The sequence below is a fragment of the Anomaloglossus baeobatrachus genome, chromosome 5 (genome assembly GCF_048569485.1).
Source record: "Anomaloglossus baeobatrachus isolate aAnoBae1 chromosome 5, aAnoBae1.hap1, whole genome shotgun sequence".
Classification (NCBI taxonomy): domain Eukaryota; kingdom Metazoa; phylum Chordata; class Amphibia; order Anura; family Aromobatidae; genus Anomaloglossus; species Anomaloglossus baeobatrachus.
This window is the reverse complement of record NC_134357.1, coordinates 451,167,029-451,227,976: the sequence shown is the minus strand read 5'-3', so window position 1 is coordinate 451,227,976 and position 60,948 is coordinate 451,167,029. Positions and strand designations below refer to the sequence as shown.

Sequence of the window (60,948 nt, the reverse complement as noted above, 5' to 3'; positions counted from 1 at the left end):
CCAAGAAACGCACTGTGCGCACATAGCCTTAGATTGGTGCGACTCAAGAACGTGAGTATAATGGAAGTCAATGGGAAACTTCACAATTTTTCTGGGAAATCTTCTGGAAAAACGCTTGAGTCTCTCATTGACTTCTATTATACTTGGGTGGTCGAGTCGTGTCCATCTGAGCATCCAAATGCTCTTTAAAAATTACCAAGCATGGTAGTGCTCACTCATCACAAGTGCCTACTGCTTATTCTGAATACTATGCAGAACGGCTGAAAGCATGCACATTGGTGTACGCCCCTATATACTTTCTATTGAACCTGTTCATTTGCTAGTTTAGGAATCTAGCATTTCTGCAGTCTTCCAAGTCTGTAGTGGTGAGCTCTGAACCCAGATTAGAACAAACAAACCTTTAAGGCCATGTGTCCACGCTGCGGATTTTGCCGCGGATTTACCGCGGATTTCCTGAAAATCTGCAGCAGCGGCACTTCCCAGCCATTTCAATGGCATTTTGGAAATGCTGTGTCCATGCTGCAGATTTTTCCGCGGCGGATTTGCCGCGGGTTTTGATCCGAAAAAATCTGCAGCATGTCAATTATTGTTGCGGATTTTGGCTATAGAATTGGGGGGAAAAAAAAAAGTCTGCATCAAAATCCGCGGCTATTCCGCGGTAAATCCGCGGCAAAAAAAAAGGTGTAGATTTGCCGCGAAAGACATTCTACCGTGGACACATAGCCTAAAAGTTTTGTTAACACAGTTTTTGCAGTCTAAAATGCTGTATGTAAGTGCCCAGGCTGCTTTGTAGAATATAAATAAAAAACAAACAAACAACATTTTTTTATTATACTCACCTTTCTTCCTTCCATCGCTGCTCTCCTTCCCTGCTCCATGTGGATGATCCATCCAATGTCATCCATACAGAGGTCTCCATTGTGCTCCTGCCCATGCGCATTGTGATCTGCCCTGTTGAGGGCAAAGCAATGTACAGGGAAAGGTGAAAGACCACCCACGCATTACAGTACGTTGAGGGCAGAGCAAAGTGCACAAGAGCAGAATGGTGGCCTCTGTATGGATGATGTAGGATGCGTCTTCCACACGGAGCAGGGAATGAGAACAGCCATAGAAGGAAGATAAGAAGTAGTGCTGGGCCCGAACCCAGCGACACCCATTGGACCGGACCACTCCGCAGGTGAGTATAATAAATGTTTCTTTATCGTTCCTTATGGGAGACCCAAACCATGGGTGTATGCTACTGCCCCCGGAGGACACACAAAGTTACTACACTCAAAAACGTGTAGCTCCTCCCTCCTAGCATATACACCCCCTGCTAGCCAGATCTACCCAGTTTTTTGCTTTGTGTCAGGAGGATCACACACACACATGCATTCTCTTTTGATTTTTCATTTTTTCTAAAGATTTGGAAGAAAAGCGGGTCCACTGGACTCCCGGCATGTCCCTTCTCACCCCCCTGGCGGCGGTGCTGTTAAGGTTGACTTCAGGGCAGGAGCCCTTCATGCCGCGCTCCTTCACCACCCCTTAGTGGCTCTGGCTTGAAGTTGGAGCCAACACGGTTCTCACTGCCTTGCAGGAGACCGACCTCCATCCGCAGCCCTTGTTCAGGACCCTGCTGGAAGGAGCACTGGACCCCCACCCCACCAGGGACTGGGCCCTGTGTCTCAAAGCTAAGTATAGAGACGTTATTCAGAGGGTCCTTCTGCAATGTGGGGCACTTTTTATTGTGGGGGACAGTGATGCTTGATAATGCTGCTTTTACTGTATTTCCGGCCGGTTCCACGGTTTCTTACTGGGAACCGCGCCGATGATGCCGGATTCTCGGCCGCATGTATAACTCTAGGCCCCGGCTTCAGCCGCGGCCAAGTTTCGTTTTCGTTCCCCTGCATGTCAGTCATGCAGGGGGACACTGCAGCGCCGGCCGCTCTGCACAGGGGAGGACACTCCTTTTTGAGGAGATGATTCCCTCCCCTGTACATCTCCTCGCCCTCCGATTCCCGCTCCTGGGTTAACCCCCGCCCCCCCCTCACTCTGGCGCCATTTTCTCAGCGTCTCAGTACTCTGGTCGGCGCTGGCTGCTCTGCAGTGCAGAGGGAGTGAATCTCTGGCTGGGGGTCCAGGCCTGGAATCTGGAGGGCACTCATATAGTGGCCTGATAAGTCACAACCTCTGGTTGTGCACTTTTATTCACTCTCAGGGCATTCTGAAGGAGTTAATTCTTTATCATAGAATCTCCTCCTCAGCAGCATGTCTCACTCTAGCAGCAAAGCTCCAAGGCTGTACACTACATGCTCTGCATGTAACCTCATATTGCCTGAACCGACACACTGTAACGGTTCTTATGTGGTGGATAGTGGCAAGATGCCTCAGCCGGGATTCTCCCCAGGCTGAACCTCTGTCTTGGGTTTTCTAGCCATTCTAGACAGAGCCCCCCACCTCTGCAGCATGTCACAGAGCGAGACTGCAGGCTGTTTTTTATTATCCACTGCAGGCAGTCTCGTACGGCTATACCGAGCTCATAACCACTGTGATGGGGGCTCATTCATGGTCCCTCCAGCTGCTCCGGTTTCGGTGGCTGACCCCCGTGGGAATCCTATTTCCAGGGGTCGGCTGTCCCGGCTTCTGCTGAGCATGCAGCCCCCTTCTCAGGGCGTTTTCTGCTTCGCTCAGCAAAGCTCACAAGGGACTCTCCTTCTGGGCTCAGACCCCGTCCTCCTGACAGGGAGACACAGGGTCCCCTGTCCTCCCCGTCCCGCAGCTCCGATTACGAGCTGACTCACTGGACGAGGTGGATGTCTCTACCACGGGCTCGGACGCTACTTTATGTACATTGATCCGTCCGTAGGTGACGCAGATGCGAATGATTGGATTGCGTCCATTATTCTTGTACTGGACCTCCATCCGCCTGATCAGGGGAGTATTCCCCGCTAGCAGAAAGGCATCAGTATACCTTTAACATGACGAGGAGTGTGTTCTTTAACCACTCCAGTTTTCAGCCCGCCGCGTCCAAGCCCACAGCCTATCCTGCAGACCCCACAGCGGAGTTCTGCTGCCTGTCTCCCCCTCCCATCTGAGGTGGCCTAGGCCAAGGGTAGCCACTCCGGTGTCTAGACTTCAGCCCGGATAGTTGTATCAGTGGCTGACGGCACCTCTATATGGATCCTACGGTACATTAATTTTGTACTGGACCTCAATCCGCCGGTGTTACCTTATCTAGGTGAACACAACGTGTGTTCCTTAACCTCTCCAGTTTTCAGGCCCCTGTGACCAAGCCCAGGGTCCGCTCTGACAGTCGCTTCCCATGAAGCGTGATTCTGAGGACTGGATTTCCCCTGTCCACCAATGGTGGTCAAGTAGTGGGCTCTTTCACCTTAGGTGGCTCAGCTCGGGCCGTTATGTCAGTGGCTCATGGCTCCTCACTTACAGTTCTGCGGTCCGCCCGGTTGTCCTTTGGGCCAAGTTCGGTATGGGACGGCAGGAGCTTCGTTCTCCTCAGCTTACAGCAGTGCGGTTTTTTTGTACCTTCTCTGCTTCTCTGGAGGAGATGCATTCTCTCACAGGGACTCTATGCCAAAACGGTTGCCTGAACTTCCAGACTCAGTTCTTTCATCCTATACCAGATCTGCCATGCTGGACGCCGCACGGCGGTGATCTGGGCTACCTTCCTCGCTATCTGCAAGCTCCTGTGGCTTCGGATTTGGAAGGCAGATGCCTCTATGGAGGTTCCCTGCTGGGCTCCCCCTTGGTGGGACCAGTTTCCTCGGAACCAACTGAGTGAAATTAAGGAAGCTCTTGGCGGGGAGTATTCTTCCTTGCCACAAACCTAAATCAGGGAACCTGTCCGGGACAGGAGTCAGTTGAGGTTTCGGTGGTTTCCGTTCCTCCATCTGGTCGTCCTCTAGCTCAGCCTAGGTTCATAGAACCAAATAGCTCGAAGCTGCGTCTTCAGAAGGCCGCAGGAGATGCTGTCACAGAGTCAGCTTCCTCCGAGCTATTTAGCCACGCCAACAACCTCCTTGGTCGGTGGCAGGCTCTCTCCACGTGGCGACGTAGGGTTCTAACACGTCTCCGTTCAGTGGGGGCGAGATTATATCTCCCTTGGCTACAGGATGGACTTCTGTCCACCCGCCAAACAGATTTTCTCTGTCATCTCCTCCCTGCTCCAAGGCCGCCGCCTTCTCACAGGCCGTGGCATTTCTGGCAGGCCAATGGAGTAATGTACCGGTTCCCGTCTGGGAACGGTTCTGAGATTTTTGCTTAAATCTATTCCTAGTCCCCGAAGAAGGCGGTGCCTTCCGACCTGGATCTTTAGCTTTTCAAGCATAGCCAGGTGTGGCGTTTTCACATTGAGTCTTGGTTTTGTTCCGTGTGTTTTTTTCACCGGATCAATCAAGACCCCAAGGAGATTCCCTAGCAACCATCGGCATCAGAGATGCCTATCGGCAGGAGTCAATCGCAGTTTCACACCAGCGTTGACTACGTTTTGACAATCGGAGTGGTCCAATCGTGGCTCTTCCCTTGGGGTTAGCCAAGGCCCCTCGAGTATTCTCATTGGGGCAGCTGTGATCAGGGTCCTGCCCCCCTAGGGGTTGGCAGTGATTTTTAGCCCTGGACGGCCTTCTTGTCGGGGTTTCATCCAGTGCTGACTCTTAGCAGAGTGCTTCGCTCACTCTCGACACTCTGACCTATCGGGTGGCTTGTCTTCTGTCCAAGTCCACTCTGACTTCGAACCAGAGGTTCTCAGGGCGTCAATGGAAGCGGTTCCTTGCCCAGTTTTTCCTGCGTCCTCTGAGACTGGATGTTTTCCGCTGTACAAGCGAACTCACTCCTCCCACGGGGTGGTGGCTTCGCCACTGACCAGGGGCTCGTTTCAGGGTGGCTTCGGCCACTCTGTCTCAGGGGCGCTCCTTTTCGGGCCCGTTCCGGGTGATCCTCACCAGGATAGCCTATCCGCCTTGGGAGCGGTATATCTCCACCGTGGAGCGCAGGGCGCTTGGACTCTGTCCGAATCAGCCCTCTGGATCAATGTGCTGGAATTCAGGGCTGTATTTCTTGCTCTCTAAGCCTTCACCATCTGTGGGCGGCTAGGCACATTCGAGTCCAGTCGGACAACAAGACAGCGTTTTCCTACACCAGCTTCCAGGGCGGGACACTCAGCCGCCTGGCAATCATGGCGGCTCAACATCCTTCAGTGGACAAGGGACTCCTAGTCCACCGTATCCGCAGTTCACATCCTAGATGTGAAAACTACGACGCAGGCTATTTCAGCTGTCCTACCGTGGTCCACAATCCTCAGGTTTTGCGGTAGACACACTGGTTCATGTTTGATCCCAGCTTTGTCTCTTTACGAACTTCACCCTCTACTTCTTGTCCAGAGTCCTGCACAAGATCGGTAAAGGGGCCGTCGGGTCATTCTTCCAGACTGACCTAAGCAGGCTTCGTACTCTGACCTGCTCCTTCTGTCCGTGGGGTTGCCTTCGCATCTTCCGGACCGTTCAGACCTTTTCTCAAGAGGTCCGTTTTTTCTCCGTCAGAATCTGGATTCTCAGATTGACGGCATAGCTCTTGAGTCCTGGATCTTAGCGACTTCTGATATCCTTCCTGAAGTCATCTCCACTTTGACTCGAGCTCCAAAGTGTCCTTTGACCTTTTTTGGCCTTGCCGACCCTCCTGTCCCTTCCACAGTCCGGCCTACAGCTAGGACTATCCCTCATTAAGGGACAGGTCTCGGCTCTGTCAGTACGTGCCAGCGGCGTATCGTCCGGCTGGCTCCGGTGCGCTCCTTTAAGGGCGCATCTCACATCATCCCGCCTTCCGGCGGCCTATGGAGACCTCGGACCTTAATCCGGTCCTCACGGTTCCCGGAAACCCCCCTTTGCGCCGTCTTTGGGAGGTTTCTTTGTTGTGTCTTTCACAGAAAGTAGTCTTTCTAGTGGCTATAATTTCCCGCCAGAGAGTTCTGGCTGCGCTCCCTCGGAGTCACCCCCTTTTTTGCTCTTTTGCATCAAGACAAGGTGGTCTTCATCCGACTCCGGACTTTTTCCCCAAGGCGGTTACTGCTTCCACCTTATCCGGGGCAATTTTCCTGCCTTCCTTTTGTCCGGCTCCTGTTCATCGCTTGAGGAAGCGTTGCATATCCTAGATCGTGTGCGGGCGCTCCGGATCTACGTGTCTCGCACCGCCGTTATTAGGCGGTGCACCTCTCTGATGCTGACTGTTCGTCAGCGTAGCGGTCTCTCGGCATCTAAGCCGACCCTGATCGTTGGCTTAGGTCAGCCATTTCTGAGACTTACAAGTGTACTCAAGTGCCTTCCCCACCTGGGATCAGAGCACATTTGGTCAGACCTGTCGGCGCCTTTTTTTCTTGGGCTTCAGGCACCAGGTTACGGCTCAGTAGGTCTGTCAGTCTGCAGCTCGAATTTGTCTGCATACTTTTTCGAAGCACTACCCAAGGCATGCTCATGCTCTGGCAGACGTGGGCTCGGCAGACGCATTTTTCCAGCGTCTGTCGCCCATTTGTGAAGTTAGGTTTGCCTGCTTCTCAATTGTCTGTTTATTCCCACCCATGGACTGCTTTTGAACGTCCCATGGTTTGGATCTCCCATAAGGAACGATAAAGAAAAAGAGAATTTTGTTTACTTACCGTAAATTCTTTTTCTTATAGTTCCGTCATGGGAGACCCAGCACCCTCCCTATTGCCTATTGGCAGGTTTCCTGTTCCGTGTGTCTTCACCGGCTGTTATTGTTGTAGACTGAGGTTCCGGTTCCTCCGGATTTTACGCCGTCTCTTCTTGTGGGTGGATGTCCTCCTTCAGCTTTTGCACTAAACTGGCTAGATCTGGCTAGCAGGGGGTGTATATGCTAGGAGGGAGGAGCTACACGTTTTTGAGTGTAGTAACTTTGTGTGTCCTCCGGGGGCAGTAGCATACACCCATGGTTTGGGTCTCCCATGACGGAACTATAAGAAAAAGAATTTACGGTAAGTAAACAAAATTCTCTTTATTTCCCCCAGTATGTCACTTACTGGTGTTCCTTTCAGATACTGGTAAGGGAGATTATGCTAATGGAGCAGATTTCTTAATTGTGTAATCTAGCATTAATCTAACCAAGGCAGGCAGACCAGATTCATTCAGACCGGCGTTTCATATCCTTAATAAGGGGCATGAAAGAATAAGATGCACTCGCCACATCTTATCACTTGGGCATGCTTCACCAGAAATTTTACTCCAGTTAGGCTGCTTTCACACTACGTTTTTTTAGCATGCGTCATGAACTTTTTTTGCTGTAAAAGTGGATCCTGTTTTTACAAAGAAAAACGTATGCAAACACGTGTTATTTTACAGGATCCTGCCACTAGAAGTTTATGGGCGGGCATTAAAGTCATGTGATCGGGAGTGAGGGGAACTGAACGTGATAGAGGCCGGCTCCCAGTCTGACAGCTGCAGACGCTGGTAACCAAGGTAAATATCGGGTAACTAAGCGAAGCACTTTGCTTGGTTACCCGATATTTACCTTGGTTACGAGCATCTGCCGCTCTCGGGAGGGGGAAAGAGAGGGGAGGGGGAAAGAGACTGATCACACCAGGCTGGTTTCTGGGCATACTCAGTAGAGCAAGCAGGATCCTGTCTATCAGCATGCCAGCGTTCATATGCGTTTGCGTGCAGTATAGTCAGGATCCAGCAATTTGCAGTATTTGGACGCAGCTCAAAAACGCTACAACTAGCGTTTTTGGAAAAAGTTAAAAAACTGCAAGTCGCTGGATCCTCACTATAATGCACGCAAACGCATGTTGACGCGAGTCTATTGCAAATGCATTGAAATGAAAACGCATTTGCACTGGATACGTTTTTGCATTAAAAAAACGTTCATGACGCATGTTAAAAAAAACTTAGTGTGAAAGCAGCCTAAGACTGGAGTTACATTTCTAGCGGTAACTACTTTGAATGCTGCTACTTTGAATTTGGTGCCCCAGCTCCTCACCAGCTTCACCTGTTTTGGCAATGCTCTCCAAAACAGACTTGCAATAACCAACAGTCGCAAAAATTTAGCGATTTTTCCAAAAGTGTTTTACGACAGTTTTCTTGCATAAACACATGGCCTTTATCTCACACATCTCTTCACTGACGTATGTTATACCAATACTTTGCACCAAAATAACGGTGCACACAAAATCAGACGCATTTTACGACTCCACTTGGTCAAAATGATCTATGGAGGCGTAAAAAGAATGTAATAAAAAGAAAAAAAAAAAATGTACAGCACTGGATTCAAACATATGCTGTATAAAGCACTGACAGTGCCAGATTACTGCTCTATTTTGTATTTACATTGCAGCTTCAAGCTAATTTGGCAAAAACGTAGAAAACATGGCTCCCGAATGGCACCCCCTGACCATGGTTCGTATGCAGTCTTACAGCTCAGTTCCATTGATGTGAATATGGCTGAGCTGCAATAGCACCGATCAGAAAACCATGGAATAGTTGCATAAGGCCTTGTGCGCACTGGGAAATGGAATTTTCTTGAGAAAATTCCGCATGCTGTCAAAGATTACCGCACCCGCGGTAAAAAACCGCGGGAAGCCGCACCCGAAAACCGCATGCGGTTTGCCGCGGTTTGATCGCGGTTTTGCCGCGTGCAGGTTGGGATGTGCTTTATTGCATTCAATGCAATAAAGCACATTGAGAAAAAAAAAAAAAAAATTTAATTCTGAGATAGTAGATAGACAGACAGAGGGATAGATAGATAGATGACAGATCGCTGCATTTCCCACGGTCGGCAGTGAGTTCACATTACCGGCCGTGGGAAATGACCGGTAATTACCTCTGCTGTCTGCTGCTTTCATTCAGCGCTGTGTCTGTGACACATCGCGGCTGGATGTCAGCAGTGCAGGACCTGTGGATTACGCCGGAGCTTTGGTGCGGGAGGGGTTAATAAAATGGTGAACGAGGCTTGTTTGTTTTATTTAAAATAAAGGATTTTTCGGTGTCTGTGTTTTTTTCACTTTACTTACGGGTTGATCATGTCAGCTGTCACATAGACGCTGCCATGATCAAGCCTGGAGTTAATGGCGGTGGTCCCTCACCATCATTAACCCCTTGTATTACCTTGCTGCCACTGCTACACGGTGGCAAGAAGAAAAGAGGACACGCCGGTAGTGCCGCATAATGGATGCGACAGTCCCGGGGCAGCTGCGGCTGATATTGCGACAGTCCCGGGGCAGCTGCGGCTGATATTCTCGGCTGCGGGAGGGGGAGTGAGGCAGGGGACATTATCCCTGCCCCTCTCCCTCCCCAGCTTGAGAATACCGGGCCGCCGCTGTGTGCTTACCTCCGCTGGAAGGTAAATATGCAGCGGAGCCCACGTTCTTTGTTTTCTATATTTCCGTTTTCTTTCTATGTGTGTTCTATGTGTCTGTGTTCTATGTCTGTGATGTGTTCTGTGTCTGTGATGTGTGTGTGTGTTTACTCTGCACGGCTTCCTCTTCCTGTAATGACATCACTTCCCTGCAAAACCACAGACAAGCGATGTACATTACCGGAGGTAAACCGCAAAATACCGCAGGGAATAACGCAGGAAAACGCAGTGAACCGCACAGAATTTGCTGCCTGCGTTATTCCCTGCAGGATTTCATGATTAACATTGGAGTCAATGGAGTGAAATTCCGCAGCGATGTGCGGAAAAGAAGTGACATGCACTTGTTTTTGCTGCGGGATTCCCGCAGCAAAACATGCAGCTGTCAAATTCCGCCCAGTGCGCACAGGATTTTTTTTCTCCATAGGATTTGCTGGTGATTCACTGCAGAGATGTTATGAACATTTTCTGCAGCGAAACATGCAGCAAATCCGCGGCAAAATCCGGTAAGTGCGCACATAGCCTTAAACTACTTTTCACCTTTCCTTGTGGCGATATTAGCAAGCAAAGTATTTGCCTCCTAATGACCCCTCCCCCCCACCCAAGTCCAAGGAGATGTTGTCAGACAGTTTTCACAGGGGAGGGAGGGGGTTGAGAGCATGTTTTGCTTCCTGTATGATGTTGACCAATCACAAGCAGGCAGCAATGCAGCAGAAAAAGGACATCTTCAGTGTCGCTTAGAGCAGGTTTCTTAGGGTGTGAGATGTATAATCTCAGGCAGCCCTGATTTCCTGGTCTAACCTCCTGCATGATTAGAAAGCACAGATGACTAAAGGTACCTTCATACATAGCGAGATCGCTGCTGAGGCATAGATTCTGTGACGCAACAACGACCTCGCCAGCGATCTCTCTACGTTTGACACACAACAGCGACCAGGCCCCTGTTGTGAGATCGCTGGTCATGTTGGAATGGCCTGGACCATTTTTTGATCGTCGAGGTCCTGCTGGGCAGGATACATCTGTGTGTTTGACGCCTTACCAACGACATCATTGACGACTCAGAGCTCAGACACATACCACCGAGATCGTTATACAGGTCGCTATATCGTTGCTGCGTTGTTGGGAAGATTGACTATTTGACATGTCACCTGCGATCCTTATCAGGTCGTATCATTTTCGGGATCACTGGAAAGTAGTTAAATGTGACAGGAGCTTAACACTGTTCAGATAAGGTCACTGTGGGGGATTGGGCAATGCAGTGGAGTTTAATTGTCACAAAACTTTTATCTCTCCTCCTCTCCTAGCATTGTAAGCTCTGATGTACTACCCCTCCCCCAACACACTGTCAAGAGGGGCTAGTAGTCACAATTATATCTGGAGTGTTAAACTTGTAACTCACCCTGCAGTGATATGAATGCTGTTATTACATTTCACACATGAGGAGCCCGGGAACAGGCTGTACCTGTGTGACACAAACGTATTTACAGCTCCGATCTGGCTGCAGAGCGATTACACGTTGCTTGAGCACAGCAGACTTAAGTGTGATTATATCTCACACGCTAAGAAACCTTCCCCCAAGCTATGGTGGGGAGTGTTCTTTTTCTGCTGTGCGTTGCTGCCTTATGATTGGTCAGCATCATACAGGGAGAAAAGTACACGCCCCCAGTGAAAAGCAATCTCATGACTCAGTAGGTGCTAAATACTTCTTCAATTGCTAATAACTCTGCAACAGAAAGCGAAAAACATAACACCCCAACGTTTCATTCCGCTTTGCAGCCACTATTATATTCGGTGTCCAATTGAACATGGAAAATTTGGTGACAGGTCCTCTTTAAAAGTATTCGTGATAATCAAAAGGGTTCAAGAGAAATGGTTTTCTAAGATGAAGGCTTATATCCTCTTCAACTTCTCAGGTCAGTGGAATTCCCCTTTAAGTGCTTTGTGGAAAAGCTACAAGCCCTGCAGCAAGGAGCAAAACCTAATCACAATCCTGCCATTTCTATTGTTTGATGTTTCCATTCTACAGAGGAGATCATCCCACCAACATGAAACACCTGAAGGGGCATTTATTTACAAAAAGGACATAAAGATGGACAACAGTAAAAAAAAAAAAAAAGACAAAATCAGCAATTTCAAGAGAATATTCATTAAAAATTGGAAAATAATTTAAAGTGAACTGATCACTCAAACACAGAGGAGGCGGTGGCGGCACCACAAAGTTATCGCATTCACATATGGATAGGACGTCTGCCATAAAGGGATCACGGTACGACTGTACATAGCGTCTATGGAATCGGGGGGATTCTACTCCAGCCGATCTATTATCATCCCTCCTACTGGGAACAGACAAAACACATTGTCTTAAGTCAACTAAAGCTAGAAGAAAACATCGGAAGGCTACAAATTTCTTCTTTTTGGGATAGTCATAGCCCTCCCAACACTAATCTTCAATATATTTAGGTGGAGTCTCCCTTTAAGTACTTCACATTATTGTACTTACAGGTTGGTTATACAGATTAAATCGATTTATAACCCGTTTTTTGTTGGGTTTTTTTTAAATGTGAAAAGCCAACATATCTACCTCCTCTGTGTGCCGGGGACAGTTCACTTTGAAAGGGTTATTCCTGCTTTATGTGAATACAATGTAAGGGTATGTGCAGCACTTCTTACTTCCGCAGTAGTGGAGATGCTGCTCGTTGGCAAGGCGGGATGCCAAGGAGATACCACGCACATATCCTATCCTAAGAGGACACGTGCCGTAAACCTGCCGGCTGTCATACGGGGGATTACGCCTAATGCAGAATAGAGAGGCGCAGCACAACCCATCTAAATCATTCCATAACCAAGAACTTTCTAATATAACTGCATTATAATTCCTCACCATTTTCAATATCTCTGCTTGCTGGATGGGAATAGTCATCCGAAGACGTACACATGGCAGTTTTTTTACATCAATTTTGAAAAAATGTGAATGAGCAAATCAATAATACAGAAGGACTTGAACCCGCCAGAATAAAAAGCTTACTGCTGCCTGCATTTGGCCTACAGGTAAAACTGCTTTATACGGAAGTGATTTCAATAGCGGTTAATGTAGGAATGCAGTTTATACAATTTGCTCTGGCTGTGTTCACACTGATCTCCATTCTGCTGCCATCATGCGAAAAAAAAAAAAAAATGTTGCAGTTTTGCTACGATCAAATTGAAACATGTGAACGAAGTTTAATACTTCTTGTAGTGGACAGTTACTTACAATTGTATCTAGTCTATGAACTGGACTCCGGATCCTTCTAACCTGCACTGGTACATTGTAGCAAACTATCAGATTTGTGTATATGCAACCTTTGATTGTCTAGAATGGGGCTTTTCAGCCTTTTTCTTCTGGGCCTCATCAGATGGACCAAGATGGTGCCTGGGCCTCACCATTAGCAGCGTACGAGAATTATAAAATGAAATAAAATAAAAAAAAATAAGTGGAAAGATTCATTTATGTTGTAAAACTAGAGATTCCAGAGCATTCGGCAGCTAATCCTCACCAACTGTTTGAGAAGCAATACATTGCAACAAACACTCAGCTGTGAGAAGTATTGGCCTCTCTTGTGCAAATCAAGAATGTTTCTATCCTCCAATAACAGAAATCTTGAGAACGGTAAGGAATTCAAGCAAAGTATGAGAAAGCGGCCAAACTTTTCATTATACAATGATTACGCTTTACTTATATCTGATTGCCCACTTTAAGTCCATGTAATGTGCTTGAATACATCCCGGCTGATTCTTTCCATTGTAAGAAATAATAAAAAAAAAAAAAAAAAAAAACCAAGAAAAAAAAACACAACATTGTGAGAAAACCCCTCCTCCTTGTCTGCAGCACGAGTCATGTGAGGACTAAACTTTTCTATGTAACAAAAGTTCATTCTCGAGCCTGTGACCTGATTGGTGCCATAAAGAACATCAAAGAATCTCCCAACCAAACCCAAGAAGGTACAGGATCCGGCCGACTCCTCCCCACAGAAAACATGCTTCATTTTGTATTCACAGTCCTTGGCAAAAATAACCCCTCCCAGTTGGCGATCATTACTGGTTGGCAGCGCTAAATGGTATCCACCAGCTCATCATGTGACCAGGAGAACCATAGAAGCCTTGCTGTCCAGTTTTTCCAGTTCGTTCCTCACCTTCATGAGCGCCCAACCACCACGAAGTCCAAGTGTGCCCATCTCCCGCACCTTGTCCCCACTGATCAATAACACGCAGGAATAATAATTTAAAAAAAAAATTTTTAAGGAAGAAAAAAGGAGTGGACAGAATGGTACAGATGGGAATGATCTGGCTAAAAAGTAAAAACCCGCACTGGAAAATGGGAATACCAAAAAGGTTAAAATGTAGTTTTAGGATACGACGCCTCGGCCCATCCGTGGACACAGTACCAAACAATACATTCTGGATCGTGAAGATGATAATGAAGATGATGGTGGTTACTGTCCCCTGATGGAGGCGTCTTGGCGAAGGAGTCCGGCTCTGCCTTGTGCTGGAAGTGCTCTGAGGGAGCCCCGAGTCAGTCTATTTTCACCGCCGCGTAGATTTTCCGGATGAACATGTAGGCAGCATAGAAACCGATGGTTCCAGTAAGGAGCCAGAAGGAGAGAACCATGAGGGTAGTGTAACCGAAATACAGGAGAGACGGGATGAACTCTACAATATCCAACTGTAAGACACAAGGGTGAGGATGAGATTCCAGCATAATAATGGCAGAGTAACCAACGGCGGGACCGAAACTTACCTTATTCACAAAATAGAAGACGGCGTAAATCAGTACGTAGAAAGCAGAACCTCCAGACACCAGAAACGTCCTCCACCACCAGCGGTAATCCTGTAGACCACAGACCCATATAAGTCACTGTCACAATTATCATTATGTACAATACTCAATGATGAACAACAACTGATTATTGGGGTCAACGCTCCATTGTTCCAACATAAAAATTCAAATTCCCTGCCTGCAACGGAGCTACATCATGAAACTTTTCACTGCCTGCAGCCACCACTATGGGGCATTGTATACAGATTAATACAAAAGACTCTGAAACCGGTACGCTGCTCACCTCCGCACATAGCTGAAAGTACACCATGACTATGCTGATCTGGGAGCAGGACACCACGAGGATGATGAACACCAGGAACAGGAAACCAAACAAGTAGTAGAACTGATTCTCCCAGATGGCCTGCAAAACATGGAGACATGAGGAGGAGGATGCATTTCATTAGTATGAAATATGAATATCATATCTCATATATATACACACACACACACACACACACACACACACACACACTTTTTATGCTTAACCCCCTTGGACGTACTGGAATATCCAAGGTCGTATTGCACTCAAGCTCGCATCTTTCCCTGCACATGTTGATCTGATTAGACATTATGTCTCTAATGCGGGCGTCACACGGTACGATATATCGGGCGATATGTCGGCGGGGTCACGCCGTAAGTGACGCACATCCGGCATAGTTTGATATATCATAGCGTGTGAGCTATGAGCGACTGAACAAGCAAAAATACTCACCTTATTGTTGCTCGTTGATACGTCGCTCATTTTCAAAAAGTCGTTTCTTCTTATATGCGCCGGTTGTTCATCGTACCCGGCGTAGCACACATCGCTCCGTGTGACACCCCGGGAACAATGAACACAGCTTAACTGCGTCCCGCCGGCTATGCGGAAGGAAGGAGGTGGGCGGGATGTTTATATCCCGCTCATCTCCGCCCCCATTTGCCGGCCGCTGTGTGACGTCGCTGTGACGCCGAACGTCCCACCCCCTTCAGGAAGTGGATGTTCGCAGCCCACAGCGACGTCGCTCAGCAGGTAAGTACGTGTGACAAAGGTTTAACAACTTTGTGAGCCACGGGCAACTAATTGCCCGTGACGCACAAACGACAGGGGCGGGTACGATCGCTCGTGCGATCGCACGATAGATCGTATCGTGTGACACCTGCATAAGGCTCTGTGCGCACTAGAAAAAGGATTTTTCGAAGAAATTTCTTGTGAAGGATTAGTGCACCTGCGTTAAAAAAAACGCACCAATAATGCACCAAAAAACACATGCTTTTTTACCGCGTTTTGGTGCTTTTTTTTGCAGGGTGGACCCTGCGTTTTTTAATGCTTTGACAGCAATGAAGGGAATTTTGTTTACTTACCGCAAATTCCTTTTCTTCTAGCTCCAATTGGGAGACCCAGACAATTGGGGTGTATAGCTACTGCCTCCGGAGGCCACACAAAGTATTACACTTTAAAAAGTGTAAACCCCTCCCCTCTGCTATACACCCTCCCGTGCATCACGGGCTCCTCAGTTTTGGTGCAAAAGCAGGAAGGAGGAAACTTATAAATTGGTCTAAGGTAAATTCAATCCGAAGGATGTTCGGAGAACTGAAACCATGACCAAGAACAGTTCAATCTGAACAACATGTGTACACAAAAGAACAAACAGCCCGAAGGGAACAGGGGCGGGTGCTGGGTCTCCCAATTGGAGCTAGAAGAAAAGGAATTTACGGTAAGTAAACAAAATTCCCTTCTTCTTTGTCGCTCCATTGGGAGACCCAGACAATTGGGACGTCCAAAAGCAGTCCCTGGGTGGGTAAAAGAATACCTCGGTAAAAGAGCCGTAAAACGGCTCCTTCCTACAGGTGGGCAACCGCCGCCTGAAGGACTCGCCTACCTAAGCTGGCATCTGCCGAGCGTAGGTATGCACTAGATAGTGCTCCGTGAAAGCGTGCAGACTCAACCAGGTAGTCGCCTGACACACCTGCTGAGCCGTAGCCTGGTGCAGCAACGCCCAGGACGCACCCACGGCTCTGGGAGAATGGGCCTTCAGCCTTGAAGGAACCGGAAGCCCAGCAGAACGGTAGGCTTCAAGAATTGGTTCCTTGATCCACCGAGCCAAGTTGACTTGGGAGCTTGCGACCCTTTACTCTGGCCAGCGACAAGGACAAAGAGCGCATCCGAGCGGCGCAGGAGCGCCGTACGAGAAATGTAGAGTCTGAGTGCTCTCACCAGACCTAACAAGTGCAAATCCTTTTCACGTTGGTGAACCGGATGAGAACAAAAAGGAAGGTAAGAAGGTATCCTGATTGAGATGAACAGAGGATACCACCTTCGGGAGAAATTCCAGAACCGAGCGCAGAACCAGCTTGTCCTGGTGAAACACCAGGAAGGGGGACTTGCATGACAGCGCTGCTATGTCAGACACTCTGCGGAGTGACGTGACTGCACTAGGAAGACCACCTTCTGCGAAAGGCGTGAAAGAGAATATCCCTCATTGGCTCGAAGGGTGGTTTCTGAAGAGCCGGTATCACCCTGTTCCGATCCCAGGGTTCTAGCCGACGCTTGTAAGGAGGGACTATGTGGCAAACCCCCTGCAGGAACGTGCGTACCTGAGGGAGTTTGGCTAGACGCTTTTGAAAAAAACACAGAAAGCGCCGAAACCTGTCCCTTAAGGGAACCGAGAGACAACCCCCTTTTCCATTCCGGAGTGAAGGAAGGACAGAAAGTGGGCAAGGCGAATGGCCAGAGTAAAACTCTGATCAGAGCACCAGGATAAGAAGATCTTCCACGTCCTGTGGTAGATCTTGGCGGACGTTGGTTTCCTGGCCTGTCTCATAGTGGCAATGACCTCTTGAGATAACCCTGAAGACGCTAGGATCCGGGACACAATGGCCACGCAGTCAGGTTGAGGGCCGCCGAATTCAGATGGAAAAAACGGCCCTTGAGACAGCAAGTCTGGCCGGTCTAGTAGTGTCCACGGTTGGCCTACCGTGAGATGCCACAGATCCGGGTACCACGACCTCCTCGGCCAGTCTGGAGCGACGAGGATGGCGCGGTGGCTGTCGGATCTGATCCTGCGTAACACTCTGGGCAGCGGTGCCAGAGGAGGAATACGTGAGGCAGGGAAACTGCGACCAATCCTGCACTAATGCGTCTGCCGCCAGAGCTTTGCGATCTTGAGAACGTGCCATGAATGCCGTGACTTTGTTGTTGTGCCGGGACGCCAATAGGTCGACGTCCGGCTTCCCCCAGCGGCAACAAATCTCTTGAAACACGTCCGGTCGAAGAGACCATTCCCCTGCGTCCATGCCCTGGCGACTGAGAAAGTCTGCTTCCCAGTTTTCTACGCCCGGGATGTGAACTGCGGAGATGGTGGAGGCTGTGGCTTCCACCCACAGCAGAATCCGCCGGACTTGCTGAAAGGCTTGCCGACTGCTTGTGCCGCCTTGGTGGTTGATGTATGCCACCGCCTTGGCGTTGTCCGACTGAATTCGGATCTGCCTGCCTTCCAGCCATGGCTGGAACGCTTTTAGGGCTAGAACACTGCCCTTATCTCCAGAACATTGATCTGGAGGGAAGACTCTGCTGAGTCCATGTACCCTGAGCCCTGTGGCGGAGGAAGACTCCCTGACAGACTCGCGTCCGCCGTGACCACAGGCCAGGATGTGGGCAGGAAGGACTTTTTCCTTTGACAAGAGCGGGAAGAAGCCACCACTGAAGGGAGGCCATGGCTGCCCGAGAAGGAGCAACGTCCTTGTCGAGGGACGTCGATTTGCTGTCCCATTTGCGGAGAAAGTCCCATTAAAGTGGGCGCAGATGAATCAGCGCAAACGGAGATGCCTCTATTGCTGCCACCAACTTCTCTAGGAAGTGCATGAGGCGCCTCAAAGGGTGTGACTGGGCTCGAAGGAACGATTGCACCCCTGTCTGTAGTGAACGCTGTTTGTCCAGCGGAAGCTTCACTATCGCTGAGAGAGTATGAAACTCCATGCCGAGATATGTCAGTGATTGGGCCGGTGTCAATTTTGACTTTAGGAAAAATTGATGAACCACCCGAATCTCTGGAGAGTCTCTAGAGCCATGTTCAGGCTGTGCTGGCATGCCACCCGAGAGGGGGCCTTGACCAGCAGATTGCCTGAGAGAGTAGGACCGCTACCACAGTTGTCATGACCTTGGTGAAGGCCCGTAGGGCTGTCACCAGGCCGAAAGTTAGTGCCACGAACTGAAGGTGTTCGTTCCCTATGTCGAAGCGCAGGAAGTGCTGATATCCTGATACAATCGGCACGTGGAGATAAGCATCCCTGATGTCGATTGATGCTAGGAAGCCTCCTTGGGCCATCAAAGGCGATGGCAAGCGGAGAGATTCCATCCGGAACCGTCAGGTTCTCTGTCCGTTGAGCAGTGTGAAGTCCAGAACGGGGCGGGGTGATCCGTCCTATCTGGTACCACGAACAAGCTGGAGTAAAAAGCCGCGACTACGTTCTTGAAGGGGAACGAGGATCGCAACTCCTCCTGCCTTCGGAGTGTTCACCGCCTGGAAACGTGCATCGGCTCGCTCGGGGGACGGAGATGCTGTGAAGCAACGAGTCGGAGGACGAGAACTGAGCTCTATCCTGTGACCGTAAGACAGAATGTCTCCTACATCGGTCTTGGACATGTGGGGACCACTCCCCTGACCTGGACCGCCATGCAGAAAAGGTTCTCTGTGCCCGGCGGAGGATGAAAATACCCTCGCCTGAGACGTCAAAGACGCTAATTGCGGAGCACAGGATGACCGCATTGATCTGAGACAGAGCAGCTGAGATAGCCTGGAGTGCCCACCCCTGCAAAGGCCGGGGCAACGGACGCGCCTATGGCTTCATAGATGGATCCCATTAGGAGTTCTGTCTGTCCGTGGCATTCTTGAGCGTGGACCCGCCAGCCACTGCTACTACTGATCTAGCCGCCAGTCCAGAGACTGGAGGGCACCTTATGACACTGAGCCGAAACCTTAACAACGTCAGAGAGGAAGAGACAACGTGTGTTATAAGGCGTTCAGTAAAACGCTTGTCCGGGAAGGTGTGCTTCTGGACAGTATCTGTGCATTAGCTGGACTGGGACTGCGGTTCGTGCTGGAGTTTACCAAGTAATAACTAGAGGCCACCCCAGGAACACGCTTCGTCGCAGACCGATAGAGGCCTGGGGCGATCCCGCAGTGCCCGGGCCTGTGTAAGGGGCCGGTCTGGACTGCAAACTCCTAGTCTCTTAGCCGACCATTTGTCCATAGCCTGAGACATGGATAGTGAAAATGACCCAGAGAGTTTCTCAGCAAAGCTGTAACTCTGTCCCTGCCGCCTGGACAGGGAACGCCGGCGAAGTTTTCATCATGCAAACTCTGTCGCTGTCATCTGTGCAGTGCCCGTAATATAGGCGCACAAGAGGTTAAAATAAGCCAGTGTCTTGGCACCCTTACTCTTTAAGAGCAGACAACAGCCTGTCGTCCGCAGAGTAATCAGTGAGGGTATACAGCCAAAAACAAATAATGCTGCCGAACAGTGAAATCATATACCATATAAATAAACACATATATATGCGGCACCAAGGGGGGGGACAACACCCTAGGAAGACCACCTTTGAAAAACTGGTGCCCCCCTGTGCTCAGTGAGGGGGAAGGAGGATAGCAACGTATGCTCCAGCCCTCCCTACGTTATGATGCAGGGCTCAGTCTGCGGGAATCCGGTGGTCTATAGCGATCAGTGAGGGGGGGCGGAGGACAGCGAGGTGTGCTCCAGCCCTCACTGTCGGCAACATACCGACCATCCCGCCCTTCTCCCTGACTGGCAGGCTCAGGGGCGGGAGTTTAACACACTAGGCCGCAAAAGCCGGGGACTAAAGTAAAAACCGCGGCCGGCAAACAGGCACGGTCGGCGCGGTAGTCCCGGACAAAAAATGCACACCGCAGTCGCAGCTGCATCTGAGGCCAAGGTGCTTCATGCACCGTGCCAACGGGGACACAGAGTACCTGTAGCTGCAGCGTCTGGGCCCAAGGTGCTTTATGCGCCGTCCCAACGGGGACACAGAGCACCTGGAATATGCGGTACTAGGCCGCAGAAGCCGGGGACTAGAGTATAAGCGCGGCCGGCCACAAGCGCGGTCAGCGCGGTAGTCCCGGCGCACCAACACGCCCAGCAGTGCTGCAGCGTGTATGACACAAGCGCTCCATGCGCCGTCCCCAAGGGGACACAGTACCTCACAGTAGCAGGGCCATGTCCCTGACGATACCCAGCTCCTGTCCAGCAGATTCCCAGGGGCTGCGGAGGGAGCACGGTCCCAGTGTCTGGAGACCGATTATGGATCCCACTTCACCCAGAGCCCTGCAGGGATGGGGAAGGAAAACAGCATGTTGGCTCCTGCCTATGTACCCGCAATGGGCACCTCAACCTTAACAACACCGCCGACCAGAGTGGGGTGAGAAGGGAGCATGCTGGGGGCCCTATATAGGCCCACTTTTCTTCCATCCGAAATAGTCAGCAGCTGCTGCTGACTAAGTTGTGGAGCTATGTGTGGATGTGTGCCTCCTTCGCACAAAGCTTAAAAACTGAGGAGCCCGTGATGCACGGGAGGGTGTATAGCAGAGGGTAGGGGTTTACACTTTTAAGTGTAATACTTTGTGTGGCCTCCGGAGGCAGTAGCTATACACCCCAATTGTCTGGGTCTCCCAATGGAGCGACAAAGAAAAATAATATAGATAACAGATATTCGATAGATGGATAGATAAATAGACAATGGATAGATGGATAAATACAGTCAGGGCCAGAAATATTTGGACAGTGACACAAGTTTTGTTATTTTAGCCGTTTACAAAAACATGTTCAGAAATACAATTATATATATAATATGGGCTGAAAGTGCACACTCCCAGCTGCAATATGAGAGTTTTCACATCCAAATCGGAGAAAGGGTTTAGGAATCATAGCTCTGTAATGCATAGCCTCCTCTTTTTCAAGGGACCAAAAGTAATTGGACAAGGGACTCTAAGGGCTGCAATTAACTCTGAAGGAGTCTCCCTCGTTAACCTGTAATCAATGAAGTAGTTAAAAGGTCTGGGGTTGATTACAGGTGTGTGGTTTTGCATTTGGAAGCTGTTGCTGTGACCAGACAACATGCGGTCTAAGGAACTCTCAATTGAGGTGAAGCAGAACATCCTGAGGCTGAAAAAAAAGAAAAAATCCATCAGAGAGATAGCAGACATGCTTGGAGTAGCAAAATCAACAGTCGGATACATTCTGAGAAAAAAGGAATTGACTGGTAAGCTTGGGAACTCAAAAAGGCCTGGGCGTCCACGGATGACAACAGTGGTGCATGATCGCCGCATACTTTCTTTGGTGAAGAAGAACCCGTTCACAACATCAACTGAAGTCCAGAACACTCTCAGTGAAGTAGGTGTATCTGTCTCTAAGTCAACAGTAAAGAGAAGACTCCATGAAAGTAAATACAAAGGGTTCACATCTAGATGCAAACCATTCATCAATTCCAAAAATAGACAGGCCAGAGTTAAATTTGCTGAAAAACACCTCATGAAGCCAGCTCAGTTCTGGAAAAGTATTCTATGGACAGATGAGACAAAGATCAACCTGTACCAGAATGATGGGAAGAAAAAAAGTTTGGAGAAGAAAGGGAACGGCACATGATCCAAGGCACACCACATCCTCTGTAAAACATGGTGGAGGCAACGTGATGGCATGGGCATGCATGGCTTTCAATGGCACTGGTTCACTTGTGTTTATTGATGACATAACAGCAGACAAGAGTAGCCGGATGAATTCTGAAGTGTACCGGGATATACTTTCAGCCCAGATTCAGCCAAATGCCGCAAAGTTGATCGGACGGCGCTTCATAGTACAGATGGACAATGACCCCAAGTATACAGCCAAAGCTACCTAGGAGTTCATGAGTGCAAAAAAGTGGAACATTCTGCAATGGCCAAGTCAATCACCAGATCTTAACCCAATTGAGCATGCATTTCACTTGCTCAAATCCAGACTTAAGACGGAAAGACCCACAAACAAGCAAGACCTGAAGGCTGCGGCTGTAAAGGCCTGGCATAGCATTAAGAAGGCGGAAACCCAGCGTTTGGTGATGTCCATGGGTTCCAGACTTAAGGCAGTGATTGCCTCCAAAGGATTCGCAACAAAATATTGAAAATAAACCAAACCCAAACAAAATATTTTTATTTGTCCAATTACTTTTGACCTCCTAACATGTGGAGTGTTTGTAAAGAAATGTGTACAATTCCTATCAGATATTTTTGTTCAAACCTTCAAATTAAACGTTACAATCTGCACTTGAATTCTGTTGTAGAGGTTTCATTTCAAATCCAATGTGGTGGCATGCAGAGCCCAACTCGCGAAAATTGTGTCACTGTACAAATATTTCTGGACCTAACTGTAGATAGATAATCAATAGATAGAGTCCCTGTGAGGACACTGCAGTTCTCACGGTCGGTAGTGTGTTCACATTACCAACCGTGAGAAATGACCTGTGGTTACTTCTGCAGGCTCGTTACGAGGATTGATGAATGATAACGAGCATGGATTACTATGTGTCAGACGCGGCTGGATCAGTCTGCAAGCATCGTGGGACTTGAGTGGATTACGCTGGAGCTGTGTGTTGGGGGGGGGGTTTAATAAAATGGTGAAAGAGGAGGCTTTTTGTGTTTTATTTAAAATAAAGGATTTTTCGGTGTGTGTGTTTATTCACTTTACTTACGGGTTAATCATGAAAGCTGTCTCAGATGCTGCCATGATTAAGCTTGGACTTAGTGGCAGCGCATAGCTGCTATTAACTCATTATATTACCTTGAATGCCACTGCATCACGGCAATCGGGAAGAGCCGGGGACACTCCGAGACTGTCGCATAATGGATGCGACCGTCCCGGGGCAGCTGCGGGCTGATATTCTCAGCTGCGGGAGAGGGGGGCATTAACCCTGGATCTCGCCCTCCCCAGCCTGAGAATACCGGGCCGCTGCTGTGTGTTTACCTTGGCTGGACAGTAAAAATATGACGGAGTACACATTTTTAATATGTACGTTTGATTTGTATGTGTATTCTATATGTCTGTGTGTGAGTGTGATGTGTGTGTATTCTATGTCTGGGTCTGTGATCTGTGTGTGTTTACGCTCTGCTTAGCTTCCTCTTCCTGTCATATTGACATCACTTCCCTGCAAAACGCAGGGCAATGATGAACATTATGTCCCGAAATAACGCGGGAATAACGCAGGAATGTCTGCAGAATGGTTGTAACCTTTTTCCCAAGAATTTCTGGACCAAAAACGCGGGTAAAAACGCAGTGTGTGAACATAGCCTAACAGTGGCAGGAAGATCAGAGAATCGCTTGCTGCTGTTAACTAGATAAATCCTGCTGTCAATCTCTGACGGCAGGATTTAACAAGTGCTAGCAGGGAGCGCACCATTCCCAGCTCCCATCAGCGGCCTTGACGTGTTCGCAGGGAACCGATGGGTTGTCATGGCAGCTGATTATCCCAGCCATGATGATCTTACTGTGAATGCCAGCTGAGTGACAGTGTTCATAGGAAGTCTGTATTTCTGCTGATGCCCTGCTCTTTACAGCAGAAGCGATCGGAAGATCACAAGAATAAAAAGTGTGCATGCGTGCGTGCAGGCAGGAGGGAGTTGGGAGAAGAACACAAAAAAACAAAAAAAAAACAACACAAAACACAGAACAAACTACACATTTGGTATCATTTCTGCTATCAAAGTATAGTATAAATTAATCTCATCAGTAAACAGCATACTGTGGGGGGGTGAAGGGGGGATTGAAACACCAGAATTACGCATTTAGTCTGGTCGCTGCAACATTGCGGTGAAAGCTGATCAAAACATCACATCAACATCAGAATGGTATAATTAAAAATTAAAAATAAATAATCAATAAAAATCAGCTCAGAATGCAAAAAATAAACCTGGGGAATCATACTGCCAGGTCAGTTTTACTATGTAATGAGCAAAACAAAACCAAAACAACACAACAACTGTGGTATTGGCACTTCTTTTTGCAATTTTACCACACATACACATACACATATATATATATATATATATATATAATCTTGGGGGTTGTCTGTGCAGCTGTGTGCAGGCGGGCAGTCTGTCGGCTGCCTCACTTTCCCAGCTGCCTTTCTGTGCGGGTGGGCGGCCTGCTGGCTGCCACTTTGTGCAAGCGGACAGGCAGGTGGCTGTGCGGACTGCGGTGGCTGTGCGGCGAGTGTCCCTGTCTGTCCGCGGTTTAGGTTTCAAATGATGGCGCCGCGAGTCAGTGCGTGCGCAGATGGAGCTCTTGGATGAGAGCTCCATCTGCGCACGCGCCGCTCTGGGTGCCATCATTTGAACTGGGACTGCGGACAGACTGGGACACCCACCACTGCTGCTGTCACTGACCCGCTGCTGACACCACTGACCCTCCGCCGCTGCTAGCACAGCCTCTGCCTCCTGTGACCCTGCTCCACCACCGCTGCCGCTCCCCTCCGGTAAGACAACACCGGAGTATAAGACTGTCCCCATTTTTAATTTTTTTACCTTTTTTTATTTCTAAATTTGGTACTTGCAAAATTATAGACAGCCTTCTTAGAGGGCATGAATAGTTTCCCTAAGTAAAATGGCTCAGATCACAGCATTCGTCTTTTATGTAAGATCCTGAATCATCCCCATGAGAGATTTTTAACCAGATGTCATTAGTCGCCCCATAATCATAAGAGTGATCAATCATTATTTTCTTTCCTTAATGGTTCAGCCGTAGAAGACCAAGGAACTTACACTGAAGATGAAGAACAGCTCAATGAACATGGCTCCGAACGGTAATATTCCAGCCATCAGGATTCTGGGAAAAGACAATAATATGATGGGGTAAGATGCCAGCCGGGCACAAATTGAGCCAACCACGTAGCCGTCTGCTGTGCCAGCCCACCTGAGTGCCTGCAATTATTTATCCATTTTGGATTACACATGAAGACTAGGGCATTTACCGCTCCCAGTCACATTGAGATTTTTTTTTTGTACAAGTGGGTTATAAAGCTAGAACATTTTTCTCGTTCGGATATTCAAGTAAAATTTTGCAGCTTGATTTCGTGATATGTGGGGCTTCATTTTTAGGTCACTGCCATATGCTTTTTTCTGCTATCAGGCAATATCAGTGGGAAAATGAGGGACATAAGGGTCCATTTATCCCATTTTGTATTTATGAATACAGAACAACTAAAAAATACATTTACAAAAGTTGTTCCCATTCTGTAACAAATATTTTCGTATATGGCACACTTATGGGGGTGGGGCTAGTAACCGCAATTTGGATTGACAATGGCTTTTTTTTTTTCATTTATTTTCCACATTTTGCCCACCATAAAGTCATAAAAGATCTTTAGTTGGGAAATAAAAATATTTTTATTTTCATCTCATTTCCCTTGTAATTGGAACTGGCATATTGGCCCCAGTTACAAGGGAAATCCTGGCTGCATAGCTGAGCTGTCCGTGTGTCCGAGGATCCTGCAGCTCCTGCTCACTCAATACACACCACGATCACAAGACTGCTGTGTATGGAGGAGTCGGCGCCTCCAATCTACTGTATGTGCATACCGCGATAAAGAAAGCATAGATGGTAATAAACCGCCTGGGCCTTTACTATAGAGACATACACTGGCAGCCAGATCATCATGCCCGCAGCTACACAATTGCATGTAGCTGCGGTTCTATGCAGTGACGGTATAGATCACAGTAGGAGTCAGAGCGCCCGGACATTTGGGTGATCCGGAAGCAGTTATATATAGGAACCAGTGTCGTGGCTCTTAAAAGTCTGACCGGTAGCTACAAGGTACATTGCATAGACCCAGTGTTTCAGTAACACTGGTGACCAGTTACCATTGGAAAGAGACACTTACCCCACAAACCTCTTCATGTACCAGCGCTGCTCTGGAATCTGCCGGGGGATTTGGTTGGTCCGGACAGGGTTGTCGTATGGTTGCTTACGGAAACCAAAGTAATATCCAAGGTAGACAAGTGGGAGAGAAATGCCAAACCACATACAAAGCAGAGCAAGCATGGTGGGGAAGGGGACCTGCAGAACACACAGGGGTTATAGTACTCACAAGCGCCAGACATGAAGATCTAGGGCCAAGAATACGGGACTCACCGCGCCAGAGGAATGCTTGCCCCAAATGAAGCAGTTCAGCACAAAGCATATGCTAAACACCACTCCTGGGTACAGAGTCGCCGTCTGCAGGGACAGAAACACAGATCAGAATAAACACCAAAAGCCTACATTTAAAAGAGAGTACACCCCTCACAATTTTGTAAATATTTTGTGTGGACACCATTATTGTCAAGCACTTCCTTAACTCTCTTGGGCATGGAGTTCACTAGAGCGTCACAGGAGCCGCTGGATCCTCTTCCATCCTCCATGACGACATCATGGAGCTGGTGGATGTTAGAGAACTTGCTTTCCTCCACCTTCTTTTTGAGAAGCCCCCGTGGAAGCTCAATAGGGAGTAGGTCTGGAGACATGCTTTGCAAGTCATCAGGAAGGCAGTGATTGTCTTGGATGGGCGTTTGGGGTCCTTATGTTGGAATACTGCCCTGTGGCCCGATTTCCGAAGGAAGGAGGATCATGCTCTGCTTTAGTATGTCACAGTATATGTTGGCATTCAAGGTTCCCTCAATGAGCTGTAGCTCCCTACAGCCGGCAGCTATCAAGCAGCCACAAACCATGACTCTCCCACCACCATGCTTGACTGTAAGCAAGATACACTTGTCTTTGTATTCCTCACTTGTTTCCTGCCAAACACGCTTGACACAATCTGAACCAAATAAGTTTATCATGCTCTCATCAGACCACAGGACATGATTCCAGTAATCTTTCTTGTGCATCACCTTTAGAAGAGGCTTCTTTCTGGGATGACAGTATGGTCTGTACACTGACTACTGTATATTGTATCAAAGTGTCATATCTACAGTATTGTCCCATGAAAAGATAATATTTACAAAAATGTGAGGGGTGTACTCACTTGTGATATACTGTACCTTGTCTAATCCTGTATATTATCTACTCCAATAACCACCGGAATTGCATTATTTATTCTACTGAAATACTGCAAACTATCAGATTGCAGGGCATCAGATTGCTACTGTGAGATGTAACAAGTATTCTCTAAGCAAACCTCACATATCAGCCCACCTGTCTGAACGGTGAATGCAGCTAGGGACGTGATTCGTGCATAACACCAAATACAACACAAAAAAAAAAAAACATGGATGTGACATACTTACACAAAAGGCTCCTTTGCGCCACCTATGGCCTTTCAAAGTACGGTACAAACGGCCAGCGAAGAATCCTCCAAAGACTCTGGGAAAAATCCCAAAATAGATGTCACTGGGATATATCCCTTATCTATGTAAAGACAGGCATCATGTATACATGTGAATGGCTAAAAGTTATAAGATAGTCATACCCCATAAACATGAAAAGGAAGCAGGCGGTGGTCATCAGGGCACCCCGACTTGACGGAGACAACATTCCCAGCATGGCCACAACTAAAGGGGACAAAAAGGAAAACTGTATAAATGACAGGGTGTTCTCCAGTCTGTGTCCTCACCAATAACCCTGCCATCACTACACACTCACAGATCACTATCAGGACCATGCAGAAGAGCTGGATCCCAGATCCTAGCAGGGAGCTAAGGATCATAGGATACTGGGGAGGTCTGAAGACGTCACCGTGCACCAACTTCCAGCCAGACTCCTCCATCGTGTCTTCCTGTGAGAAGAAGCAGAGACATGTCACAGGACAATAAGGCGGCCTGGCTCAATTAGAGACGGTGTCAGGAAATGGAACCCACAATGTCATCCTCCTTGTTGTAGTTTGCGATATCCTTCCTCAGGGTGCGGATGATGATCATGCTGAGGATACCTGGGGACCAAAATATAAAAGGAGGATAAGAGTACAAAGTTCCATTTAACAGTGTACATCTTATTGCAATCTTCATATAACTTTGCTACATTAATCGGATTACTGAGCCTTTACTTCAGTAACATCCAGAGCTGCGATCACAATTCAACTGACCACTACTATAGCTCCTGTAGTAAACACAGGCAAGTGGAGATGTGAGACCTTAAAAGTAAGGTACCATATTAAAAAAAAAGAAAAAAAAATGTAAAGTATTAATATTTCAATGTTTTGTTTAAATATCATTAAATTGAGCAAAATATAAAAAATATTTTTAATAGTTTGATATTTTCCAGTCTTAAACACTAGGGGGGGGAACAGCTACTGAAAACCCAGTGTACAACTGCCTCACATTACAACTGCAGTAAAAGAATCTGCTCTCATGTGTGTGATGTCACCTCCCTCCCAATCTGGGCGTTTTCAAAAGGATAAGGGAGGATGAAGTTTAAGTCACAGTGCGGAGCCATTTTGTTGGGTACTGCAAAGCGATACTAATATGTGGAAAGTATCATCGAGGATGGCTGGCATAGTGCCCCACTGTATAATGTGCCCCATAATACTGTGCCCCCTCTGATCCCAGCAGCTCCTCCTTTCAACGCTCTGCTCGCGCTGAAAACAAAGCGCTGACAGGAGGAACTGCCGGGAGCGGAGGTCCAAGGGTGAGTATATGCAGTGGGGAGCGGTGATTGCAGCGTAACATCATCCCCGCTGCATGTACTCACTTTGGACCTCCACTCCTGGCAGTTGCTCCTGTCTGCCTGTGGCAGCTACTCTGTCAGTGTTCACACCACAGAGCGGTGATGAGAGGAGCTGCCGGGAGCAGAGGTCCAAGGTGAGTACATGCAGTGGGGAGCGGTGATTGCAGCCTGGGATCATTAGTACAATACCAGGCTCAGGCTGCAGATCACCACTCCCCACTGCATGTACTCACCTGGGACCTCCACTCCTGGCAGTTCCTCCTGACTTCCTGATGTCTCGGCAGCTACTCTCTGTCAGAGCGGTGACAGGAGGAGCTGCTGGGAGCAGAGGTCTGAGGCGATTACATGCGGTGGGGAGTGGTGATCGCAGCCAAACATCATTTGTACAATACCAGGCTGCAGATCACAAATCGCCGCCACTGTGCTCAGGGGTAAAAGTGACGCGCACAGTATACGCTCTGGGCTCCATAGAGAAGGAGCTGATCTCCTCCTTCTGCTTTGACAGGAGAGCCCGGATCACAGTAGGAAGCAGCCACAGTGTAGGAGATCGGGTCGGATGCCGACTATTAGATCCTATGCTATCTGACACCATGAATTTCATTTTGTAATAAAAGGGAATTTTGTTTACTTACCGTAAATTCCTTTTCTTCTAGCTCCAATTGGGAGACCCAGACAATTGGGTGTATAGGCTATGCCTCCGGAGGCCGCACAAAGTATTACACTAAAAGTGTAAAGCCCCTCCCCTTCTGCCTATACACCCCCCGTGCTCCCACGGGCTCCTCAGTTTTGGTGCAAAAGCAAGAAGGAGGAAAAAATTATAAACTGGTTTAAAGTAAATTCAATCCGAAGGAATATCGGAGAACTGAAACCATTCAACATGAACAACATGTGTACACAAAAAAACAGGGGCGGGTGCTGGGTCTCCCAATTGGAGCTAGAAGAAAAGGAATTTACGGTAAGTAAACAAAATTCCCTTCTTCTTTGTCGCTCCATTGGGAGACCCAGACAATTGGGACGTCCAAAAGCAGTCCCTGGGTGGGTAAAATAATACCTCGTAATAGAGCCGTAAAACGGCCCCTTCCTACAGGTGGGCAACCGCCGCCTGAAGGACTCGTCTACCTAGGCTGGCATCCGCCGAAGCATAGGTATGATCCTGATAGTGTTTCGTGAAAGTGTGCAGGCTCGACCAGGTAGCCGCCTGACACACCTGCTGAGCCGTAGCCTGGTGCCTCAAAGCCCAGGACGCACCCACGGCTCTGGTAGAATGGGCCTTCAGCCCTGAGGGAACCGGAAGCCCAGCAGAACGGTAAGCTTCGAGAATTGGTTCCTTGATCCACCGAGCCAGGGTTGATTTGGAAGCCTGTGACCCTTTACGCTGGCCAGCGACAAGGACAAAGAGTGCATCCGAGCGGCGCAGGGGCGCCGTACGAGAAATGTAGAGTCTGAGTGCTCTCACCAGATCTAACAAGTGCAAATCCTTTTCACATCGGTGAACTGGATGAGGACAAAAAGAGGGTAAGGAGATATCCTGATTGAGATGAAAGGGGGATACCACCTTAGGGAGAAATTCCGGAACCGGTCGCAGAACCACCTTGTCCTGGTGAAACACCAGGAAAGGGGCTTTGCATGACAACGCTGCTAGCTCAGACACTCTCCGAAGTGAAGTGACTGCTACTAGGAAAACCACTTTCTGCGAAAGGCGTGAGAGAAATATCCCTCATTGGCTCGAATGGTGGTTTCTGAAGAACCATCAGCACCCTGTTCAGATCCCAGGGTTCTAACGGACGCTTGTAAGGAGGGACGATGTGACAAACCCCCTGCAGGAACGTGCGTACCTGTGGAAGTCTGGCTAGGCGCTTCTGGAAAAACACAGATAGCGCTGAGACTTGTCCCTTAAGGGAGCCGAGCGACAAACCCTTTTCCAGTCCAGATTGAAGGAAGGACAGAAAAGTGGGCAAGGCAAATGGCCAGGGAGAAAAACCCTGAGCAGAGCACCACGACAGGAAAATTTTCCACGTCCTGTGGTAGATCTTGGCGGACGTTGGTTTCCTAGCCTGTCTCATAGTGGCAATGACCTCTGGAGATAATCCTGAAGACGCTAGGATCCAGGACTCAATGGCCACACAGTCAGGTTGAGGGCCGCAGAATTCAGATGGAAAAACGGCCCTTGAGACAGCAAGTCTGGTCGGTCTGGTAGTGCCCACGGTTGGCCGACCGTGAGACGCCACAGATCCGGGTACCACGACCTCCTCGGCCAGTCTGGAGCGACGAGGATGACGCGGCGGCAGTCGGCCCTGATCTTGCGTAACACTCTGGGCAACAGTGCCAGCGGAGGAAACACATAAGGGAGCTGAAACTGCGACCAATCCTGAACTAAGGCGTCTGCCGCCATAGCTCTGGGATCTTGAGACCGTGCCATGAACGTCGGTACCTTGTTGTTGTGCCGGGACGCCATTAGGTCGACGTCCGGCATGCCCCAACGGCAACATATCTCCTGAAACACGTCCGGGTGAAGGGACCATTCCCCTGCGTCCATGCCCTGGCGACTGAGAAAGTCTGCTTCCCAGTTTTCTACGCCTGGGATGTGAACTGCGGATATGGTGGAGGCTGTGGCTTCCACCCACAGTAGAATCCGCCGGACTTCCTGGAAGGCTTGCCGACTGCGTGTCCCGCCTTGGTGGTTGATGTATGCCACCGCTGTGGAGTTGTCCGACTGAATTCGGATCTGCTTGCCTTCCAGCCACTGCTGGAACGCTTTTAGGGCCAGATACACTGCCCTGATCTCCAGAACATTGATCTGAAGCGAGGACTCTTGCTGAGTCCACGTACCCTGAGCCCTGTGGTGGAGAAAAACTGCTCCCCACCCTGACAGACTCGCGTCCGTCGTGACCACCGCCCAGGATGGGGGTAGGAAGGATTTCCCCTTCGATAATGAAGTGGGAAGAAGCCACCACCGAAGGGAAGCTTTGGTTGCCTGAGAGAGGGAGACGTTCCTGTCGAGGGACGTCGGTTTCCTGTCCCATTTGCGTAGGATGTCCCATTGAAGAGGACGCAGGTGAAACTGCGCGAAAGGGACTGCCTCCATTGCTGCCACCATCTTCCCCAGGAAGTGCATGAGGCGCCTCAAGGGGTGTGACTGACCTTGAAGGAGAGATTGCACCCCCGTCTGTAGTGAACGCTGCTTGTTCAGCGGAAGCTTCACTATCGCTGAGAGGGTATGAAACTCCATGCCAAGATATGTCAGCGATTGGGCCGGTGTCAGATTTGACTTTGGAAAATTGATGATCCACCCGAAACTCTGGAGAGTCTCCAGAGTAGCGTCGAGGCTGTGCTGGCATGCCTCGTGGGAGGGAGCCTTGACCAGCAGATCGTCTAAGTAAGGGATCACCGAGTGACCCTGGCAGTGGAGGACCGCGACTACTGTAGCCATGACCTTGGTGAAAACCCGGGGGGCTGTCGCCAGGCCGAACGGCAGTGCCACGAACTGGAGGTGTTCGTCTCCTATGGCGAAGCGCAGGAAGCGCTGATGCTCTGGAGCAATCGGAACGTGAAGATAAGCATCTTTGATATCGATCGATGCAAGGAAATCTCCTTGGGACATTGAGGCGATGACGGAGCGGAGGGATTCCATCCGGAACCGCCTGGTCTTTACGTGTTTGTTGAGCAGTTTTAGGTCCAGGACAGGACGGAAAGACCCGTCCTTCTTTGGAACCACAAACAGGTTGGAGTAAAAACCGTGACCCTGTTGCTGAAGAGGAACAGGGATCACCACTCCTTCTACCTTCAGAGTGTCCAACGCCTGCAGAAGAGCATCGGCTCGCTCGGGAGGCGGAGATGTTCTGAAGAATCGAGTCGGAGGACGAGAGCTGAACTCTATCCTGTAACCGTGAGACAGGATGTCTCTCACCCATCGGTCTTTTACCTGTGGCAGCCAGGTGTCGCAGAAGAGGGAGAGCCTGCCACCGACCGAGGATGCGGTGTGAGGCGGCCGTAAGTCATGAGGAAGCCGCCTTGGTAGTGGCACCTCCGGCGGTCTTTTTAGGGCGTGACTTAGACCGCCATGAATCGGAGTTCCTCTGATCCTTCTGAGGCCTTTTGGACGAGGAGAATTGGGCTCTGCCCGCACCCCGAAAGGACCGAAACCTCGACTGTCCCCTCCTCTGTTGGGGTAATTTTGGTTTGGCCTGGGGTAAGGATGTTTCCTTTCCCTTGGATTGTTTTATGATTTCATCCAATCTCTCACCAAACAAACGGTCGCCAGAAAATGGCAAACCGATTAAGCACTTTTTGGCAATCGAGTCTGCCTTCCATTCCCGTAGCCACAAGGCCCTGCGTAATGCCACCGAATTGTCGGCTGCAACCGCCGTACGGCTCGCAGAGTCCAGGATAGCATTAATAGCGTAGGACGCAAATGCCGACGTTTGAGAGGTTATGGAAGCCACTTGCGGCGCAGACGTACGTGTGAGTGCGTCAATTTGGGCTTGACCCGCTGAGATAGCTTGGAGTGCCCATACTGCTGCGAATGCTGGAGCGAAAGACGCGCCGATAGCCTCATAGATGGATTTCAACCAGAGCTCCATCTGTCTGGCAGTGGCATCCTTGAGTGAAGCCCCATCTTCAACTGCAACTATGGATCTAGCCGCCAGTCTGGAGATTGGAGGATCCACCTTGGGACACTGAGTCCAGCCCTTGACCACGTCAGGGGGGAAGGGATAACGTGTATCCTTAAGGCGCTTGGAAAAACGCTTATCTGGACAAACTCGGTGTTTCTGGACTGCCTCTCTGAAGTCGGAGTGATCCAGAAACATACTCGCTGTACGCTTGGGGAACCTGAAACGGAACTTCTCCTGCTGAGAAGCTGACTCCTCTGCTGGAGGAGCTGAGGGAGAAATATCCAACATCTTATTTATGGACGCAATAAGATCATTCACTATGGCGTCCCCATCAGGAGTATCAAGGTTGAGAGCGGCCTCAGAATCCTGATCAGCTACCTCCGCTTCATCATACAGAGAGTCCTCTCTCTGAGACCCTGAACAATGTGATGAGGTCGAGGGGATTTCCAAGCGAGCTCGCTTAGGCGGTCTGGGACTGCGGTCCGTGTCAGAGACCTCACCCTGGGATCTATGAGACACCCCGGGGGGACATTGTTGTTCCAACTGATGGTAACCAGGGGGCAATGATTCCACAGTGCCCATGGTCTGAGATACCGGTCTGGACTGCAAAGCTTCTAGTATTTTAGCCATAGTCTCAGAAAGTCTGTCAGTAAAAACTGCAAACTCCGTCCCTGTCACCTGGACAGTGTTAGCTGGTTGTTCCCCCTGGGCCCCCCTTAGCAGAGGCTCCGGCTGAGTAAGTGCCACAGGGGCCGAGCAGTGCATACTATGAGGGTCAGTGGAACCTGCCGGTAGCGAGGTTTTACATGCGGCGCAGGCAGCATAGTAAGCCTGTGTTTTGGCACCCCTGCTTCTTGTGGGCGCCATATTGTTGTCTCCTTTGAGCAACACAACAGGGTATATAGCCAGAAATCAACTGTGCACCATACAGTGTAAAGTATAGCCTGTAAACATATAAACTATAATCACACTTCTGCACCAGTGGGGCCAGCACCTCAGGTGCTGCTTACCGCCCGCTTAAAGCGGTTGTGTGGCCACCAGAATCCCTGCCTGGGTCCCCCAGAGTTTGTCTCCCCTCTGCAGCGTCCTAGGAGCTGACAGGAATGGCTGCCGGCGTCCTGAGGAGAGGAGGGAGCCGTGGGCGTGACCCAGAAAGTGCGGGAGCTGGTGCCTCACTGTGCACAGTGAGGGGGGTGGAGTATGTAAAGCATGCTCCAGCCCTCAGTGCTGCCGTGCTGTACAGCGTCCCGCCCTTCCCCTGACTGGCAGGGCTGGGGGCGGGAAGAGAAAGAAAGAGACTAGGCCCAAAAGCCGGGGACTCGAGTAATAAGCGCGGCCGCCGTAAAAGCGCGGCCGGCGCAGAGTCCCCGGCGCACTAACAGTCCCAGCCGCGCCTCAGTAAAAACAATGGCAGCGGCGGTCAGCGCGGTAGTCCCCATACACAAACACACTCAGCGACGCTGCAGTGTATAATGGCACAAACGCGGTCAGCGCCGCGGTCCCCGGTGCACTAGCACACCCAGCAATGCTGGAGTGTTGCTGTGCGCGGTCCCCACGGGGACACAGAGTACCTTAAAGTAGCAGGGCCATGTCCCTGAACGATACCCGGCTCCTATCCAGCAGGCTCCTCAGGAGTTGTGGATGAAGCACGGTCTCAGTGCCTGGAGACAGATAGGATCCCACTTCACCCAGAGCCCTGAGGGGGATGGGGAAGGAAAACAGCATGTGGGCTCCAGCCTCCGTACCCGCAATGGATACCTCAACCTTAACAACACCGCCGACAAGAGTGGGGTGAGAAGGGAGCATGCTGGGGGCCCTATATGGGCCCACTTTTCTTCCATCCGACATAGTCAGCAGCTGCTGCTGACTAATCTGTGGAGCTGTGCGTGCATGTCTGCCTCCTTCGCACAAAGCAAAAAAACTGAGGAGCCCGTGGGAGCATGGGGGGTGTATAGGCAGAAGGGGGGGGGCTTTACACTTTTAGTGTAATACTTTGTGCGGCCTCCGGAGGCATAGCCTATACACCCAATTGTCTGGGTCTCCCAATGGAGCGACAAAGAAATAATTGATTTCATAATGAGTAATTATTAATACAAAATAATAGCAGCACCTTCACTTTAAAAGCTTCCATATAATTCTGTGTGTAGGTTCAGAGGTGACTGAAGTACAAGGTGAGAATCACTGGAGAACAATACCATAGGGAGAGGCGCTCACCTGAGAGGAAGAAGACGACCACCACAGAGTTGATAATGGAGAACCAGTGAATCTGCACGTCGCTCATGGTCAGGTACGTGTCCCAGCGGGAAGCCCACTTGATATCACTCTCCTGTAAGAAGAATCATCTTACTGCAAGAAGTTCTCTGACCTTACACCCCTCAAGAAGAGTAAGAAAGCCCTCCCACCTGCCAGTGCACAGAGTATGTAAACAGCAGCTTGTTCTCCTTGGACTGATCGATCTCCTGGGGTGCAGAATTGGAGCCTTCTGGGACAGTGCAGCTTCCCTCCTGTGTGCCTTTCAAATCTGTAACATAAAGGGAATTAATTGCAAAATCTCGAAAATTGAGCTTCAATATGCAGGTTCCATATATATATGACCACAGTGTTATGTGGAGATCTTTAGGCTTCCTGAGGTTCGAAGATACATTTTCAACTGTTAATTCTGCCCCCACCCATAGGTCACATTTTTACAGAATATCTATCCCACTTTCCTTACCATCCATTTTGATGCTCTGAGGGATGACCTCAAACCTCACGACCCTAAATGTGGGCTCTTGGTTTTCTTCCACTTCTTCCCGATGGAAGTACAAGTAGAATGACAGGTGATTGTGGATATAAAACTGGAAGAAGAAGTTAGTAGATCATTAAAAAGGGGACAGCAGGATCAAACTATCCATTGATAAGTTGCCATGTATAACCATAGAGACACATTGCTCAGCATAGGAGCTGTAGACCACAAAGCCAATAAATCAGAAGGTCACCTTGTTGTTGTCGGTAAACCCCAGTCTGTAGCCGTGCTCAAACTGAACATCTCGATCCTTCTTCTTATCGTCATCTTCATGACCAAGATGGACATCCAGCCTGGTGGCCACTGGCAAATTGTCTGCTATTCTGTATCCAGGTATACAATGAAAGATTTATTAATAGATAAAGAGTGTTACACAGAATATCAGTTTATAACCTCAAAAAATGTCTTCTCCAATGCGGACATTTCTCAATGGGCGACTAAATCAAGCCATCATATCTCTATTGAATATGTCCATTCCAACACATAAGCATGGAGGGGGACCTGGTAGATTTCAACTCACCCAGAATAAGTGATAACAGAAAGCACTATAAAAAGACTATAAAGACAATTACGGATTTTATTACTGCATTTCATATATTATGAAAAAAAAAAAAAAAAACTTCTGAATTTGTTTTTTTTTTTTTTTTTTTTTGCTAAAAACAAAAGTATTACATTGCAAGCTGCTTGATGCTGCTCAGTTTAAATCCAAACAGCTGGCTCCCTTTCTGGCTCCATCTTCTGCCCCTCCTGAACCCTTTTTGATCATACTAAAAATAAAAATCAGAAATGAGCTTAGATTTTTTATCCAGGGGAAGACGAGGAGCTAGATCCTGAGCAGTCAGGGGATCACACTGAGAATCCACGCTGAACAGCATTGAGCAGTTGTCAATGTACTATAATACATGAAAGATGCAGAGAATGGTTATTTTTTTTTTTTTTTTTTACACATAATGAATAAAAAAATATCCAAAAACTGTCCTCAGCCTTTAACCTTCATGCTTTACAATGATTCAGATGGGTAGGAAACTTACAAGTGCACATAGTAATCTTCCCGTATCCGCTCTGCTATCAGTTTGCTGTCGTCAACTTTAAGCACCAAAGGGCTGTTGGGAGTGTTACATAAAATCTCACATTTCTTGTTATTATTCATTGACACTTTGAAGGGAGTATTAACGATTCGGTCACCTCGCAGGACTTCACCTAAAAATGGAGGTAAAACAGCATTATCTCATGTAGTTTGCACAAACCTGGACTAGGAGACCACTGGGAACACTGCACGGCATAATGGTCACAAATCCTGACTATAACTTTATACATGGACCCCGCCATAATTTAATCATGCATATAGTTAAAGTAGACCGTATGGAGTTGAAATGTGGATAGTCACATAACAGGGTTGCCCCATTATCAGTCAGAGTTGCAGTAAAATGAGTCTCTCACTGTAGAGGATATTACATCGACGTTTCAGGATTTAATGGGGCAATAAGTACCGTATTTTTCGGTTTATAAGACGCACCGGATTATAAGATGGACCCCAAATTTAGAGATTTAAAAAAGATCAATAGGCCGGAGGCGGCGCATGCGCAGATAAGATCATAAGCTGAGAGCTCCATCTGAGCAGCCGCCAACTCCGCTGCCATTATTTGAAGCCCGCACCGCCGACAGAGCGCCTGGGACACTTGCCGCACTGCCCTGCTCCACAGCAGCCTGCACAGCCGCCCGTCACAGCCCCCACCGCAACCAGGACAGCCCCCACCGCAATCAGCACAGCGCCCATTCTCCACCTCTCTGTATGATACATTTGGATTTTAAGACGCACCCCTCATTTTTCCTCCCAAATTTTTGGGAGGAAAATAGCGTCTTATAATCAGATAAATTCGATAATTCCACACTGCTAATAAAGGCAGGTCACAGGGTCTCGGCAGTAGGACCCCATAACAAGTCTACTCTTAAAAACAAAGAAATAAGGACCAATGTGACGTTCTCTCAGGAAGGCCTGTTTATGGCGATACCCACGTTGTCACCAGACCAATCTCCCGCTAGCAAAGACAAAAGTGGTACTCATCGACGATGAAAAAGATAGACCTCCAGTCCAGTGTCCGGTTTCCATTTAGAGACTATGTGGGTAATGCTATAAAGAGGTCTTCATTAGGAAATGTCTCACTGGTCCTACTCCAGAGATTATGGTGTGGGGAGGTATAATGTACAGTAGCTGGACCCCCTAGTCTTCATTCCAGGTACACCAACAGCTCGGAGTTGCATTCATTTGGTTGTGGAACGAGAGGTATGGCCATTTCTACAAAGTGTCCCAGTAGCCATTTTTCAACATGAACACACCAGGCTGCATGCTACTTGTGCTGTTGTGAGCAGCCTGTGTGACCTAAACGTGCTACCATGGCCTGCAGCGCCTCCAATTGAGCACATCTAGGACGTCATTAGTCGGCAATTGCAAAGGGAGCTGCCAGCAGCGGATCTTGATGAGTCGCTTAAGTGCATTCAGGGAGTCAGAACATCGCTCAGACAATTGTGAACATCCAGACATGGACAACTTCTTCCATTCTTCCAAAAGGCACAACTTTGTCTGTCCACATAAATATGAGTGCTTTTTTATGAGAGGGGAGGGGGGGGGGGGGGGGAGGATGAGTTTTACTTTTAATTGACTCCATCCATTTTACCACATCGTGTACTGGAGGGGGGGGGGGGGGGAGAATATATCTATCTATATAGAGAGTTTTCCGTTGATGGAGCTGTGTGAAGACTCATTTTTTTGAGGGGCAAGAGCACGATTTTTTTATTTATTTTTTAATATACCATTTTGAGATCGATATTTTGGTCGCTTCTTGCAGCATTATTTTATTTTTTTTATTATTATTTCTTTTAAAGATGTTTTGACATCTTTTATTTTTATTTATTTGTTGTTGTTTGCAGTGTTCACCAATTGTGTTAATAATTTTCATAGTTTAAAACTTCAGACGTTTATGGATGGGACAACGCCCCAAGGATTTTTTTTTATTATTTATACTTTAAAAAAAGATGGGGAAATGGAGGCGATTCAAACTTTTAATTTTTTTTTGTTTTGTTGTTTTATAATTTTTTTACTGTTATTACACCTCTTAGGGGTCTTGGACCTGAAATAATCTGATCACTTCTACTATACACAGCAACACCACAGAATTGCCGCATATAGAAAAAAAACATCGTATGCTTTAAGGCCCAGAAACAGGCTGGGTTATAAGGAAGATCGATGATAACAGGCAAAGAGGTCTTCAACAGACAGCCGGCTGTCAAAGCAACCCATCAGCACCCCAAGATCGCGTCATGGGGGCGCCGATGAGAGCATACAAGGATGTACTCCCATACCGGAGAGCAGTTATTGCTGCGGTCACTGTTTGACGGTGGCATTTAAAGTGAACCTGTCAGGTGCAATATGCAGTGAGAACCAGGAGCAGTTCTGGGTGTATATTGCTAATCCCGGCCTAACTGTCCCTGTATACACTAGCATAGACAAAGATCTTTAGAAAAAGTATTCTAAAGATCTTTTACCGTATGCTAATGAGCGTGGGGACTACTCCCCTGGGCGTTAGTTCCCGGGCCAGTCGCTCCCATTAGCATGTTAGTATGTCCCTGTGGGCGTACGAACATGATAATGAATGTGCAGGATGAGCTCACTCACCTCTCCGCTGTAATTGCGTCCGATGGGGGATTTCGGCTCAGTGCGCATGACTCCGGAGTTTAGGTCATATGCGCTCTATGAAGCCGGGTGTACGCATCCTGGCTTCAAACTGAAGTAGTGCGCATGACCCAAACTCAGGGGTCATGCGCAATGAGCCAAAATCCCCCATCGGACGCAATGGCAGTGGAGAGGCGAGTGAGATGATCCTGTGACGCTGCCCATTCATTACCATGTTAGCACGTCCACAGTGATGTGCTAACATGCTAATGGGGGCGACTGGCCGGGGAATTAACGCCCAGAGGACTAAGCACCTCGTTCATTAGCATACAATAGAAGATCTTTAGAAATACTTTTTCTAAAGATCCCTTTATCTATGCTAGTGTATACAGGGACGGTTAGGCTGGGAATAGCAATATACACCCAGAACTGCTAGTGGTTCTGGGTGCATATTGGACCTGACAGGTTCCCTTTAATGGTTAACAGTTACGGGCCGAGCTCCGCTCTACAAGCGGCTGTTAGAGGGAGGCCCTGGCTGTGTCCCCCGCCATTATCTGCCAGATATGGGGTAGGCTCAACCTGTGAGCCCCGCTCAATAGAGCTGCCATCGACTTGTGCCGTACATGTACGGCGGATGTCAATAAGGGATTAATAACCTCATTGATGGCAGCCAAGACGTGCACGTAGTGAGGATTTCTGCACAAGGTGCTCATATACGATACTGAATGAAGCAAAAAGGTTTTCAAAATTTGGTTTCCATTTTTTCATAATTTGCATAACACTAACAGGTCTATCCATACTGAGATTTCGAGAATTCCTCAACGCTTCCTTCTTGGTGTTGCACATTTCAAAATTGAGGAGTGATTTGTCAAGATATACATACAGTTCATTCTTATGGAAGCCTAGGACGCCATGAAGTAGCCAGTCATTGTACTACACAATATATTGTGAACCTTACCCAGATTTTCCGCTTTGTAGGTGACCTGTGACGGTCGGCAGAATGGCAGGGAGTAATATTCATAAGGAAGCTGAGTCCGGGAGCTGGTCAGCTTAACCGCCTGTGGACAGGAGAGACCAGGTATCAGCCATGAGGGTCCAGTGTCTTACAATCAACCAAATCACCAGAAGTCCACTTACCTTTATATCTACAGGGTCATTTTGTCGAAAATTCATTGGCGCCACGCCTGGAACGTAAAACGCAGCGGTTTCATGAAGGAGGGAGATGGCGAGCAGCAGCCATGCACACCTCGCCTGGAAAACACAACCAGAGACCGGAGTCATACACAGCCTAATACATGGATCAGGAGCCCATCAGTGGCTTACACAACAAACCCAGGACTAGTCCATCATTGCCTGCAGATCCACAGTGTACAATTCACTAGTGACACCGCAGATAGTGTATGGAAAATAAAAAATGTATGCGACCCAAAATCTAACAGTGCAAATGCGGATTTTAGAAAAATAAAACGAGATTGTAGGAAGATAAATGTGTCACAAGGGTCACTGCTGAGAAGGCAGATACAGGAGGGACGAAGGTCTGATTACACAATGTCATGTGGCTGCACCTGAAGTGAAAGCAGCGGGATCAAAAATATACCGTATATATTCGAGTATAAACAGTTTTTCTGCCCATTTTTTAATGCTAAAAACGCCCCCCCCCCCCCTCTGCTTATACTCGAATGAGGGTCCCAAAAAATTATTCTCACCTGTCCTCTGTTCCTGCGGATCGCAGACACATAGACCACTCAGTGATCGTGGCCGGTGCAGGGGCCGCCGCTGCTGTCATCAGCGCTTTACTTCAATGATTTGCGAGGCCACAATGCATTCAACTGAAGTAAAGCGGAGAAGACAATAGCGGCGGCCCCTGCTGCAATCACCGAGGGGTCTATGTGCCTGTGGTCCACAAGAAGCAGGAAAGAGGACTGTATGTATGTATGTATGTATGTATGTATGTATGTATGTATGTATGTATGTATGTATGTATGTATGTATGTATGTGTGTACAACGACATAATAGGCGACAAGAAGTGGACCGGAATGAGGACCTTACTAGAGGGCACGTTCCGACAGGGGACGACCGGGGCCACGTCCCGACAGGGGACGACCGGGGCACATCACTAACAGTAGCTGCTGCTTTTCCCACCCTAGGCTTATACTTGAGTCAATAAATCTTCCCAGTTTTTTGCAGTAAAATTAGGTACCTCTGCTTATACTCAGGTCGGCTTATACTCTAGTATATACGGTAAGCACTATCCGAGAAACAGCCCATAAAAGGCTCAGAGCTGAACATGGAAGACATAGAAAGCCCAGAAATCATTGCTGATCTCTTCTGACCTTAGCTGCGACCTAACTCAGATCAGAAGTCAAAACGCCCCATTAAAACCAGTCTGAAGACTACTATGGTGCACAGGGCTCCAAACCCTACACATATCTTTACTAGTATGCTGAGAATGTGCATCTAATCTCCACCACTCCCAATGTTTAATGCAAATTATCCTCCATAAATCACCAGCGAGAGATGACAGCAACAAAGTCTCTTCTACTGGTAACTGGAAGCCAAGATCCACTCCAGCACAAAACAAACAAGAGTCGGCTCACCCATTCAGATGACAGCGCACGGGCCTTGCAGTGCAGTAAGGGAGGGCCGGAAAAACTAAAATCCAGGGTAGGTGTCTTCATAAAGCCTTTAATGTATACCCACCATAAGCAATCATAAAAACATGAGGAGTCTCAGCTTCACGGCAGCAGGACATGACCGCAGGTAACGACTCCTGATGATCCTTTCTGCCATTTGGCTTTAATTACCGATTTGTTCGGTTCTCTATTCTCTGCCTCATATGGATGAGTGATGAACCTCCTTTTTGTCTAGCACTGGTGCAAACAACAGATAGGAATTCCACTTGGATTCACTTAATTATACACTCCACTTAGTGCATATTACATATTTTGCACTATATTTGCACTTTATTGTGTTATATATTCTTTAATACACTTTTTGATACATTTATATATATTATATATTTTTCTAATATATTCCATTAATTTGTAAATCCAGTGTTATGCATAGTGATTAGCCACTTGGCACATATTTATATCAACTTGGTTTTCACTCTATATTATTGCGGAGCAGTTTGTAATTGTGTCTTTGTCCTCTGTCGTGCTGTCTTGTGCTATTTTGCACTTTTATACATTTTAATTCATTAATAAAAACTATACCTTATTATTATCATTTGTGTAGTGGCTGTAATTTTCTATTGGTTTACATGGTTTTGGCTACAGCCTATCCATTTATTATATTCAGGGTTGGTGGTGCATTGTCACTACCAGACATTGTGTTTTCCCTGCTATGTGACATACCCTTGGTATACATTAGGGGGCAGTATTATATTATACTCTTGTACATAGAGGCAGTATCATAGTACTGTAGTTATATTCTTGTACATAAGGGGCAGTATTCTAGTATTTACTGTATATTCTTGTATATATTGAACAGTATAAGAGTAGTTATATACTTTTATATAGGAGCATCATTATAGTAGTTATATTCTTGTAGACTGGGGTAGTATTATAGTAGTTGTATACGTGTACATAGGGAGCATCATTGTAGTAGTCATATGCGTGTATATAAGGGCAGTATTATAGTAGTTATATTCTTGTACATTGGGGTAGTATTATAGTAGTTGTATAAGTGTACATAGGGAACATCATAGTAGTAGTCATATGCTTGTATATAAGGGCAGTATTATAGTAGTTATATTCTTGTACATCGAGGCAGTATTATAGTTATATTCTTGTACATGGGGGGCAGTATTATAGTAGTTTTATTCTTATACATGAGGGCAGTATTATATTATATTCTTGTACATAAGAGCAGTATTACAGTAGTTATAACTACTATATTACTGCCCCCACGTACAAAAATATAGGTACTACAATACTGTCCCCTGTGTAAAAGAATGCCAACATACAACTCGCCATTGCATTTTGCTGGGAAAGTATGTTTTTGAAGTCAAATTGTCATTATAGTAGTTGAACCTAGTATATACGAGAAAATATATAGAGAGAAGTACTGGAATGACCTAGTTATTACATTTATGTTTTTCCACTCAGTGCCATTGGATAACATCTGCCTTTTTTATTATTATTATTATTATTATTGCGCCAGTTATTCCATGGCGTTTTATAAGTGAAAAAGGTATACATAAAAACAAGTACAACAATCATGACCATTACAAAAACAGACTGGTACATGAGGAGAGAGGACCCTGCCCGCGAGGGCTCACAGTCATTATTTGTCCTAAAGAGCCAGCGTGGTCCTGTAATAGGAGCCATCGGTGTAACAAGTCAGTTCATGACATTTCTATCCTCCAAGTATTTTACTATCGCCTTTAAGTGATATTGTTGACATGTGGAAATTGTTAGAAACCCGGACAATTTAAAACCAAGACTACAAAGTGACGGAGCAGGGTCGAGAGCTGGTTTTAACATCAGTACGAAGACTGAGCTTCAAGCCCAAACAAATGCACACAGCAGTACATCACCAAGCACAATGCCGAGCGTCTGATAGTGTGGTATAAAGGGGCTGCCACCAGACTGTGGAGCAGGGAGTCGTGTTCCGTGGAGCAGGGAGTGGAGTCGTGTTCCGTGGAGCAGGGAGTGGAGTCGTGTTCCGTGGAGCAGGGAGTCGTGTTCCGTGGAGCAGGGAGTCGTGTTCCGTGGAGCAGGGAGTCGTGTTCCGTGGAGCAGGGAGTCGTGTTCCGTGGAGCAGGGAGTTGAGTCGTGTTCCGTGGAGCAGGGAGTTGAGTCGTGTTCCGTGGAGCAGGGAGTTGAGTCGTGTTCCGTGGAGCAGGGAGTTGAGTCGTGTTCCGTGGAGCAGGGAGTTGAGTCGTGTTCCGTGGAGCAGGGAGTTGAGTCGTGTTCCGTGGAGCAGGGAGTTGAGTCGTGTTCCGTGGAGCAGGGAGTTGAGTCGTGTTCCGTGGAGCAGGGAGTTGAGTCGTGTTCCGTGGAGCAGGGAGTTGAGTCGTGTTCCGTGGAGCAGGGAGTTGAGTCGTGTTCCGTGGAGCAGGGAGTTGAGTCGTGTTCCGTGGAGCAGGGAGTTGAGTCGTGTTCCGTGGAGCAGGGAGTTGAGTCGTGTTCCGTGGAGCAGGGAGTTGAGTCGTGTTCCGTGGAGCAGGGAGTTGAGTCGTGTTCCGTGGAGCAGGGAGTTGAGTCGTGTTCCGTGGAGCAGGGAGTTGAGTCGTGTTCCGTGGAGCAGGGAGTTGAGTCGTGTTCCGTGGAGCAGGGAGTTGAGTCGTGTTCCGTGGAGCAGGGAGTTGAGTCGTGTTCCGTGGAGCAGGGAGTTGAGTCGTGTTCCGTGGAGCAGGGAGTTGAGTCGTGTTCCGTGGAGCAGGGAGTTGAGTCGTGTTCCGTGGAGCAGGGAGTTGAGTCGTGTTCCGTGGAGCAGGGAGTTGAGTCGTGTTCCGTGGAGCAGGGAGTTGAGTCGTGTTCCGTGGAGCAGGGAGTTGAGTCGTGTTCCGTGGAGCAGGGAGTTGAGTCGTGTTCCGTGGAGCAGGGAGTTGAGTCGTGTTCCGTGGAGCAGGGAGTTGAGTCGTGTTCCGTGGAGCAGGGAGTTGAGTCGTGTTCCGTGGAGCAGGGAGTTGAGTCGTGTTCCGTGGAGCAGGGAGTTGAGTCGTGTTCCGTGGAGCAGGGAGTTGAGTCGTGTTCCGTGGAGCAGGGAGTTGAGTCGTGTTCCGTGGAGCAGGGAGTCGAGTCGTGTTCCGTGGAGCAGGGAGTCGAGTCGTGTTCCGTGGAGCAGGGAGTCGAGTCGTGTTCCGTGGAGCAGGGAGTCGAGTCGTGTTCCGTGGAGCAGGGAGTCGTGTTCCGTGGAGCAGGGAGTGGAGTCGTGTTCCGTGGAGCAGGGAGTCGTGTTCCGTGGAGCGATGACTGATCGCACTTTATCCGGCATCCGAGGGATGAGTCTGGGTTTGGTGAATGCCAGGACACTGATACCAGCCTGACTACATTGTGCCAAGTCTACAGTTTGGTGGAGAAGGATAATGCTATGGGGATGTTTTCTGGATGGGGTCAACTTTGATATTGAAGGGAAATCTTAGTTCAATAACATAGCAAGACATTTTGGACCTTTGTCGCTTCCAATTTGGGGGAACCCTCTTCTCTGCTCCCTAGGTCCATAAAGACATGGTGGGGATGTTTGACGAAAGAACCAGGCAACCACACAGAAACCGGACCTTAACAAAATCCAGCACCCGGCCTCTCCTCCAACATCAGTGTCTGACCTCACATGATTCCCACAGGAGCAATGCAAAATCTTGTAGAAATCATTCCTCGAAGATTGGAAGATATTAGAGGCAAATGGGGGGGAAAGAGGAAGACACCTCCACATTAAAAAGGGGTCCCCTACAAAGCATAGTGGCTATGTCGATTTAAAGGAGGAAGAGAAGGTTTTTTTCTAAATGTCTTCTTCTGGCCGTTCAGCCTATGGACGCTCATCCCATCATGTAACCCCGGGCTGCAGTGACCTCTAATGTCCAGTGAGGTCACGTCAACTAGTGGAATTAGAAGTTGACCTGACATCACCGAGGCGGGACCCGGTGGGTGGAGGTGCGGATCACGTGCGTTTCTGCAGCAAAAACGTGCAGTTTTTTCCCTGCAGATTTTCAACATCGAATGCAAGTCTATGGGCAAAATCTGCACAGGAAACCCACAGGGGACACTGACGTTACGGATCTGGACCATGCACCGCAGGTCAGATTACACGGAGAAAAACAAGCACGGTGGGCAGGAGTTTCTAGAAATCCCATCCACTCGGCTGGAACTGGAAGACACTGCCCTTTGTATGCAATGAAAATACACAGCATCAGTAACTCATCGTGGACAAAGCCAAAAGGGGGTTTTCAACAAGTCAATAAAACTAATGTTTTATAGCATCTGACTACTAGAAACCTCCCCACTGCTCAAATGTCAATAATAATAGGGACCCCCAACCCTGTGTTCAGGCAGTGAGGGGAAGTGTTAGGGTATGTGCACACTAGGCATCTTTTTCACGCTGCGTTTTTATGTGCGTTTTTGTCTCAAAAAACGCACCCGCGGCTAAAAAAACGCGGCAAAAACGCATGCGTTTTTGCCGCGATTTGGTGCGTTTTTTGTGCGTTTTTGCTCACTGCGCTTTTAATCAGTGCACAATGCCATTAAAGATTGTTGATGAAAAAAAAAAAAAGGTCTGATGTCATTTCCTTCTTCAAAATGTTCATTGTATGTAGGAGAGCAGACAGCTGCAGAACTAGTGTATGCAGGAGAGCAGACAGCAGCTGCAGAACTACAAGTCTCAGCATCCTCCATTCACTAGTGTATGCAGGAGAGCAGACAGCAGCTGCAGAACTACAAGGCTCAGCATCCTCCATTCACTAGTGTATGCAGGAGAGCAGACAGCAGCTGTAGAACTACAAGGCTCAGCATCCTCCATCCAGGACTGTATGCAGTTTTTTGCCCAAAAAAAAAAAAAAAAAAAAAAAATGACATGGGCTTCGCCATATTTTTGTATGCTAGCCGGGTACAGCAGGCAGGTACGGGCTGCCCCCAACCCCCAGCTGCCTATTTGTACCCGGCTGGGAACCAAAAATATAGAGAAGCCCTTTTTTTTTTTTTTAATTATTTCATGAATTTCATGAAATAATTAAAAAAAAAAAAAAATGACGTGGGCTTCGCCTAATTTTTGAGTCCAGCCGGGTACAACTAGGCAGCTGAGGATTGGAATCCACAGTGCAGGGTGCCCAAGATTTCTGGGCACCCCTACTGCGAATTGCAGTCCGCAGCCACCCCAGAAAATGGCGCTTTCATAGAAGCGCCATCTTCTGGCGCTGTATCCAACTCTTCCAGCTGCCCTGATGCCGGGTGGCTAGCTAGGTAATAATGGAGTTAGGGCTAGCTGTATATTATCAGCTGGCCCTAAGCCCTCAATTCATGGTGTCACGCCAATATTAGACATGGCCACCATGAATTTCTAGTAATGATAAAAAAAAAAAAAAAAAAAAAAAAAACAGAAAAATATTTTTATTAGAAATAAAACAACACAATTAGTGACTCCATCTTTATTGAAATAAAGAACCCCCCCTCCGCAGTAATCCTGGGTCAGGGTCCCGCGCCGTCCAATCCGGATCCAATATCATCTGATCGGTTTGCTGGAAGGCAAAGCGATCAGATGATGAGTCAGGTTAAAGGACGTGAATCACATCACACATCAGCTGATTGTATAAAAGCTGATTATACAATCAGCTGATGCATCAGTAGAAAAAAAAAAAAATAATACTCACTTATGTGCTGTGCTGATTACCGGCAGCTCCTGCAGCGATCGATTGGACAGGAGTCTGATCCTGGCCCATCACTGCAGGAGCTGCCGGTAATCAGCTGATGAAGTCCCCTGACGGCAGGATCAGCTGCTAGCCGGCAGCGCGCGAAAAAGCCGGCGAGACTACGATCAGCTGATGCGTCAGGTGACTGCATCAGGTGATCCACCGCCAGGTCCTGCAAGCAAGGTCCTGCCCCGGGGAGACTGCACAAAGCCAGAGCGGCGGTACCGAGACAGGGGCTGGAAGCAGGCATGGCACCGGGACCCTGCAGACAGGTGAGTATATATGACATTTTTTTTTTCTACTGTTCACTTTGGTTTTCGCCGCTGCCTCCACCTCCCGCCCAGACATGGCGCCGCACGGAGCTGACATGGCACCGGGCGGGAGGTGGAGGCAGCGGTGACGGTACCGGGAGGATTCATGCTTCTGTGTTTACCAACAGAAGGAATACTCTTCCTGTACACGTCACTGTAGTACCCACCCCTTGCGTTTATAGCTGCGTTTTTAGTCATAGAAACGCGGCTATATGCGTTTTTCATTGCGTTGTTGAACATTCATTGAACTCAATGGGTGAAAAAAGCAGAAATAATTGACATGCTGCATTTTTGTGGTCACCACAAAAACTCAGCTACAAAAAAACGCTGTGTGCGGACAGCACTTCTGAAAACCCATAGACATTGCTGGGGAAGCAATGTCACTGCGTTTTCAACACAAAAACGCGGCATCATCAAGTCACCCCAAATCCACCGCAGACAGAGTCATGGGGAAGCATATATCTGAAGGTAGAGGGAACAGAGGTCCAGTGCTGTCACTATGGGGGACGGGGGAAGCATATACCTGAAGGTAGAGGGAACAGAGGTCCAGTGCTGTCACTATGGGGGACGGGGGAAGCATATACCTGAAGGTAGAGGGAACAGAGGTCCGGTGCTGTCACTATGGGGGACGGGCGCAGCATATACCTGAAGGTAGAGGGAACAGAGGTCCAGCGCTGTCACTATGGGGGACGGGGGAAGCATATACCTGAAGGTAGAGGGAACAGAGGTCCGGTGCTGTCACTATGGGGGACGGGGGAAGCATATACCTGAAGGTAGAGGGAACAGAGGTCCGGTGCTGTCACTATGGGGGACGGGGGCAGCATATACCTGAGGGTAGAGGGAACAGAGGTCCGGTGCTGTCACTATGGGGGACGGGGGAAGCATATACCTGAGGGTAGAGGGAACAGAGGTCCAGTGCTGTCACTATGGGGGACGGGGGAAGCATATACCTGAGGGTAGAGGGAACAGAGGTCCAGTGCTGTCACTATGGGGGACGGGGGAAGCATATACCTGAGGGTAGAGGGAGCAGAGGTCCAGCGCTGTCACTATGGGGGACGGGGGAAGCATATACCTGAAGGTAGAGGGAACAGAGGTCCAGCGCTGTCACTATGGGGGACGGGGGAAGCATATACCTGAAGGTAGAGGGAACAGAGGTCCAGTGCTGTCACTATGGGGGACGGGGGAAGCATATACCTGAAGGTAGAGGGAACAGAGGTCCGGTGCTGTCACTATGGGGGACGGGCGCAGCATATACCTGAAGGTAGAGGGAACAGAGGTCCAGCGCTGTCACTATGGGGGACGGGGGAAGCATATACCTGAAGGTAGAGGGAACAGAGGTCCAGCGCTGTCACTATGGGGGACGGGGGAAGCATATACCTGAAGGTAGAGGGAACAGAGGTCCGGTGCTGTCACTATGGGGGACGGGGGAAGCATATACCTGAAGGTAGAGGGAACAGAGGTCCGGTGCTGTCACTATGGGGGACGGGGGCAGCATATACCTGAGGGTAGAGGGAACAGAGGTCCGGTGCTGTCACTATGGGGGACGGGGGAAGCATATACCTGAGGGTAGAGGGAACAGAGGTCCAGTGCTGTCACTATGGGGGACGGGGGAAGCATATACCTGAGGGTAGAGGGAGCAGAGGTCCAGCGCTGTCACTATGGGGGACGGGGGAAGCATATACCTGAAGGTAGAGGGAACAGAGGTCCAGCGCTGTCACTATGGGGGACGGGGGAAGCATATACCTGAAGGTAGAGGGAACAGAGGTCCAGCGCTGTCACTATGGGGGACGGGGGAAGCATATACCTGAGGGTAGAGGGAACAGAGGTCCAGCGCTGTCACTATGGGGGACGGGGGAAGCATATACCTGAAGGTAGAGGGAACAGAGGTCCGGTGCTGTCACTATGGGGGACGGGGGAAGCATATACCTGAAGGTAGAGGGAACAGAGGTCCGGTGCTGTCACTATGGGGGACGGGGGCAGCATATACCTGAGGGTAGAGGGAACAGAGGTCCGGTGCTGTCACTATGGGGGACGGGGGAAGCATATACCTGAGGGTAGAGGGAACAGAGGTCCAGTGCTGTCACTATGGGGGACGGGGGAAGCATATACCTGAGGGTAGAGGGAGCAGAGGTCCAGCGCTGTCACTATGGGGGACGGGGGAAGCATATACCTGAAGGTAGAGGGAACAGAGGTCCAGCGCTGTCACTATGGGGGACGGGGGAAGCATATACCTGAAGGTAGAGGGAACAGAGGTCCAGTGCTGTCACTATGGGGGACGGGGGAAGCATATACCTGAGGGTAGAGGGAACAGAGGTCCAGCGCTGTCACTATGGGGGACGGGGGAAGCATATACCTGAAGGTAGAGGGAACAGAGGTCCGGTGCTGTCACTATGGGGGACGGGGGAAGCATATACCTGAAGGTAGAGGGAACAGAGGTCCGGTGCTGTCACTATGGGGGACGGGGGCAGCATATACCTGAGGGTAGAGGGAACAGAGGTCCGGTGCTGTCACTATGGGGGACGGGGGAAGCATATACCTGAGGGTAGAGGGAACAGAGGTCCAGTGCTGTCACTATGGGGGACGGGGGAAGCATATACCTGAGGGTAGAGGGAGCAGAGGTCCAGCGCTGTCACTATGGGGGACGGGGGAAGCATATACCTGAAGGTAGAGGGAACAGAGGTCCAGCGCTGTCACTATGGGGGACGGGGGAAGCATATACCTGAAGGTAGAGGGAACAGAGGTCCAGTGCTGTCACTATGGGGGACGGGGGAAGCATATACCTGAGGGTAGAGGGAACAGAGGTCCAGCGCTGTCACTATGGGGGACGGGGGAAGCATATACCTGAGGGTAGAGGGAACAGAGGTCCGGTGCTGTCACTATGGGGGACGGGGGAAGCATATACCTGAAGGTAGAGGGAACAGAAGTCCAGTGCTGTCACTATGGGGGACGGGGGAAGCATATATCTGAAGGTAGATGGAACAGAGGTCCAGTGCTGTCACTATGGGGGACGGGGGAAGCATATATCTGAAGGTAGAGGGAACAGAGGTCCGGTGCTGTCACTATGGGGGACGGGGGAAGCATATATCTGAAGGTAGAGGGAACAGAGGTCCGGTGCTGTCACTATGGGGGACGGGAGAGATACGATAATCCAGGGAGGGCTCCTATGTGATATATGTGGAAGGGGAGAGGGTCCGCTAATATAGAACTAAATAGGGAGCGGAGCTGTCACTGTCTCTGCAATGTAACTATATAGGTGGGGGGCTTTGTGTAGTCAATAATATAGATGGTCTCTCTTATTTACTAAGCCGGGATCTGGAGAGGTCACTAATACAGGGAGTCTCTTACAGAATAACTATGTGGTGGTCTTCAATATAACTGGGCCGGGGGGCTGGAGCGGTCACTGAAAAGTGGACACTCAAGTAATTATATGGGAGGTCTGGAGCCATCACTCACTAAGAGGGGGGGTGTCATGAATGTAATATGTGTGGGTGGGGTCTGGAGTAGTCAGTAATACAAGGGGTCTTTTATAATATCTACAGCTGAGACATCATATCCATGGGTGGGGGTCTCGTAATGTATTTGGAGGTATCATTAATACAGAGGGTTTTACAATATCCATATGGTCTCCAGTCTGTTTATTATTGGGGGTGGCTGTAGTCAGTAACACGGGGGGGTTCTTATATATATATATATATATATATATATATATATATATACACATACATACACACATGCATACATACACACACACACTAATACGAGGGGGGGGGGGGGGGTCTCCTTCATCCTAATACGAGGGGGGGGGTTTCCTTTATCCTAATACGAGGGGGGGGTCTCCTTTATCCTAATACGAGCGGGGGGGGGTCTCCTTTATCCTAATACGAGGGGGGGGGGGTCTCCTTTATCCTAATACGAGCGGGGGGGGGGGTCTCCTTTATCCTAATACGAGGGGGGGGTCTCCTTTATCCTAATACGAGGGGGGGGTCTCCTTTATCCTAATACGAGGGGGGGGTCTCCTTTATCCTAATACGAGGGGGGGGGTCTCCTTTATCCTAATACGAGGGGGGGTGGGTCTCCTTTATCCTAATACGAGGGGGGGTGTCTCTATCCTAATACGAGGGGGGGGTGGTGTCTCTATCCTAATACGAGGGGGGGGTGTCTCTATCCTAATACGAGGGGGGGGGGGTGTCTCTATCCTAATACGAGGGGGGGGGGGTGTCTCTATCCTAATACGAGGGGGGGGGGTGTCTCTATCCTAATACGAGGGGGGGGGGGGTGTCTCTATCCTAATACGAGGGGGGGGGTGTCTCTATCCTAATACGAGGGGGGGGGTGTCTCTATCCTAATACGAGGGGGGGGGGTGTCTCTATCCTAATACGAGGGGGGGGGGTGTCTCTATCCTAACACGAGGGGGGGGGGTGTCTCTATCCTAACACGAGGGGGGGGGTGTCTCTATCCTAACACGAGGGGGGGGGGTGTCTCTATCCTAACACGAGGGGGGGGGGGGGGTGTCTCTATCCTAACACGAGGGGGGGGGGGGGGTGTCTCTATCCTAACACGAGGGGGGGGGGGTGTCTCTATCCTAACACGAGGGGGGGGGGGTGTCTCTATCCTAACACGAGGGGGGGGGGGTGTCTCTATCCTAACACGAGGGGGGGGGGGGTGTCTCTATCCTAACACGAGGGGGGGGGGGGGTGTCTCTATCCTAACACGAGGGGGGGGGGGTGTCTCTATCCTAACACGAGGGGGGGGGGGTGTCTCTATCCTAACACGAGGGGGGGGGGGGTGTCTCTATCCTAACACGAGGGGGGGGGGGTGTCTCTATCCTAATACGAGGGGGGGGCTCCTTTATCCTAATACGAGGGGGGGGCTCCTTTATCCTAATACGAGGGGGGGGCTCCTTTATCCTAATACGAGGGGGGGGGGGTCTCCTTTATCCTAACACGAGGGGGGGGGTCTCCTTTATCCTAACACGAGGGGGGGGGGGTCTCCTTTATCCTAACACGAGGGGGGGGGGGTCTCCTTTATCCTAACACGAGGGGGGGGGTCTCCTTTATCCTAACACGAGGGGGGGGGGGTCTCCTTTATCCTAACACGAGGGGGGGGGGTCTCCTTTATCCTAACACGAGGGGGGGTCTCCATTATACCATTACAGGGGGGTGGGTCTCTCCTTTATACTAATACGAGGGAGGGTCTCTCCTTTATACTAATATGAGGGGGGAGGGAGGGTCTCTCCTTTATACTAATACGAGGGGGGGAGGGTCTCTCCTTTATACTAATACGAGGGGGGGGAGGGTCTCTCCTTTATACTAATACGAGGGGGGGGGAGGGTCTCTCCTTTATACTAATACGAGGGGGGGGAGGGTCTCTCCTTTATACTAATACGAGGGGGGGGAGGGTCTCTCCTTTATACTAATACGAGGGGGGGGAGGGTCACTCCTTTATACTAATACGAGGGGGGGGGTCTCTCCTTTATACTAATACGACGGGGTAAGGGTCCATCCTTTATACTATTACAAGGGGGGGGGTCTATCCTTTATACTAATACGGGGGGGGGTCTCTCCTTTATACTAATACGAGGGGGGGGGAGGGTCTCCTTTATACTAATACGAGGGGGGGCTCTCCTTTATACTAATACGAGGGGGGGGGGAGAGGGTCTCTCCTTTATACTAATACGAGGGGGGGGGGGGGGAGAGGGTCTCTCCTTTATACTAATACGAGGGGGGGGGGAGGGTCTCTCCTTTATACTAATACGAGCGGGAGGGGAGGGGGGGGGTCTCTCCTTTATACTAATACAAGGGGGGGGGGAGGGTCTCTCCTTCATACTAATACGGGGGGGGGGGGGGGTCTATCCTTTATACTAATACGATGAGGGGGAGGTCTATCCTTTATACTAATACGAGGGGGGGGCTCTACTTTATACTAATACGAGGGGGGGGGGAGAGGGTCTCTCCTTTATACTAATACGAGGGGGGGGGGGAGGGTCTCTCCTTTATACTAATACGAGGGGGGGGAAGGGTCTCTCCTTTATACTAATACGAGGGGGGGGGGAGAGGGTCTCTCATTTATACTAATACGAGGGGGGGGGGAGGGTCTCTCCTTTATACTAATACGAGGGGGGGGGGGGAGGGTCTCTCCTTTATACTAATACAAGTGGGGGGGTCTCTCCTTTATACTAATACGAGGGGGGGGGGGGAAGAGGGTCTATCCTTTATACTAATACGACGAGGGGGGGGGGGGTCTATCCTTTATACTATTACGAGGGGGGGGTCTATCCTTTATACTAATACGGGGGGGGGGGGAGGGAGGGTCTCCTTTATACTAATACGAGGGGGGGGGAGGGTCTCCTTTATACTAATACGAGGGGGGGGGGCTCTCCTTTATACTAATACGAGGGGGGGGAGAGGGTCTCTCCTTTATACTAATACGAGGGGGGGGGGGTCTCTCCTTTATACTAATACGAGGGGGGGGGGGGAGGGTCTCTCCTTTATACTAATACGAGGGGGGGGGGGGGAAGGGTCTCTCCTTTATACTAATACGAGGGGGGGGGAGGGTCTCTCCTTTATACTAATACGAAGGGGGGGGGAGGGTCTCTATCCTAATACGAGGGGGGGTCTCCATTATACCATTACAGGGGGGTGGGTCTCTCCTTTATACTAATACGAGGGAGGGTCTCTCCTTTATACTAATATGAGGGGGGAGGGAGGGTCTCTCCTTTATACTAATACGAGGGGGGGAGGGTCTCTCCTTTATACTAATACGAGGGGGGGGAGGGTCTCTCCTTTATACTAATACGAGGGGGGGGGAGGGTCTCTCCTTTATACTAATACGAGGGGGGGGAGGGTCTCTCCTTTATACTAATACGAGGGGGGGGAGAGGGTCTCTCCTTTATACTAATACGAGGGGGGGGGGGAGGGTCTCTCCTTTATACTAATACGAGGGGGGGGGGGGAAGGGTCTCTCCTTTATACTAATACGAGGGGGGGGGAGGGTCTCTCCTTTATACTAATACGAAGGGGGGGGGAGGGTCTCTATCCTAATACGAGGGGGGGAGGGTCTCGCCTTTATACTAATACGAGGGGGGGGGGGTCTCTCCTTTATACTAATACGACGGGGTAAGGGTCTATCCTTTATACTAATACGACGAGGGGGGGGGGTCTATCCTTTATACTATTACGAGGGGGGGTCTATCCTTTATACTAATACGGGGGAGGGGAGGGTCTCTTCTTTATACTAATACGAGGGGGGGGGAGGGTCTCTCCTTTATACTAATACGAGGGGGGGGGGAGGGTCTCTCCTTTATACTAATACAAGGGGGGGGTCTCTCCTTTATACTAATACGAGGGGGGGGGGGGAGAGGGTCTATCCTTTATACTAATACGACGAGGGGGGGGTCTATCCTTTATACTATTACGAGGGGGGGGTCTATCCTTTATACTAATACGGGGGGGGGGGGGGAGGGAGGGTCTCCTTTATACTAATACGAGGGGGGGGGGAGGGTCTCCTTTATACTAATACGAGGGGGGGGGGCTCTCCTTTATACTAATACGAGGGGGGGGAAGAGGGTCTCTCCTTTATACTAATACGAGGGGGGGGGGGGTCTCTCCTTTATACTAATACGAGGGGGGGGGGGGGTCTCTCCTTTATACTAATACGAGGGGGGGGGGGAAGGGTCTCTCCTTTATACTAATACGAGGGGGGGAGGGTCTCTCCTTTATACTAATACGAAGGGGGGGGAGGGTCTCTATCCTAATACGAGGGGGGGAGGGTCTCGCCTTTATACTAATACGAGGGGGGGGGGGGAGGGTCTCTCCTTTATACTAATACGACGGGGTAAGGGTCTGTCCTTTATACTAATACGACGAGGGGGGGGGGGTCTATCCTTTATACTATTACGAGGGGGGTCTATCCTTTATACTAATACGGGGGAGGGGAGGGTCTCTCCTTTATACTAATACGAGGGGGGGGGGGAGGGTCTCCTTTATACTAATACGAGGGGGGGGGCTCTCCTTTATACTAATACGAGGGGGGGGGAGGGTCTCTCCTTTATACTAATACGAGGGGGGAGAGGGTCTCTCCTTTATACTAATACGAGGGGGGGAGAGGGTCTCTCCTTTATACTAATACGAGGGGGGGAGAGGGTCTCTCCTTTATACTAATACGAGGGGGGGAGAGGGTCTCTCCTTTATACTAATACGAGGGGGGGGAGAGGGTCTCTCCTTTATACTAATACGAGGGGGGGAGAGGGTCTCTCCTTTATACTAATACGAGGGGGAGGGGAGGGGAGGGGGGAGGGTCTCTCGTCTCTCCTTTATACTAATACGAGGGGGGGGGGGGAGGGTCTCTCCTTTATACTAATACGAGGGGGGGGGGAGGGTCTCTCCTTTATACTAATACGAGGGGGGGGGGGGAGAGGGTCTCTCCTTTATACTAATACGAGGGGGGGGAGGGTCTCTCCTTTATACTAATACGAGGGGGGGGAGAGGGTCTCTCCTTTATACTAATACGAGGGGGGGGAGAGGGTCTCTCCTTCATACTAATACGAGGGGGGGGAGAGGGTCTCTCCTTTATACTAATACGAGGGGGGGGAGAGGGTCTCTCCTTTATACTAATACGAGGGGGGGGGGTCTCTCCTTTATACTAATACGAGGGGGGGGGGGGAATCTCTCCTTTATACTAATACGAGGGGGGGGGAGGGTCTCTCCTTTATACTAATACGAGTGGGGGTGTCTCTCCTATATACTGATATAGGGAAGGGGGGGTCCTCTCCTATATACTGATACGGGAGGTCTCTCCTATGTAATGCTGTGGTGATATACACCCAGATAATGCCATTATATAAGATGAGGGGGGCAGGAGATCCCCACTTCCGGGACACCAGGCCCCTCAGTTGTATTTCCGGTTCCGCTTCCGGTCCTCTCCGCCGGTTGCGGTATCGTCTCCTCAGCCACCTCCTCCCCGTCCGTTCACCTCTGTTTCCCCCTCAGACCCCCAAACCCGCCGGAGAGACCGACTCCAGCACTCACCGCAACGGCCGCCATCTTGGATCCACGTGTCCCTGGTGACGTAGGCGGAAGTGACCAGTCCCTTGACTACCGTAGTTAATTGCTATGGGAACCGGAGACGGCTGGAAAAGCTCCTTAAATGTGTGATGGCACCGAGTGTGCGCCCGTGCTGTACCGCATCCGTGACCTGTCACCCTGCCGTCACATGACCTCGGTCACCCCCGGCCCCTGGGACTTGTCACTCTTATAGAGACTGATCACAGGAGCGGCTGCAATTTACAGGAAACCGCGTGGACCTTCCCATTGTGAGACCCATATACGGCCGGGCATATAGTGTCCGGGGACAGGTGGCCACCAAACATGTCGCCGCTAACGGGTGACAAATGCCATCCGAGGACAATATCAGGGCATCAATGGCTGGAAAACTCATCTGTGACTAGCACACTAATATGGGGCAATCTGTGACCATTACACTAATATGGGGCAACCTGGGAATAGCACACTAATATGGGGCAACCTGGGAATAGCACACTAATATGGGGCAACCTGGGAATAGCACACTAATATTTGGAAATCTGTGACCAGCACACTAATATAGGGCAACCTGGGACTAGCACACTAATATGGGGCAACCTGGGAATAGCACACTAATATTTGGAAATCTGTGACCAGCACACTAATATGGGGCAACCTGGGACTAGCACACTAATATGGGGCAACCTGGGACTAGCACACTAATATGGGGCAATTTGTGACCAGCACACTAATATGGGGCAATCTGTGACTAGCACACTAATATGGGGCAACCTGGGAATAGCACACTAACATGGGGCAATCTGTGACCAGCACACTAATATGGGGCAACCTGGGACTAGCACGCTAATATGGGTCAATCTGGAACTAGCACACTAATATGGGGCAACCTGGGACTAGCACACTAATATGGGGTAACCTGTGACTAGCACACTAATATGGGGCAATCTGTGACAAGCACACTAATATGGGGCAACCTGGGACTAGCACACTAATATGGGGCAATCTGGAACTAGCACACTAATATGGGGCAACCTGGGAATAGCACTAATATGGGGCAACCTGGGACTAGCACACTAATATTGGGCAATCTGGTACTAGCATACTAATATGGGGCAACCTGGGACTAGCACACTAATATGGGGCAATCTGGGACTAGCACACTAATATGGGGAAACCTGGGACTAGCACACTAATATGGGGCAACCTGGGACTAGCACACTAATATGGGGCAACCAGGGACTAGCACACTAATATGGGGCAACCTGGAACTAGCACACTAATATGGGGCAACCTGGGACTAGCACACTAATATGGGGCAACCTGGGACTAGCACACTAATATGGGGCAACCTGGGACTAGCACACTAATATGGAGCAACCTGTGACTAGCACACTAATATGGGGCAACCTGGGACTAGCACACTAATATGGGGCAACCTGGGACTAGCACACTAATATGGGGCAACCTGGGACTAGCACACTAATATGGGGTAACCTGGGACTAGCACACTAATATGGGGCAATCTATGACTCACACTAATCTAAGGCTGTGTGTGGCCAGGACATTTATATTAGGCTATCTATGATTAGCACAGGAGTGTCTTTGGATGGCGTCATAGTAATATTAGTTTAGTGACTAGCACACTATGTTGTGGGCATCTGTGGCTAGCATACTACTCTGAGAGGATCTGTGGATAGCACACTACTGTATGGGATATGGGATTATCAGACTAACATGGGGGGCATCTGTGACTCGAAAACTAGTTTGGGGGTATCTGTGACTGGCAGTAATATGGGGGTATCTGTGACTGGCAGTAATATGGGGGAATCTGTACCGAATGTAATGTCTCTTGTTTAATAAATTTACAAAAAATTTCTACATTTCTGTTTTTTTTCTGTCAGGATGGGGAGCAGAGTGTACATTAATGAGAAAAAAAATGAAGTTTTTTGAATTTACCAAATGGCTGCAATGAATCAAAGAGTGAAAAATGTAAAGGGCTCTGAATACTTTCCGTACCCACTGTGTACTAGAGACCCCATGTCCCATTTATTATATATGTATATATAAATATAAATATATATATATATATATATATATATATATATATATATATATATATATATATATATATATATACACATACACAGTGCCTTGCGAAAGTATTCAGCCCCCTTGAATTTTTCAACCTTTTCCCACATTTCAGGCTTTAAACGTAAAGATAAAAATGTTCATGTTATGGTGAAGAATCAACAACAAGTGGACACAATTGTGAAGTTGAACGATATTTATTGCTTATTTTAAACTTTTATGAAAAATAAATAACTGAAAATTGGGGCGTGTGATATTATTCGTCCCCTTTAAGTTAATACTTTGTAGCGCCACCTTTTGCTGCGATCACAGCTGCAGTCTCTTGGGGTATGTCTCTATCAGTTTTGCACATTAAGAGACTGAAATTCTTGCCCATTCTTCCTTTGTAAACAGCTCGAGCTGAGTGAGGTTGGATGGAGAGCGTTTGTGAACAGCAGTGTTCAGCTCTTTCCACAGATTCTCGATTAGATTCAGGTCTGGACTGTGACTTGTCCATTCTAGCACCTGGATACGTTTATTTGTGAACCATTCCATTGTAGATTTTGCTTTATGTTTGGGATCATTGACTTGTTGGAAGACAAATCTCCGTCCCAGTCTTTTGCAGACTCCAACAGGGTTTCTTCAAGACTGGTCCTGTCTTTGGCTCCATCCACCTTCCCATCAATTTTAACCATCTTCCCTGTCCCTGCTGAAGAAAAGCAGGCCCAAACCATGATACTGCCACCACCATGTTTGACAGTGGGAATAGTGTGTTCAGAGTGATGAACTGTGTTGCTTTTACGCCAAACATATAATTTGGCATTGTGCCCAAATAGTTTGATTTTGGTTTCATCTGACCAGAGCACCTTCTTCCACATGTTTGGTGTGTCTCCCAGGTGGCTTGTGGCAAACTTTAATCAACACTTTTTATGGATATCTTTGAGAAATGGCTTTCTTCTTGCCACTCTTCCATAAAGGCCAGATTTGTGCAGTGTATGCCTGATTGTTGTCCTATGGACAGCATCTCCCACCTCAGCTGTAGATCTCTGCAGTTCATCCAGAGTGATCATGGGCCTCTTGGCTGCATCTCTGATCAGTCTTCTCTAGTGATGAGCGAGCATGCTTGTAACTACTCGGTACTCGCACGAGTATCGCTGTACTCGGGCTGCTCGGCGGGGACCGAGTAATCTCGCGATACTCGTGCTGTACTCGTGGTCTTCATTTCTGCATGTTGGCGCTCTTTTGAGAGCCAG

At 49.0% G+C, this 60,948-nt stretch overlaps 1 protein-coding gene across 1 annotated transcript; it reads right to left on the bottom strand.

Moving 5' to 3' along the window:
- Positions 1 to 11,399: 11,399 nt before the first annotated feature.
- TM9SF4 (transmembrane 9 superfamily member 4) lies at positions 11,400 to 57,643 on the bottom strand. Its single transcript, XM_075350550.1, has 18 exons — positions 57,614 to 57,643; positions 41,067 to 41,180; positions 40,888 to 40,987; positions 37,291 to 37,459; positions 36,453 to 36,582; positions 36,188 to 36,311; positions 35,877 to 35,995; positions 35,689 to 35,800; positions 28,057 to 28,127; positions 27,842 to 27,974; positions 27,669 to 27,750; positions 27,487 to 27,562; positions 26,354 to 26,437; positions 26,103 to 26,278; positions 24,985 to 25,048; positions 14,448 to 14,567; positions 14,126 to 14,215; positions 11,400 to 14,050 (listed from the first exon to the last, which is right to left on the bottom strand). Exons 1-18 carry the CDS (start codon positions 57,626 to 57,628, stop codon positions 13,901 to 13,903), a joined length of 1,929 nt encoding a protein of 642 aa, XP_075206665.1. The 5' UTR covers positions 57,629 to 57,643; the 3' UTR covers positions 11,400 to 13,900.
- Between the last annotated feature and the right edge of the window lie 3,305 nt (positions 57,644 to 60,948).

Bases quoted from the DNA above. Each gene is read 5' to 3' on its own strand.
- TM9SF4 (XM_075350550.1), bottom strand. The intron at 26,438-27,486 runs GTAAGTATGTCA...CTGTCCCTGCAG, and splicing joins GGCGCAAAGGAGCCTTTTGT to ACGGCGACTCTGTACCCAGG. The intron at 14,568-24,984 runs GTAAGTTCCTTG...CATGTTTTGCAG, and splicing joins AGCTGTTCTTCATCTTCAGT to GCCATCTGGGAGAATCAGTT.